This window comes from Danio rerio, chromosome 6 (assembly GCF_049306965.1).
Source record: "Danio rerio strain Tuebingen ecotype United States chromosome 6, GRCz12tu, whole genome shotgun sequence".
NCBI lineage: Eukaryota > Metazoa > Chordata > Actinopteri > Cypriniformes > Danionidae > Danio > Danio rerio.
The window spans coordinates 24,161,525-24,233,613 of NC_133181.1; the positions used below are offsets into that span (position 1 = coordinate 24,161,525).

The 72,089-nt window shown below is 39.2% G+C and overlaps 3 protein-coding genes across 15 annotated transcripts in view; 1 reads left to right on the top strand and 2 right to left on the bottom strand.

Moving 5' to 3' along the window:
• Positions 1-2,170: 2,170 nt before the first annotated feature.
• Positions 2,171-54,774, top strand: pecam1b (platelet and endothelial cell adhesion molecule 1b). 13 transcript variants are annotated; one of them, XM_073954067.1, is made up of 17 exons: positions 2,171-2,267; positions 2,411-2,428; positions 4,242-4,535; positions 4,609-4,896; positions 26,029-26,298; positions 26,523-26,792; positions 26,894-27,178; positions 28,332-28,610; positions 36,442-36,543; positions 36,636-36,666; positions 37,112-37,176; positions 40,545-40,589; positions 40,695-40,787; positions 41,151-41,201; positions 41,302-41,324; positions 52,755-52,843; positions 54,474-54,774. In XM_073954067.1, exons 1-16 carry the CDS (start codon positions 2,204-2,206, stop codon positions 52,809-52,811), a joined length of 2,235 nt encoding a protein of 744 aa, XP_073810168.1. In that variant the 5' UTR covers positions 2,171-2,203; the 3' UTR covers positions 52,812-52,843; positions 54,474-54,774. The 13 variants fall into 13 exon arrangements, 11 of the variants coding, with proteins under 11 accessions (XP_073810168.1, XP_068078052.1, XP_073810167.1 ...); XR_012407934.1 differs by lacking the exon at positions 52,755-52,843 and having other exon boundaries at positions 36,636-36,684; XR_012407935.1 differs by lacking the exon at positions 52,755-52,843 and having other exon boundaries at positions 36,636-36,684; positions 54,478-54,774.
• A 2,606-nt stretch (positions 54,775-57,380) lies between these two features.
• On the bottom strand, positions 57,381-58,674 carry ppp1r27b (protein phosphatase 1, regulatory subunit 27b). Its single transcript, NM_001037104.2, has 3 exons — positions 58,280-58,674; positions 58,005-58,155; positions 57,381-57,800 (listed from the first exon to the last, which is right to left on the bottom strand). Exons 1-3 carry the CDS (start codon positions 58,512-58,514, stop codon positions 57,680-57,682), a joined length of 507 nt encoding a protein of 168 aa, NP_001032181.2. The 5' UTR covers positions 58,515-58,674; the 3' UTR covers positions 57,381-57,679.
• Positions 58,675-63,074: 4,400 nt separating this feature from the next.
• The window catches only part of p4hb (prolyl 4-hydroxylase, beta polypeptide), a 24,973-nt gene continuing 15,958 nt past the window's right edge, over positions 63,075-72,089 (bottom strand). Inside the window, 7 exon segments of the mRNA NM_213364.3 lie at positions 63,075-64,304; positions 65,644-65,754; positions 66,483-66,664; positions 67,620-67,740; positions 67,864-68,064; positions 68,145-68,270; positions 68,439-68,543. Coding sequence (NP_998529.3) covers positions 64,239-64,304; positions 65,644-65,754; positions 66,483-66,664; positions 67,620-67,740; positions 67,864-68,064; positions 68,145-68,270; positions 68,439-68,543 — 912 coding nt within the window. The 3' untranslated portion in view covers positions 63,075-64,238.

Genomic DNA, 72,089 nt, shown 5'->3' on the forward strand with positions numbered 1-72,089 from the left:
TCAATGGTATGGCAGTTGAGCCTGTCTCATCCTTCAAGTTCCTGGGGGCCCACATCTCATAGGACCTTTCCTGGACCACCAACACCTCCAACATGGTCAAAAACGCTCACCAGCGCCTATTCTTCTTAAGGCAACTTAAGAAGAACCAGCTTTCATCAGCCATCTTGGTGAACTTCTACCACTGCACAATAGAAAGCATCCTGACCAACTGTGTCACAGTCTGGTATGGAAGCTGCTCTGTTGCTGAGCGTAAGGCACTGCAGTGGGTGGTGAAAACAGCCCAACGCATCACAGGGACCACACTGCCAGCCATTGAGGACATCCAGAAGAAACACTGTCTGTGCCGAGCACGCAGTATTCTGAAGGACACCTTTTACCCCGCTTACAGACTGTTTTCACTCCTGCCTTCCGGCAGGTGCTTCAGGCTCCTCCGGACAAAAAGCAGTAGACTGAGGAGAAACAGCTTTTTCCCCAGAGTTGTCTCCCTCTTAAACCCTGCACCTCACTGACTCTTTTAGAAATATTAATTATAATAATGGAAAAGAACATCAAGCAGGTCTGCTGCTTTGGAGGGAGATTCTCCCTCCGAGCCTATTCTGCCCACAGGAAGAGTTTTAGGAGCCATGTCATGTGGTATTGAACACTCCGTTAAGAAAGCACATGGTTGCGGTGGTCGGTCCAAATGATAAACGGGACGGAAGCATCATCTAGCCAATGATGCTATTCCCCTAGAGCAAGACGGATGGCTTGTAGTTTGTGGTTGCCTACATAATAATTAAGTTCTGCATGGGAGAGAGGCAATGCAACGAAAACTACAAGGGTGAATCTTAAAAAAAATTAAAATATTTCTGTTCATTAGCCCATCCCTTTGTGGCCCCTAGTGGCATAGTCGCAAACTGCGGTCATACCTAAAACATGTTCTTACTCCTTGAGTGGCAGCAGTTCAAGGCGTGGCATTAATGCTCATTTTAAAGTGTCACCCACTATACAGCTGATAGTGAACAATAACAGAGAGGATAAAAACAGGTTGGTATACCGGCAAGATTCGAAGCAGGCAGAGAACATTCACAGACGATATAACAGGCAAAGGTGTCAAGAAATGGGAAAGGCAAAAGCAAAATGAAAGAACAATCGGTTATGACTGCTGGGCAAATTAAGACTTTACTCTGAACTGGTGAAAGAGTGGTGTTTATATGTGAGAGTGCTAATGTAAAACACCTGCCACTGCAATCAGTCCTGGGCAGAGAGGCTTATGGTGGATTGAGTCCAAATAATGCAGGTTAAAATTCGGGTAATAGCTCCTACTGGAGGTGCGCAAGGGAAGAGACCTGAGCTTCACTTACAACTATATCTAGTCAAATATTATGTACTATCATCATGGCAAAGATAAAAAAAATTATAAGAAATTAGTTTATTAAATTTATTATATTTAGAAATCTATTGAAAAAACGTCTTACTGTTGGGGGAAAATATGCAGGCGGTCTAATAATTCAGGGGGAAAAAAATGTCTGACTTCAACTGTATATATTTGGAAAAGAACAGTGATAAAAATTAGAGAGCACTATCAGATTCCTTCCAGTTATTGATGTTAATTGTGCCACCTGGTTGGGAATTTTCTCATTCTTTTAGGGTATGTACACGAGTGCAGCAAGTCGACAGCTGTACAGCTGTGCGACTCCCAGCTACAACTCAGGACACTGTTCATATTTTTGCTATGCCACAGAGCAGCATCTGTATTGTTTAGTTTTAAGTAACATGCGAATGTACGCATCAAGTGTGTTTTACTTTCCACTGTCATGTGCACAGCACTGGGCTGCATGGCACATCCGGTGTAAGACCCCCTTAAGAAGACTGAACCAAGGTCACAGCAGAGAAGTGTGAGACACTAACGACTGTGAGTGCAGATGTGTTGAAGTCATTGCATTTTTTTTTTTTTTTGTCATTCTTGTTACTTTTATATATTAAACACGCTGTATGTTTGCGGCTTCATCTTTGCTTCCTGTTCTATGACAGAGACACAAATCCAGGCAGAGTAAACATTCCAGTTTCAGGCCTCACTTCCCCAGGAAGCAACACTCGCATCCTGTGAAAGTTAGAGCGCAGAGGTAAAGACTTAAATACATGCTCCTCCCTCCAGCCATTCTTCAGTTTGTCCAACAGCAAAACACACATACTGTATGTGCACTGCTTAGAGTGCTCAGCCATGCAGGTGAAAAAACAGCTCACTCTCAGGGCAGGCACATTCCTCATCCTCTTTCTCTTCACCTGTAAGAACACCTTCCATTTATTTTCTCTCAATTTTGCTTTTTGATACCAAGGTTGCTTTGACCGTGTTGATTTATGTCTCATTTTTTTGTTTTTGTTTTATTTTTGCAAACAAATCCCTCTCTCGGACATTTGACATCATCAGCAGACAAAGCTAACACAGGTCTGTAAACCGCTCACTTCTCAGACATCTATCAATTTTGTAAATTTAAGAATGTTAGAATAATTGTCATTTATTGCATTAATGTTATGTGCTGTTTGTATTTTTTTAAACATGTCTGTATGTTGTCACAAGCCATTGTTATGCAAAGTAGTGGGAAGGGATTGAGAGCACATAAGAACATAAGTGGTGTGATATGGCACATCATTTTCTTTTAGAATGATGGTCTTGTATTTTACAGCCAAAAAGAATAAACTTGAATGTAATAATCTGCAAACTATTATAGGTGTAAAGCTATAGTTTACATACTGTTCAAGTTTTACATCCTATTATTAGCTTGACTTTGGCAGCTTGTATGGAATTGTCTGTTCATTTATTTAATCCTGCAGTAAATCCTGTTTATTTTAAGCATAGATTATTATAAACATAGAAAAAAAAGAATATATTTAATCTTTACTCATTTGCCTTACAAAGTTATGTGAAATAATTGGCATTTATGTTTATTATATTTATTTTCTAATTACTTTACAATTGTTCATCACTAAATGTATTCTTATTTATAGCAATTTTCCATTATTATTATATTTTATTATTATTCATTATAATAATATATCATGTAATATCATAATAAATAAAGGTAACAAACTATAGCACAGTCTAAAAATATAACATACAAAGCTGCTTAATAGAAGAAAAAATACCAAACATTCATATGATTTAGTTGTTATTTTATTAGCCATTTGTGGGTGCTGGGTGGGGACAGATATCTCTAAAATAGCTCTAATCCCAAGAGATGGAAGTCTCTAAATATGTTTAATTATTCTTCTTCCTGTACCAAAGTTTGTGTATACAGCACTGAGATTCCCACTGCACTGCTGATAAAAAAAAAGATAATAAAATGTTATTCCATTCCTCAAACTCTACCACAATCTGACTGCTTAAATTGCTTTTTACCCAGAGTTAAAAAGTGTCAATCTCATTTTGTCATTTTTCAATCTATACAGCAGAGGGAGAAATGGTTTCTTTGATGGTCTTCTTTAGAGATGATTATTGCATAAATTGGTTTTGATTTTCAATGTACCCAATCATAAAATCTTTGTGTATCACCAGTTCACCTACTGGACTGATTCTAAATGATCCATTTTAGATTTTTGATTACCTTTTCTCTTTTATTTAGCCTTTGTACATATGTTGTACAAATGTACACAAGTATATTGCAGTCATAAATCTTTCTTCTTTTTGGTAAAATGTATTTTCAAAATGTGATACGATGACGCAGTAGGCAGTGCTGTCACCTCCCAGCAAGAAGGTTGCTGGTTCAAGCGTCAGCTGAGTCAGTTGACATTTCTGTGTGGAGTTTGCATGTTCTCCCCGCGTTCACGTGGGTTTCCTCAGGGTGCTCTGGTTTCTCCGGTAAGCTATAATTGTCCATAGTGTATGTGTGTAAATGAGAGTGTATGTGTTTCCCAGTGATGGGTTGCAGCTGGAGGGGCATCTGCTGCGTAAAACATGTGCTGGATAAGTTGGTGGTTCATTTCACTGTGGCACCCTAAGATTAACAAAGGGAATAAGCTGAAAAGAAAATGAATGAATGAATAAATGAATGAATTTTCAAAATACATTAAAGTTTGTCAGTAAAAACACAAGGAATATGTTGCCAATTAAATATAAGTTTTCTGTTTCCCTTTGAATTTTAGCCAGTACTTGTTGATTTCTTGTAGTGTAGATCAATACAATATCTTACACAAGAAATATTATTTATTTAATTTCTCAACCTGCCACCATCTGACTGGTAAACTTGCTTTATTTTCCCCAGAGTTCATCATAAAAAGTGTAAATCTCTTTATTCAGCCGAGGAATGAAGTTCAAAGAGGTACAAATGTGTCACTGATATGCCAGGCAGAAGTCAGCCAAAGCCCAGGGTCCAATCCCAACTATGAATACATATTCTACAAAGATTATGAAATGCTACTTACAGAAAAGACCACCGCTACACACTGGTTCTACTCTATACCAGATGCCAGAGTCTTCCACTCTGGAAAATATGAATGTGCTGTTGTCATTGGGCATCAAAACAAGAAGAGTGGTTCCACAGACTTGACTGTTAAAGGTAGAGTAACACATCAGTTCAACGCCTAAAAGATCTTTCTCTCAATTCCTAATACCATGGCATGTGTCTGCAGGTCTTCTGACACCTGTTCTATCAGTGGATCAACAAAGATTGAAAGAAGGAGATAATGTTACTGCTGTCTGTACAGCAGAGGGAGAAATGGGTTCTTTGATGTTTTCGTTTAGAGATGGACCAGTTGAACTCTACAGGAAGTCAACCAATACTCAGAAAGTTGAGCAAAAGCTGGCCTTTGAGCACAAGAGGATGAGAACTGTGAACATGTTTTGCTACTATTCAATTAGTCTGGGTAGCAAAATAGAAATATCTAACAACAGTAATGTGATTGACATTGACATTCAAGGTAGGTCAATAAATGTTTTGTTATTAAACTGTAAAAATGTTACTTTATGAAAAATTGTGGACACAGAAAATTAAATATTGATCAACAAATGACTTCCTAATAATTAGCCCACATAAAATCCACTGTATTACTTTTAGCTGATTGTCTGAAGTAAAAATTAAAAATATATATTCATCAAACATATTAAATTGTGCTCAGCCAATTTATCAAACCAAATTGAAGTATATGGGCTTTGCCAGCAAACCTTGTAGCAAAGAAATGCGTGTAGAGCCGCTGGTCGGCACCACGTCTGGCGCATATTTAAATTACAGTTTCCAGTGCAACAACGGCGGAGATCCTACTAAACATCATATTCAGCGGATTTTCTTTCATAAACTTTATGGTGAGTACTGAGTTTTGTATTTATTAAACACTGCTTCAGTTTAACCATTAACCATTAAACTAGTCTCAGTCATTTCGACATAAAAACAAACAGCATGTACATTATGCTATTAAGTAATGCCTGCCCCCATCCGAAGCAATGTTGGACACAATAATTTTAATTAAGCACCTGTAATATTGACATCTAAGATATGTTCATGACCATATTTATCTCTTTGGGGAGAGTTACTATACCTATATACCTCACATAAAATGAAAAAATTCTTACTACAGCCACATGTGGTTTCAAACCACCAACTTTGTAAGTTTCTTTGTTCTGTAAAACACAAAAGAAGGTATTTTGAAGAAAGCCGAAAACCTCTAGCCATTGACTTCCATGCTATCTATTTTTCCTTCTTTGGAAGCCAATCGTTACAGGTTTCCAACTTTCTTTAGAATATCTTCTTTTGTGTTCAACAGGAGCAGAGGTGGGTAGTAACGAGTTACATTTAAATATGTGTATTTTTACTTTTACTCTAGTATATTATTAGAGAAAAGTCATTACTCTTACTTCGCTACATTTTGCGGCGTTCCTCATTACTGTCAAATGATAATAAAAATGATCCAAATGTTTTGTATGCAAATATCACGAGGCGCCGTATTAGAGAGGTTGTGTTGCGAGAGGTTGCTATAAAGACACGTCTCTCGCTTTCGGTTAGGGCACATGCTGCCACGTGCCTGTTTTTTTTCTTGAAAACATTTAAAATTACATTTTGTGACTCAACTAGAGTAGTATTTTTTTTAAATTTAGATTATAGGTGACATTTGTAAGTGTAGACTTAGTATTGACATTGCTATTTTATATTTTAACATACAGGGCAACTGGAAAACCACACAACTACAATGAAGATGGGAATTCTTGAAACAGTAAGAAACAGCAGCTTGATGAACTTTCAGACCCCTGGTAACTATGCTGAATGTCTGCTGGCCTGGAGTGTGTTTCCCAAAACACACACGTTAGCCAAATAAGGTCACAAGTTCCATCGTTACAAACATAGTTTGTTGATTTGCCATTTCCCAAATCTGTTGCTGCAATGAACATTAGCAAACTGCGTCGCAAAATTGAGCACTCGCAACTACAGCTCTGAAGCTGTCGTTAGAACGCTCTGGTTACTAAAGTAACCCTCCTCGGGGAACGGAAATGCTATCAGTGAATTTATTTAATTCACAAATGGGGAATTTCATTTCAGAAAGCCAATCGTCTGAAAGAGTATATAATGGGCCAATGAAATGCCAAATATATAGCATTTCCGTTCCCCTCCTCGGGGAACGAGGGTTACTTTAGTAACCAGAGCGTTCCTCTTTGGATGGGGAACTTCAATGCTATCAGTGAATTTATTTAATTCACGAATGGGGAAATGTCTGGAAAACGCCATAATGACTGCACCTTACCTTTGCCTGCGATGAGAGGATAGCCAGGCATAGCATGAGCGCTCCTGCATCAAAGAGAGGTGCACTCTTCCAACGTGATCCCTGGCCCTTACTTATCCCACTTCAAAAGAAGTTTTATGGATTTAGATATATTTTTTGGGAAGTTGCAAGCATCTAGATAATTCTAGGAAATACGACAGTACGTTGGGAAAGCGTGCAGTCCCGATAGGGAGGACGCTGCGGAGGCCATCTACCCAATTAGGGAGATATGATGGCAAAAAATACATATGGACTAGCCCTGAAAAGGGGGAGTACACATATAATAAGATGGTTAGTGGAGAGGGAAGACACGGGTCCGCCCGTGAGGGGGGACTGCACCGTGACTGAATAAGCATGTGGGATCGCCTAGTGGGGATCACGCATAGTGGGCACCTATACACAAAACGCGGGCTGACCAGCGGGCAGACCTACAACGTAGTGGGCCAGCAAGTGACTCCTCCGCTAAGTCAGTGCTGGGGGCCTCAGAGGAATCTGCAGGGCTCACCTGACGGGGAACTTTACTGACAGATAAAAAGGTGCATGTATCTCAGTGTTAGGGAGAATGGCACAGCAAGCGTGTTTCAACACCTTAACTGAATTGTTTCCTTAATCAACAAAGGTTACCTAATACCCTTGAGGAAACCGGCTCCACTCGCAGATTGTAAAACCTTGCAATTGTATTAGGTGTCGCCCAGCTCGCAGCTCTACAGATGTCTGTTAGAGAGGGGCCGCGTGCACGCGTCCAAGAGGATGCGATGCTCAGAGTGAAGTGCGCACACACTCTCGGGGGACATGGCTCGCCTTGGCTTTGATAAGCGAGAGAGATGGCATCCACTATCCAGTGGGCCAACTTTAGTTTCGATACGGCACTTCCCTGCTGCTGACCGCCATAACAGACAAAGAGCTGCTCAGATGATCTAAAGCTCTGAGTGCGGTCCAGATAAATACGCAAGACGCGAACTGGACAAAGTAATGAAAGGGGCTGGGTCTGCCTCCTCCGGGGGCAGCGCTTGCAGGCTCACTACCTGGTATTACCTCCCGGGCGGGGTCTCAGGAACGTGAGAGTAAGCCAGCCTGAATTACAGGCATGAGTCACTGACCGAAAAATGCCTCCAGGTCCCCGACCCTCTAATCGATATCAATGCGACCAGCAGAGCTGTCTTCAGGGACAGAAATCTTAAAGATACTGAGTCAAGAATTGAAGGGATTGACGCAGGCTTGTGAGAATGAGGGCGAGATCCTAAGAGGGCATGAGAGGGGGGTGGGGTGGATTAATTCGCCTAGCGCCTCTGAGGAACTGAATGATGAGGTTATGCGTTCCTACGGTGCTGCCAGCCACCGCATCATGAGAGCGGAGGGAGGGCCATCGCGAGGAGGGGGAGCTCTGACATCCAGGTCCGGTTGGGTCATAGGGGTGCAACCAGCAACCTGTTCCTCGTCCTCCCTGACCTTGCACAGTAACTGCGCGAGCAGGCTCACTGGGGCAAACGCGTATTTGCGCATGCCCCGAGGCCAGCTGTGAGCCAGTGCATCCGTGCTGAGAGAGCACTCGGTCAGGGAAAAGAACAACTGCCAATGAGCGATCTCGGAGGAAGCAAACAGAACGATCTGGGCTTCCCCGAATCGCGCCCATATCAGCTGAACAGACTTGGGGTGGCGTCTCCATTCTCCAGGACGTAAAGGCTGCAGTGAGAGCGCATCGGCTGCACGGTTGAGCTTGCCTTAAATGTGAATGGCACGCAGCGATTTCAGCCGCGGATGACTCCAGAGGAGCAGACGGCGGGCAAGCTGAGATATGCGGCGAGAGCGAATACCCCCCAAGCGATTGATACACGCCACCGCTGCCGTGCTGTCCATCCTGACCAGCAAGTGTTGCTGCTCCAGCACCGGAAAAAATGGTGGAGAGCGAGGAACACTGCCAACAGCTCCAGGCGATATGCCAATGCAACTAGGTTCCTTTCCACAGGCCCGCAGCTGCATGCCCGGAACGAACAGCCCCCCAGCCCATGCTGGAAGCATCTGTTGAAACAACAACATGACTGGACGCCTGTCCTAGAGGCACTCCGGCCTGTAGGAACGAGGGGTCATTTCAAGGGCTGAGGGCGCGGTGATACAGCGCAGTAGCAGTGACTCGGTGTGCGCGCATGTCATGCACGTCTGGGGACTCGATCGTAAAGCCAGTGCTGAAGTGGTCTTATATGGAGTAATCCGAGCGGCGTGAAGTGGCTGCGGATGCCATATGCCCCAGGAGCCTCTGAAATAATTTAAGTGGGATCACTATTTTGCTGTCGAGCTCTCTCAGACAGTTCAGCATCAGCTGAGTGCGCTCTCCGGAGAGGCGCACTGCCATAGTGACCGAGTCCAGCTCCAGCCCGAGAAAAGAGATCCTCTGCACGGGGGCGAGTTTGCTCTTTTCTCGGTTGACCTCAAACCCCAACAGGTGGAGGTTCCTGAGCACCTTGTCTCTGTGCATAATCAATTGCTCCGAGAGTGGGCTAAAATCAGCCAGTTGTCGAGATAATTGAGTATGCGGATGCCCGCGAGCCGAAGGGGCGCTAAGGCACCCTTTGTGAGCTTGGTGAGGACCCGCGGAGACAGAGAGAGCCCGAAAGGGCCAAGCTCGACCTTTAAGCGCAAACCGCAGAAACTGACGGTGGCGAGGAAGAATGGAGACATGGAAATACGCGTCCTTCAGGTCTATTGCTGCAAACCAATCCCGAGGACGAACGCACTGGAGGATGCGCTTCTGCGTGAGCATTCTGAACGGCAGCTTGTGCAGACAGCGGTTCAAAATGCGCAGATCTAGGATTGGCCGTGACCCACCGCTCTTTTTGGGCACAATGAAGTGCGGACTGTAAAACCTGCTCTCCATCTCTGCTGGAGGGACCGGCTCGATTGCATCCTTCGCTAGGAGGACAGCAATCTCCTCTCGCAAGACAAGGGGGGACAGGGGGCTGACCCTGGTGAATACACACCCGTGAACTTGGGGGAGCCATTTCGCAAACTGAATTGCATAGCCGAGTCTGATTGTGCGTATGAGCCACCGCCTAGGGCTGGCCGCGCTGACCAGGCAGGCAGAGCTCTTGCTAATAGACTCATCGCTACAATCGCTGACGTACCAGAGATTTACTCTCACTCCGCACTCAAACTCCGGAGGGGAGGCTCGAGGGGTGGGAGAAAGGAGACCGTCCTCCCAGCGCACGTGAGCCACTGGCGAAACGTACCGAACCTGCGAGCTAGAAAGCATAGCTTCTCAGACTGGCAGATTTTAGGGCTGTCACATCCGGGGTAGTGGAAAAGTGCTCTTTCATTGATGTTTTCATGGCAGTAAAAAGTGCCATTGGAAATGGGGCCCCGCCCTCCAGCGGGGAAAGAGCAAGTTTCCTCTTCTCCAGATGACCTGTCCCAGGGACGCTTCGCGGTCCCTTACTGGACTTAGCGGTGCTCTGGGCAGGGGGGCGCTGCCTGCTTCCGAGGTGCTTGACGCACTCGCTTCGTAGGCGGGCACCTTCAGCGAGGAGCAGCAGATATGGATGGTACGGTGGGCGGAGCGGGGTTACGGTCCCGCCGATAGGTGACATTACCCATCGCCTCACACTACTCTCTCACCGCCTTGAATTCCTGGGTGAATTCACAGACGGTGTCGCCGAACAGGCCAGCTTGGGATATGGGGGAGTCTTGAAAGGGGACTTTGTCGACTTTGCGCATATCAGTCAAGTTTAGCCAGAGGTGGCGCTCCTGGACCACTAATGTGGACATCGTCCTCCCCAACGCACACGCAGCGGACTTCGTGGTCCAAAGAGCATAGTCGGATGCGATGCGAAGCTCACAAGCCTGGGTTGGACCCACCCTCGTGCAGCTTGGCCAGCGCCTGCGCTTGGTAACGCTTGTAGGTGGCCATTGCGTGCAAGGCAGAAGCAGCCTGGCCCGCAGCCATGTAAGCTCTAGCTCCGAGGGAGGCAGATAACTTACAGGTTTTGGACGGGAGACGAGGCTGACCCCGCCAAGAAGAGGCGCCTCGCGGACAAAGATTGACCGCAATCGTGCGCTCAACCTGAGGAATCGCCACATACCCCCTGGCCGCTCCACCGTCAAGAGTGGTGAGGGTGGAGGGACACACAGCACGGGCAGAAAAAAGTGCCCTCCAAGACTGCGTGAGCCTACTGTGCACCTCCGGGAAGAAGGGAACGAGAGGCTTCGAAGGCTTCGCCCTCTGGTCCTCTACGTAGCACCCATCTAGTCTTTCTGGCTGCGGAGCTGGGGGATAAACCATCTCCAACCCATGGCCGAAGCAGCCCGGGAAAGCACGGCTAACATGTCCGTTTCAGGATCCGTCTTGACATCGCTCACCTGCCCGGAGGGGGTGAGCGAGTATGGATCATCATAAGACAATGAAAGCCCACCCTCTGATGCCACGGTGGACGTGCAGGGGACAGCTGGGGTGGTTTGCCCTTTTGCAAAGGCTAGCCGCGATCTTAACTGCGCAACAGTCATGGCATCGTAATGACGACATGAACTGCCCGCGAGCAGCGCATTAAAGAGCCCATATTATGGGTTTTTGAAAATTCCCCTCCATGTAGTGTGTAACACAGCTCTAAGTGAAGTGAAGTATCCAGCTAAGGCTTAAATCTGTAAGAATACAGTGTTTAAAACGGTTGATTCATCTATAAAAGAGTCGACTCATAGTGCTTCAAACGAGTCGCCTTGATACCGAGTCATTAGGTGTTTCGCCATGACGTACGAACGAAACCAAGTTATTCACGTGCATGCGCAAACCCGGGAGATTTCAAACCTGAGGCCCCGCCCTCTGACGCAGAAACCCAGACACACACACCCACAAACACACTCACACAAACATGCCGGTCGATTGAAGTCACACTGCAGATGGATATTATCGACTCTCTACCCAAAGATGAAACATCAGCATTATAACCAAGCAGTTGGAAACTACTGGAAACTTCTGGAAACTACATGCTACAAAGAATTCTTCATCTGCGTTTGTTAAAGGAAGAATCAGTAAAGAGTAAGTTAACTTACTGATGGACGTCAGGATGGGTTTCTTCCTCCATTTCTCAAGTGTAAGTACGTGCGATTAAAGATGTTGCCTCTTTTACTCTAGCTTGCAAATGTATTTAGTTGTGATTTGTTACTTGTAACCGAGTGTACTGTATCAGGTTAACTGGCTATATTCTCTTATCACATGCAAAGTCACGTTAAAAACGCGACGCGTGCTGCTTTGTTTACGGAGCTCCATGGTAGAGGTCTGCATTCCCGCGACTGTCCCCGCGCCAGATTTCTGCGGCGCGGGAATAAATTTCCGAATAAATTGCGGGAGCGGTCGGTAACGGGTTTAATTTGGCACGGGAGCGGGCTGTCAAGCAATATCACGGATATTGCTATGCGAATGAGAAAGAGAGAACTTTGTGTGCTTGGTGCTGTGTGTGTGTTTATACAGACAGCTTGGCTGTCTGGACTGTATAGCTGGGTGATTTTTGGTTGTGTTCTCGCCCGCTCTTTAGCGGGATCGGGCGCGGCGGGCAGAAAACGGGGCAGGTTCTCAGGCTAAAACCTGGTGGATGCGGGCGGAAGCGGGAGCGTTGTCGTCCGGAGGTGTGTGTTTTTGTGTGTGTGTGGCAGCCAAAATCCACGCCTACACTATCGAGCATGTATGAACTGTGATTACTTTTTATATTGCTGATTAGCTATTGGGCATTTCACTCTCTGACATAAGGCAGTCGACCAATCGCGACAGACTGTCATCGGTCCAATCAGCACAGATTAGCTTCGCGCTAAGGAGGGGTTTGGGAACAAATGAATCACAGGACGATTCATACGGGAGTCGCTGGGATAATTAGGTAAAAATAAATGCAGATTATAAGACCATGAAAGTGTTTTTTGACCTTGCATGCATATTAGACTGTTGTTGGAGACCCTTACAACCAAGATATGACCCTATTTCATTTATAATATGGGCTCTTTAACATGCTGGACCTCCACAGGCATGAAACGCAGTGCCCATGCCCATCATCCGAGGACAGGAAACCACCGCATCCTGAAACGCACAGTCGGAGCACCATCCTGAAAAGGACGTGCTGCACGACAGTGTTGCTCTTGTTGTGAAGTTGCAACTTTATACGCACCGCTCTGGGGGACTGGACCCAAAGAACGCCTGGCAAGGGAGAAACCCAGCTCAACCATCTGCCACTGCGTGTACACACTCTGGATCGGGAAAAGGCTCTCGTTCGCTCGAAATCGCTGGATCACAGCAAGAGAAACCCTCATCAACTCTCTCAGAAGGCTGCAATAGTCTCTGAAGCGAAAAGGATGGCGTTTCCTTGCTTTCCCTGTCCTTATATGCGGAGCTAATTGACAATAAGTTTCAGGTGCGCAAGCTTACGCTGCCAACTCATTTGGCATTTTATTGGCCCGTTATATACTCTTTCAGACGATTGGCTTTCTGAAACGAAATTCCCCATTCGTGAATTAAATAAATTCACTGATAGCATTGAAGTTCCCCATCCGAAGGGGAAACATTGTTCCTGGTTGTGTTCTATTCCCAGTAACCCCTGCTATTGCCTATTCATTTAGAACATTCTAACATTCAAAGTTGGAATTATTAAAAATAAAAAAGCATTAAGGTTATCTCCCTTAGGTGTAATTTGCTTTCAAATTATTTTGACAGGTCAGTTTTAGCTTTTTTTTTTTAGCTTTCGGTTTCATCATCATCATTAATACTATAAATATTACTATTAAATTAAGATTTTTTTATTTCTAAATCATAATAATAAAAATAATAATAATAATGGGCGAAGCAGTGGTGCAGTAGGTAGTGCTGTCGCCTCAAAGCAAGAAGGTCGCTGGGTCGAGCCTCAGCATCCGCTGTGCAAAAACTGGCTGGATAAGTTGGAGGTTCATTCCGCTGTGGCAACCCCAGATTAATAAAGGGACTAAGCCGACAAGAAAATGAATGAATGAATGAATGAATGAATAATAATAATCATCATCCTCATGATCATCATTAGTATTATTAATATTATTATTGAATTAGGATTTTTTTCATTTCCTAATATATAATAAATATTAAATTTCATTTTATAATAAATAGCCTCATTATTTATTTATTCATATGATTCATATATGATATTAGAATACATGTTAGCTTTTGTAATTATTTTAGTAGGTAATTTTAGAATAGGATATGTCATTCTCAATAATTTTTGTAAAGGAAACATAGGCTCTATATGTGGTATTTACATATAATTTGGTTAATATGGAAAGCGAGTGCATGTTTTTACCAAACCTAATATGGGATTTTATTTTAAATGCTTGTGCGTCTAAAACAATATAATTTGTTCTTCTGTAAACAAGTAGTTCCTCCACCCCGTTTAGAGCATCATTATGGGCGTTTTACGTTATAACTAACATGGTTCAAGCGAAGGATCTGCGACAGAGAAACTGCGGGTTTTGGGAAACACTTGTCACTACATCGTTCTTTTCCCAAACGATGCATCATACTATGATAGTTCAGCCGTGAGTTATGTTGTTGTTTGAGAATTGCAGCCCTGGAAGAGTAGATGGTGCTCTTTAAATGAAAAGGCTTTATTAATACTTTTTTATGTGCTTTTTAGATTTTTGTACTCAACATGGAGTACAACAATGACTTTCTAAAGATGTTCATATGATAAATATTTGAAGATGCAGCTTTAAGTGCTTAAAGTTTTTTCCCACTTTTTCATAAAACTTATTTGAGTTTTGTTTTCTGTTCTGTGTCAGCTGGGTTAAGTCATCATTGTTTTTGATTTGATGATGTTTGTTTTTTTAACATAGATATATACACTAGATATCGCATAGGGACCCTGAGCATACGTCAATAGCGCCGCCACATTGGTACAGTGCTCCCAGGACAAATGTCTTTCAACCGCACTAGTCAAGACAGTGTTATTACCTGAAGATGCGGGACTTTAGCGCTGTATACGGGTGTAGTAACGAGCAAACAAAGAAAATAAAGCACAAAGGCAGAACATTTCATGGGTAATATTATGTTTTTTTCTGTTTTTGTATGTTCTGAACTTTTGTGCTAATCAGGCAACGTTATTGAGGATAACAGTCACTTACTGCATTCACCATACGGCAAAGCAGCTCCAACTCGCACTAAACACTCGGCTTATGCTAGTTTTGTTGAATAAAATCAGCAAACAATGCAAAAGAAATATGACAACGAGATGCTGCGCTGCCAGAAACTTGCATTATTGTCGCCTAACGTTAGTGAAATAGTCGTTCGGGGGATTCATTCACAAACGAATCACTCTCTCCGTCAGTATGAGAAGTGAAAGCAGGAGAGGAGGTGTGTTTCAGGACACGGATTAGATTAAATTTAACAGGGAGGGTGAATAGTACATTTCTGTACACACAAACACAAGCTTTTTGTCAGGAATGCCCGTGCGGTCACTGATCCATCAATGTAGAAAAGTTATGTAAAATTATAATTTTCGTAATTAGAAAAAAAAATTACATACTAACATCCAGGAAAACTCCCGATCACAGATGTATGTGTATATCTCTGGCTTTGCATGGCCACAGTCCTCCACTGTACCTTGGTCCCGCATTCATTTCAAAGGAGCGCTACCCTGTAGCAAGATGGAGGCGCTATTGACGCATTCCGTCCAATAGACAACAATAGGCCAGGCGACATCCAGTGTATATATCTATGGTTTTTTAATATATAAATGCATTAGATGTTTAATGCTGATGAACAGGTTTAAGCATTAAAATGTGATTTCATGAGTTAGACTACACTAGTAGACATTACACGTTAAAGTAACCTGAGAATTTTTTTTTTAACATTTTTATGGTGTTTTGACATTTTTTTGCAGATGTCTGTGTATGTTTTATTTACACCAGCTTTTTGTATAGTTTGAAAATTTAAATTCATGACTTTGTATGGTTTATTTGTAAAAGTGTTCAATGTATTTGTTATTTTGAAGTATTTTCATAATAGTGCCTGTTAAATAAAAAAATAAATAAGTGTGTCAGTGTTTAGCATGTCTTCATTTTGGATATTTTATTATTTAGTTTCTGGTAACACATTGTAATGACTACACATTTTGAATAATTTATTAAGCATTAACAAATAGTTAATTTGTTGTCTGTTAAGCATCAACTCTAAATTAATTGGTGTTAGAAAGCAGATTACAACTGCAGATATAAATGCTATATTCCAGACTTATTGATTGCATTTTAATACTTTGTTAATTATTATTTTTTTCATTACTAAATTAAGTTTTGCATAATTTACAAACCAGTTATTTGAGACAAGCTGCTGTTTTTTTTTTTTTTTTAAGAATGCATTAGTAAATGATTAATAGACCAGTCAAATTATCATTTGTAAAGCTTATTATTCGGGCATTCTCCTCGCTGGCCAGCAGAGGCCACCATCTCCGGATTACGTCATCCACTTGAACTGATAAGTACACACACATGCAGCTCATCCCGCTAACGACCCACGCTCACACATATAAGCAGCACACACACAGTCTGTTGCGAAGTATTGTTCTGCCCTGTCTGACATTACTGAGCGTTATCTCCTGGCCTGATTCCCTGCATATTACCTGGACTGTTACCGAACTTGTGTTGCCTTCTGCCTGCCCTGAACCTTGCTTGTATTCTGACTCTGATCCACGCCGCCTACCCTGAACCACGCCTGATATCTCGACTCTGAACCACGCCGCCTGCCTCTGATCCATGCCTGCTATATCACTCCTTGTGGAAAACATATGAGGTTGTTGGGCGACAAATAGTTTGCACTGTAACAGAAAACCCTGGCATTTGGCCGGATTACCCATAAACTTCTCAGGGAATGCTAGGCGGGGGCTGGACAGAGTCTGAGCATGTGTTACAGGGAGTTGGCAGGGAGAATAATTGGCGGTGGGTTGCGCTGGGGTGGCAACACTAAACCTGTGCAAAGTTTTAGCCACGACGCCGGCTAAAACTTCAAACACTCCCATCATCTTCCCACTGGTCTGCTGCAACCCCTGGAGATCCCACGTCATCCCTGGTCCCACATTGCCATAGACTTTATCACCGATCTTCCCTTGTCCCAAGGCCATACCACCATACTCACCATCATTGACAGATTTTTAAAATCCTGTAGACTCATCGCCATCCCCAAGTTACCCACAGCCCTGGAAACAGCTGAATTGCTGTGCGAGTATGTTTTCCGCTACTATGGCTTACCCGAAGACATTGTGTCAGACAGAGGTCCCCAATCTACCTCCCGCTTATGGTCAGCTTTCTTCAAAAACCTCCAGGTCAATGTCAGTCTCACTTCTGGTTACCATTCCCAATCCAACGACCAAACGGAACGTCTCAATCAGGAGATTGGATGCTTCCTATGTACGTATTGCCATAACAACCAGGAAGAGTGGATTAAATTTCTAATGTGGGCTGAATACGCACAGAATTCTTTAAGGAAACCATCCACTGGTCTAACCCCCTTTTAGTGCGTACTAGGTTTTCAATCTCCCCTGTTTTCATGGTCTGGAGAACCCTCAGAACTCCCAGCTGTAGACTTATGGTTTAAGAAGTGTGAGGAGGTCTGGAATGTGGCTCATACTCACCTGTCCCATGCTGTCAGACATTTCAAGGAACAAGCAGACCGTCATCGACGGCCCTGTCCCACATACTCCCCAGGCCAATGGGTTTGGCTATCTACCCGAGATCTCCGCCTTAGACTCCCCTGTAGAAAACTCAGTCCCAGGTATGTGGGTCCTTTCCAAGTTAAACGTCAGATTTTTCCAGTGTCTTATCGCTTAATCCTACCTAACCATTATCGTATCTCTCCCATGTTCCATGTCTCCCTGCTCAAGCCTGCTGTTGGTTCAGCCGAGGTGGATAGGGAGGTGGCAGAGGAGGCTTACCAGATCCACGAGATCCTGAGATCCAGACGCCGGGGGGGACAACTGCAGTATCTGATTGATTGGGAGGGATACGGCTCGCAGGAGCGATCTTGGATCACTCGAAAGGATATTCTCGACCCAACACTGTTAAGTGAGTTTCACCTGCAGCATCCGGAAATGCCGGCCCCTCGTCCCCGTGGAGGACCCCGGCATCGCGATTCTTCTCACTTCAGGAGCCGTTCGCAGGAGGGGGGCTCTGTCACTGACTCAGTCCCAGTCATTCCCCTCGCTGGCCGGCAGAGGCCACCATCTCCGGACTTCTAAGCATTACGTCATCCACTTAAACTGATAAGCACACACACCTGCAGCTCATCCCGCTAACGACCCACGCTCAAACATATAAGCAGCACACACACTCAGTCCGTTGCGAAGTCTTGTTCTGCCTTGTCTGACATTACTGAGCGTTATCTCCTGGCCTGATTCCCTGTGTATTACCTGGACTGTTACTGACCTTGTGTTGGCTTCTGCCTGCCCCGAACCTTGCTTGTATTCTGACTCTGATCCACGCCGCCTGCCCTGAACCACGCCTGATATCTTGACTCTGAACCACACCGCCTGCCTCTGATCCATGCCTGCTATATCACTCCTTGACAGCCAGCCGCCAGTCCTTAGACCCTTATAGAATACTACTGGTGTGAGTTCGCACGTAAGTGCGATTTGTATGATTGTGTTTGAACTGTGTTTAATAAATATACTGCAAATGGATCCCTCCGTCCGGCTCCCCGTTACACTAATAGTTAACTAATATGTTAATAAATGCTTTATTAGCTTAACTTCATGCAGTGTTGTGGCCTAATCTAAAGTGAGGACTATTTATGCTTTATAAATCTCTTATAAATGACAATTAAAGGCTCAGAAGCAAATGAACAATAATCTTTGCAATCTTTTCTAATACGTAAAATTACTGTAAAGTTTAAACATTGCCAAATAACAGGAGTGTCAAAATACAACATGAAACTAGATAAAACAACAACAATATAATAATTTAAAAACGTAATAGGATGAAATGTTTAAACTCTACAGTAATTTTATTTTAGATAAGGTTGCAAAGATTTATTTTTCATTTGAAGAACAGTGTCATTTGTGTATCTTTAAATGAATAGGAATGAATAATGTAATTTTTTTGTCATTTATAAGGGATTTATAAAGCATAAATAGTCTTCACTAGATTAGGTCACAAAACTAGATGAAGTTGAGTAATAAAGCATTTATTAACATACATAGTAACCATTAATATATGCCTGATTAATAAGAAATATAAACGTTGATTTCAATAGTTTATTAATCGTTTATTAACTCATTCTGAATGATCCTAATAACCCTCAACTTGTTATGATCAAATAAGAGTCTGAGAGGATCCAATAGCAAGTGATTAATGTTTGTTTGACGTAGTCAAAATAAACCAACAAGAAAAGTGACATGCTAGGAGAACGAAGAACACAGGGCAGGAACAGACAGGATAACAGGGTCCAGGGTTCTCTCCTCAGGGGCCTGAGCACAGACAGCACACACATATGAGCAAGTGTAATGAACTGACAAAGAAACATAGAAACGTCACCCAGATATAGGAACCATAATGAGCCTCAACTGGCTGAGTGCCGTCATAGCATGTGAGCTTAACAAATACACATGGACAACCAAAACAAAACAAACTCACGTGATCAAACAGACACTCCGGAAAAGCGCACAAACCTGCAACCATGACATTACTACTCTTAAATACAAATTGTTTGTTTATAATGCGATACTTAATTTAGTAATGAAAAATAAATCATTAACAAAGTATGAAAATACAAATATTAAGCACATTATAAATGTATTTGTAAATCAAGAATACAGCATTTGTAGCTGAAGTTATAAACTGCTTACTATAACGTTTATTAATGTAGAGTTAATGCTTAAGAGATAATAAATTCACTATTTGCTTTGCTTAATATCACAACGCAAGCTCAGGTACTGACCACACATCAGCAACAGTTGACACACCTAACTCAGTTGACAGATGAACTGGTGAAATCGCTGCAAAACCTGCAAGCTGCTCCCACCGCGCAACTTACCGCCAGTTACTCTCCCGCTCAACCCTCTGTGACACAGACCCAGGTTACTTCTGGTGTTCGTCTGGCACTCCCCGACAAGTTCTCAGGTAACCCAGCCAAATGCAAGGGTTTCTTACTACAGTGTAAACTATTTATCGCCCAGCAACCTCATTTGTTTAAAGATGAGAACGGGAAGATTGCCTTTGTATGTTCACTGCTAACAGGAAAAGCTCTAGACTGGGCTACTGCTGTATGGCCAGACAGCACCCCGATATTCCCCTCTTTCAATGACTTTCTCAAACGATTTTGCACTGTGTTTGACCATCCCGAGGGTGGTCGTTATGCTGGTGAGGAGCTTCTGTGTTTACAACAGGGAGATCGACCCGCAGCTGAATTCGCTCTACAGTTTCACACACTGGCAGCGCAAGCAGGCTGGGCTGATGATCCACTCACTACACTTTACCGAAGAGCTCTGCGACCCGAATTGCAAAAAGAGATGGCTTGTCGTGATGAGGGGAAAACATTGGATCAACTTATTGAACTCTCAATCAGGTTAGACACGTTACTTCGTACACGTAACCCTCTATGCTCTCCCGCTTCCAGTCCTGTGTCCCCTGAACCTGTCACTGAACCCATGCAATTGGGGAGAACCCGCCTAACGCCCGAGGAGCGTGAACAACGGAGGAGAAACCATCTGTGCCTATATTGCGGAAATTCAGGATACACGAAGATCCTGTGTCCCAACAAACCGCCCCCTAAGGCTCTTCTGGTGAGTGCTACCACCGTATTCACGACTACCTCAGTTGACAGATGAACTGGTGAAATCGCTGCAAAACCTGCAAGCTGCTCCCACCGCGCAACTTACCGCCAGTTACTCTCCCGCTCAACCCTCTGTGACACAGACCCAGGTTACTTCTGGTGTTCGTCTGGCACTCCCCGACAAGTTCTCAGGTAACCCAGCCAAATGCAAGGGTTTCTTACTACAGTGTAAACTATTTATCGCCCAGCAACCTCATTTGTTTAAAGATGAGAACGGGAAGATTGCCTTTGTATGTTCACTGCTAACAGGAAAAGCTCTAGACTGGGCTACTGCTGTATGGCCAGACAGCACCCCGATATTCCCCTCTTTCAATGACTTTCTCAAACGATTTTGCACTGTGTTTGACCATCCCGAGGGTGGTCGTTATGCTGGTGAGGAGCTTCTGTGTTTACAACAGGGAGATCGACCCGCAGCTGAATTCGCTCTACAGTTACAGTTGATATTATGAGTTTACCTGTCTGTTTAAAATATGGAGATGTTGAAATTTCAACGGCAGCCATGGTCGACTCAGGAGCCGCTGGCAACTTTATTGACTACACGTTTGCCTCAACACACTCCATTCCTCTAACCTCTTGTGATTCTTCTTTAGCCATCACTGCTATAGACGGGCGCCCCCTGGGGGAAGGACACATAAAATTCCGAACTCAACAAATAACTCTTCAAACAGGCTCTCTCCATGTAGAAAAGATGTCCCTCCTCGCAATTAATTTTCCACGACATACTATCATTCTTGGACTTCCCTGGTTAAAACTCCATGACCCTCAAGTTTCCTGGAAAACTGGTGAGATTACTAGATGGAGCGATTATTGTGTTACCCAATGTCTGCATTCTGTTTCCCCTGTCCAGATCAACACTATAACCAGTATCGATGATTCTGAGATTTGTCAAATTCCTGAGGCTTATCACGATCTACTCGAAGCTTTTAACAAGCATAAGGCCACTAATCTTCCGCCTCATCGTGAGTATGATTGTGCCATTGAACTATTACCGGGTACCACGCCCCCTCGTGGTAGAATCTTTCCTCTCTCTCAACCAGAGACCGAAGCTATGAACACCTACATCTCAGAGGAACTAGAAAAAGGTTTCATACGACCATCGACGTCACCTGCTTCAGCTGGAATTTTCTTCGTCAAGAAAAAGGACGGCAGTTTACGTCCATGCATTGATTACAGAGGACTCAATGAAATCACAGTGAAGTATCGATATCCCTTACCACTAGTTCCAGCAGCACTTGAACAACTCCGCTCAGCCCAGTACTTCACTAAGTTGGATCTCCGCAGTGCATACAACCTCATCGGTATTCGTCAGGGAGACGAGTGGAAAACCGGGTTCTCCACTATCAATGGGCACTATGAATACCGGGTTATGCCCTTCGGCCTAGCTAACAGTCCTTCCGTGTTCCAGGCTTTCATCAATGAGATATTTAAAGACATGCTCAACCAGTGGGTCATCGTTTACATTGACGATATCCTTATTTACTCCAACTCCCTACCGGAACATATCCAGCACGTCAGAACAGTACTACAACGCCTTATCCAGAACCAGCTATATGCCAAGATTTCTAAATGTGAGTTCCATCAGTCATGCATTTCATTCCTGGGCTATATTATCAGTCCCGAGGGAGTCGCCATGGACCAGAAGAAAGTTGACTCCGTCACACAATGGCCACAACCTGAAACTATCAGACAATTACAACGTTTCCTGGGTTTCGCTAACTTCTACCGGAGATTCTTCCGGAACTTCAGCACAGTAGCAGCTCCCCTTACAACCATGGTAAAAGCAAACAATGCTCGCTTAAAAGTGGAACTCAGAGGCCATTCAAGCATTCAACCAGCTGAAAGCCCGCTTTTCAAGTGCTCCCATCCTGAGTCATCCGGACCCCAATCAACCTTTTGTGGTAGAGATTGACGCATCTAATTCTGGTATCGGAGCCATTCTGTCTCAGAGGTCGTTAACCACCAACAAACTCCATCCCTGTGCATTCTACTCCCAGAAACTCAATCCTGCTGAGAGAAATTATGACGTAGGTAACCGCGAACTCCTCGCTATGAAGGCTGCTCTAGAAGAGTGGAGACATTGGCTAGAGGGAGCTAAACACCCATTTACTGTCATCACCGATCATAAGAATCTGGAGTACATTCGTTCTTGCAAACGCTTAATTCCCAGACAAGCTTGATGGGCACTTTTCTTCACTCGCTTCGACTTCCAAGTCACCTATATCCCCGGATCAAAGAATGTCAAGGCGGACGCTCTCTCTCGACTTTCGGACGAAGAGACTCTGACAGAGGATGTCGAACCTATTCTGAAAGACCACCTTATCATTGCCCCGATACAATGGGATATTGAACCTGAAATTATCCAGGCTTCTGAACAACATCCCACGCCGCAGGCATGTCCCGAGAACAAAATCTATGTCCCCGCATTGCTCCGTGATAAACTCATTACTGAAGGGCATACTCATCCCAGTTCCGGTCATCCAGGCAGTACAGCAACAGTACAACTGATCCAATCTCGCTATTGGTGGCCATCCATCAACAAGGACGTAATCAACTTCCTTAACAAGTGTGCTCCTTGTCAAATGGCCAAACATTCACGTCATCGTCCAGCTGGTCTCCTTCAACCCTTAGAGATTTCACGTCGCCCATGGTCACACATAGCCATCGACTTCATCACTGATTTACCTCAGTCACAGGGTAATACCACCATACTCACTGTTGTGGATCGATTTTCAAAAGCCTGTCGACTCATAGCCATACCCAAGTTGCCCACAGCTCTGGAGACAGCGGAACTATTATGCGAATATGTATTTCGTTACTATGGTCTTCCTGAAGACATCGTTTCTGACCGAGGGTCACAGTTCATGTCCCGTTTATGGTCTGCATTCTTTAAGAACCTCCAAGTTAATGTTAGTTTGACATCAGGCTATCACCCTCAGTCCAATGGACAAACCGAACGTCTCAATCAAGAGATCGGACGTTTCCTCCGCACCTATTGTCATGCTAATCAAACTGAATGGGACAAATTTCTCATGTGGGCTGAGTATGCCCAGAACTCATTAAGAAAGGCATCTACGGGTCTAACTCCCTTCCAGTGCGTACTTGGCTTTCAACCTCCTCTATTCCCCTGGTCAGGTGAGACCACAGAACTCCCCGCAGTCGACACCTGGTTTAAGAAGTGTGAGAAGGTATGGAACGCAGCTCACACCCACCTAGCACACGCCATCAGAAGGGTCAAAAAAACAAGCCGACCGTCACCGTCGTCCTGGTCCCACGTATTCCCTAGGACAGTGGGTTTGGTTATCAGCCCGAGACCTCCGCCTTAAACTACCCTGCAAGAAGCGTGGGTCCATTTGAAATAGAGAAACAAATAACTCCTGTTTCCTTTCGACTGACACTCCCTAACCATTATCGTATTTCCCCCACTTTCCATGTCTCTCTGCTCAAGCCTGCTGTTGGTCCAGCCGAGGCGGATAGGGAAGTGGCAGCCGGTGAACAGGGTCCCCCGCCTCTCATGATCGACAGAGAAGAGGCCTATCAGATCCATGAGATCCTGAGATCCAGACGCCGGGGTGGTCAGTTACAATACCTCATCGACTGGGAGGGGTACGGTCCGGAGGAAAGATCATGAATCAATCGCAAGGACATTCTTGACTCAACTCTGTTGGATGATTTCCACTTGCTACACCCGGATATGCCGGCCCCTCGCCCCCGTGGAAGACCCCGGTGTCGAGAGTCTTCTCACTTCAGGAGCCGTTCGTTGGGGGGGGGGGGGGGGGGGGCTCTGTCACCGACTCGGTCCCAGTAACTCCCCTCGCTGGCCAGCAGAGGCCACCATCTCCGGACTTTTAGCATTACGTCATCCATCTACACTGATTGCGCATACAGTACACCTGATTAGAATCTGGCTAATGACCCACGTACCTCTTATAAGCCGCACTCAAACACTCGTTCAGTGTGAAGTCTTGTTTAGCCCCGGCCAGCATTTCTGAGCGTTATTTCCAGCCTGATCTCCTGTGCACGACTCCAGCCTGTTTATTACTTTGCTTCGCCTTCTGCCTGCCCACGACCCACGCTTGTTATACGGACTCTGACTCTCTCTCTGCCTGCCCACGAACCACGCCTGTTATACGGACTCTGATCCTTGCTGCCTGCCCTTGACCCTTGACCTTCACTCTGTGTCTGTTCATCATCAGTCTTGATACCCATACTACTACTGTGGATGTGTGTGTGCACTCCGGTGCATATTGTGTGTTTGAGTGAAGTTGTGATTAATAAATACTGCACAATGGATCCCTCCGTGTCAGTCTCCTCGTTACAGTAACCTAGATGCACTTGGTAGGTAGCGTCAGAAAGCCATGTGTGTTATTCCTGTCACAGAATGCAGCGAAAATCCAACATGACGGTAATAGTTTGATTGCGGTGTTTACATGTTTACACTCAGAGAGCAGCATTTACAGCGGATCTTTCAGCCCATAATATTGTAGTGATATTAATGGACTGTAAACTTTAGTAACTTAGAAATTATTTGACTAAGGTATGTCTTTAAACACTGAAAGAATACTGTTGACGATATGAATTAACTTTGCCATCTGAATAAACAAACAAAAACACTGATCGCTTACTTACCAAATCTGTAGAGACAGGGCAATCAACATCAACTGGAGTGATGTCTTTATTAAAAGGAGACGAGCAGCAATTCCGGATTTCACCATTTGCAGTTGAGAAAAGCTCCCGGGTAAAGAAATGTTCCTCAGACACGTATTTCTGTCGCATGTCCTGTGCCCTGTAATCCACATGTGAGTCCAGCTGTGCTCTTATAGCGGGAAAATAAAAACAAAACCTTTGATGCAGCAAATTATAAAAGCAACACTGACAACCCATATCTCCAAACAATTCTTCCTACACTTGTTTCGGCAACACAACGTGGCATTTCTCTGCCGTCTGAACACTGTATCAGGTAGAAACAGTCTTCGAAGCTGTCATGCATATTAATGAAGTTGCACAACATACACAAAAGAGCGTGTTGATTGGTTTGAGCCAAGTCATGCATGAATGAATGCAGCACACTCGGAGACGTCACAAAGTACTACCAGGTAGAGACAGCCAGTCTACATGCTGGAATACACACAAGAAGCTAATCGCCGTGACGCAGCTTCAAAAGTTTGTTTCAAACCGGAAGAACGGATTTGCTTAAAACGACACAAAAACAACCAGTTTTCACTTTTAAGTGAAATGTATGTGTCCAAATAGTGTTTTTAGCAGTGTGGGCCACATATATGACACATATATGACTCAAAATGCGTTTTGATGTTTTTTTTACCCTTTAACACATTATTTCTCATGGAGCCAATTTTAACAGGCTGTTGCTGTAAAAAAAAAAAAAAAATTATGTGACCAGTTACTAAAACATTTTGAGTTTGGGTGGTCATTTTTTTAAAAGTTGTTTATTGCCGAGAAATAATGAAATATGTACACTTTTTGTTCTATTTCAGAGCTGGGTATCACGCCTGAGATCAATGTCATGCCATCAGCAAATGTCATTGAAGGAGACCTCCTAACCTTCAGCTGCAATGTGGATATGACTTATCAAAAAAATTCTGAACTTAGAATCAGTCTTGTCCATGGACATACCACACTCGGTTTGAATATGGGACAGAAAACTTACAATATGTCTGCTAAAGCCAATGACTCTGGGCAATATGAGTGCATTGCAAGCCTCGGTGCCATTCATAAATCCTCCTCTGTGAACATCACTGTAAATCGTAAGAGATTTTGATGATTAATTCTTAATACGTATTGTAGATGGATACAGTAACCATTGGGGTGGACATGATCCCTGTGTCTATGTTATGTAAAAATAATTTATAGCTATTGATACCATTACATCTTTAGACCTTGTTAGCTTGGAAACCTATGTTCTTTCTTCATCTATTTAACACTGTAAATATATTCTGCTTTAATAAGTATTTGCTTATTTTTGCTTCAGAGCTTTTCTCTGTGCCTGCCTTGAGCATTCACCCACCTGAAGTATTTGAAGGAGAACACTTCGACATCACCTGTCATACTGACATAATTGCTTCTGTGAGAATTCAGAGGGAGGATATAAAGTACTTCATATACAAAGAAAAAACCCTTGTAATAAGCAATTACAGATATAGTAATACTGCAAGAAATGTGACTAATGGAAAATACATGTGTGTGGCAAAAGCCAATGGCATAATCAAAGAGAGCTCGAATGTTCTATTTAGAGCAAAAGGTAGGCAGTCCCTTGTCATTAATTCTCTTGGAATACATAAAAAATTTAAACAGTATAAAACAAGTGAAAAAAAAAGTTAATTAACCATTGTTTCTTTTAAGTACTTGTTTCACAGCCTGAGATCAGAGTGGATGCTCCTCCTGTCATAGTGGATAAACATTTTTGGATCCATTGCCACTCTCAGAATGGAAGTCTGCCAATTATCTACACACTGAAGAGAAACAACATTACCGTGAACAGGACAGAGGTCTCTAACCCTCATGAGAAGGCTCGCTTTATAGCCATGATATCAGCTCCCTCAGACATCAGCAGTTACTTTTGTGAAGCAGAGAATAATGGCAAAATCTCAGTCAAGATGAGTCAAAGGCTAAATGAGACTGTAATAGGTGAGGACATGAGATGTTAAATCTTTTAGCATTTTGTTTTCATTTATTCATTTATTTATTAATTTTCTTAGAAAAATAGACTTTTATTAATTCCCTTCATTAATCTGGGGTCGCCAACCCATCCTCATATGTTTTACATAGCGGATGCCTTTCCAGCTTCAACCCATCACTGGGAAACATCCATACACACTCATTCACACACATACACTATACGGACAATTTAGCTTAACCAATTCATCTATATCACTGGACTGTGTTCATACTATTGGACTGTGGGAGAACATAAAATATCCAAACAGAAATACCAACTAACCCAGCCGAGGTTTCAACCAGCGACCTTCTAGCTGTGAGGCGATCGTGCTACCCACTGCACCCACTGTGATGCCTTATATATTTATTTAAATAGTTATTTTATCTGAAACTGTATGCATTTGTAAATTACTTATTTGGACTGTTTGAATAGAAGAAATAATTTGTTCTATTGAGCTATAACATGCAACTTTATATATGACATTTAATGCAGTAATTCTGAACCTTTGAAAGGCCCTCTTGTATGCAATACTCACACCCCTCCTATATGGATGTATAAAGATGTCACCGCCATAAACAATAGGGATTGTTTTAAAATTAACTGGAATATGATATTAAATAATTTACCATGATTTGGCTTGTGATTCCATAATCAATTATATAACTTTATCCAAATTAAAATTACTTTATATAACTACTAATAATTTATAATTATTTAATTTACTACAAAAATTTTAGACTAATACAAATTTTTACTGATGGTGATTTTTTGTTACTGATAATTTATTAGTCATATTTAAGTAATCAAGGAGCAAGAAAGTCGCTGGTTCGAGCATCGGCTGGGTCAGTTGGCATTTCTTTGTGGAGTTTGCATGTTCGCGTGGGTTTTCTCTGGGTGCTCTGGTTTCCCAGTGATGGGTTGCAGCTGAAAGGGCATCTGCTGAGTAAAACATGCTGGATAAGTTGACGGTTCATTCCACTGTGGTGACCCCAGATTAATAAAGGGACCAAGCTGAAAATAAAATGAATGAATAAATTTAGGTCATCTTAGGCCCCCTAGGAATAAGGTAATATCCCTATTTCTATTAACCCTCTGTTACTTCTTTCTTTTTTTTTTCTTTAGTTCCAGTAGGGAAGCCTTTATTTACAGTCATTCCAATACCTGGAAATATTGAAGAAGGCGAAGATGTTACCCTGATATGTGGCATTCCCAAGGGCTCTCCACCAATCAATTTTAGCTTTTATGGCAACAGCCATACACCAATTAACACCACTACAGTTCAGAGTAATTCATCCTCATTTGTCTTGAGTGCAGTGAGCAGACAGAAAAGTGGAAATTACTACTGTGAGGCATTTAACCTGGCTAATAAATTAAGCAAGAGTGACATCATCTCAATCGAAGGTGAGCATCAACCCTTTTTAAAATACAGTGTTTAATTTGTTCCTTCTATCTTAAAGTAACACTTGAGTATGGCAATAAATTCACTTTTGCCTTATTAAATTATATACAAAAATGTATAAATTACCTAAAAATGGATCAGTAAAATAAATGGATTTAATCCATTCTGGAATAAGGCTGTAACATAAAAACATGTGGAAAAATTGACGAGCTATGAATAATTTCCAAATGCACTGTTTATAAAAAAGAAAAAAGAAATATATATATATATATATATATATATATATATATATATATATATATATATATATATATATATAAATATATATACAGATGATTAAGTTGATTAATATTGGCTTGAGAAAAGCACTGTATACTTCTAATGCAATGAGAACATTTGTGGCTGGCCTAAGATTGCTGAAGATTGCAGCTCAGCTCTCACATGAACTGGTCTGGGGTGCATTTCCCAAACAATGACCTAACTGGCGGCTGAACTACCCTACTATGATGGATCATTGACAATGTAGTGACGAGAGTTTCCCAACTAAGTAGTAGCTCTGTCGCAGATCCATCATTTGAACCACTTTTGTTATAATGTAAACATCCATAACCTCATAATTTATGTGCAAATTTTATAGTTTTACAAGTATAAACATTGTTTAAAAAAAAATCGAATATTAGTTTTGTTGAAAACATGCTCTCATTTTTCGCATTACTTGAAATAAATGTAAAAGGCACAAATGTTGTGCTATGTTTCATTTACAATTACTATTGAAAATATTCAATATTCTATTCTAACACATAAAGAACTTACAGAAAGCAAACACATATTCTAATCTCATATATAAATGTATAAATAAAGTGTCAGGCACTTGCCAGATTAAACAGACAGGAGACAGTAATCCGGTTCAACTCAGCCAACAGCTTAATTTATTTCTTTCTTTACAAAAACTAGCATAGTGAGCATCAGGAGGTGTCCCAATCCTCTCTTGAACACAAGAAAAAACATACGCTATCTCTCTCCCTCTCTGTTTTTATCCTCTCATATGCTCCCCTCCCCTTTTTCCTGAGAAATCCCCCTATAACAGGTAATATACAACACACTATAATAGTGAACATCTGGCCTCAGCGCTACACTGCCCCCCTCCTTAAGCTCCCTTATCCTTGAGGAAGAATGAAATCCACAATTTGCTGAGGTACTCTCAATAACTCCTTAAACCAAAGCTGTGATCCAGTTGGAGCACTGCTCTCAGAGGAGTAGTCTGAAACTTGTGATTGTTGCCTCTTTTATCAAGTATTCTGCTCCGGGATTAACAATTTAGACTTTTCATACCATCTTCGGGTGGCTCCAGCCCAGATCATTATAGAAGAAGACCAGACCCCTTGGCACTGCATGTTCAGCTCCTCCAGGAGTGCCCGAAGCTTCCCTAGATGCCCAGGATGTGGATTCACTCTTTTCACAGACTGCTGAAGTTCCCCACCCTTTTGTCCTGCATTGCGTGTTTAGCTCCTCTGAATGCAGAATGGGTTGCCCCAGCACTCTGCTTTGGAATATGGCTGCTGAAGAGTCACCATTCTCCTTGGTATGGGGCCAGTCGAACTTGATGCAGCACCAAAGTATGACCTCCGGGCTTTTATCTCAACCAGTAAATGAACTCTTCACCACATAACAAGGTCTTACCCAGACACAATCCAATTTGGGTTGGACCAAAGACTCTAGACAAGATCTCCTGAACTGAAGTCACGGCTCGTGCAGTGATGGTCATATACTCAAAACCAGCCTGCAATGCTTAGCGATGGGCAAACTCATGAGCTGACTGTAGTCGATCCTTTAACTGATGGACGTACTCCAACCCAGGTGGTGCATCAGGTGTGTCTGGTGGACGGCCCATTTGCAAGGAGATGGAATGCTTAGTTCTCTTCCCAGCATGACAAGTGCTGGTGTACATCCGGCAGTCTCCTACACTGCGCTCTGCATAGCAAGTAGAACCAATGGCAACTGTAGATCCCAGTTCTTTTCATCTTGGCACACACAAAGGGCCAATTGAGTAGAAAGCATTCGATTATACCGCTCCACTAACCCATGCAAAGGAGTTGTCCTTGTTTTACAAATACCCAACTGCCGACAGAGTTTGAAAAACAGTTGGTACTCAAAGTTCCTTCCCTGGTCCATATGCACCTTGGTGGGAACCAAAAAGCGAGCAAACATACCCTCCAGCAGGACCTCTGCTACAGTCCTTGCCTCCTGTTTGGGGACCGCACAGGCTTCCAGCCATTGGGTAAAATAGTCTATGGCAACAACCACATTTTTTTTTTTACTTTATGTCTGTGGAAAAGGTCCCAGAAAATCTACTGCCACATGATCCATGGGACAGCCTACCAGACGCTGTGCATGAGTCACATCGACAAAGTAAGACTCTAAATCCCTCCTACAAGTGTTCCAGTAAAACTCTTGAGGCACCCCTTTCAATGTTTTGTTTACTCCAAATTGTTCCCACCCCTGGCTGTCCATGCATAGCTTCCAAAACCAAAATTTGACACATCTTGGGCACTTCCGTCTACCATTTGGTCACCCCAAGTTGCTGGACCCAAAAACAAAACTCTTTGCAACATTTCCATATTCAATCTGATACCTTTTCGCATAGACCACAGCCCCCTCATCACTAGCCCAAAAGCTGCCACCTCTTCCCACACAGGCATCTGACCTCCTTCCATCCATTTGATGACTACCTGGAGATCAGGGTTCTTACGCAGTTCAATAGTCCATGCCACATTTAAATTAGGCAGCACTGCACAGCAAGATGCTGCAGAATGCTTCCTGGGGTCTTTTTGCATACTTACTGTCCTGTATACCCAGCCAGTCGTTCACACTGCCTTACAAACAAACCATGACAACCCATCTGCATTTTGTTGGCTATCCCCCTTACGATGCTGGATAATGAATTAGAAATTCTGCAGGTGCTCTATCCATCAAGCGACTTGTCCCTTCAGCTCCTGAACAGACAATATCCTTCTTAAGGATCCATGAACCATACGGATCACAAAAGGTAGATGTTGATAAATGTGATGATGGACATGTCTGACAGACTTAATGATTACACATTAATTCTGCTCAACTTTGTTAAAGGCCCCACTGTATTAAGCTATGACCATTTCACCTCCCCCAACCACCCTCCCCCTGGGATAAAACAGCACCCAGCCCTACATTACTAGCATCTGTGTTCAGGATAAATGGTAAGCTTGGATCAGGTACGGCCAAGACTGGAGCCTGACACAAGGCCTCCTTTAAGCAATCAAAAACCTGCTTCTGCTCTTGTACCCACTGAAACCACTACAATTTCTTTGTCATGGACAGATGTCACTTTATGATTATTAGTGGCTGTTATGTTTGTACACCTACATAACAGTAATTAAGACAATCACACCGGAGCTGCTCTGAACACGTCTTTACTTCACTATTGCAACAACCACATACACACACACACCACTAGAGTGGGTCGTAACAGAACAATCAATTTGTTACTAACTCAATATACAACAATTCCTCCCCTCCAGCATTGATGTATCCACTTCAAGCTGCATTCCATTATATTTACCAGTAAGAATACAAGCACTCCAAACACAACAATGCAGAACTTATTTAACTATGCAAATTGTTGTAACAGTTATTTCAGCTAGTTATCGTATGTATATATGAATAACTACAAGTTCAGTCTGTCAGGTGGTTTGTTAACACGCTCAGGATAATGTTTCGCTTGAGGCATTGCGTTTTGAGATGAGGACTGAGCACTGGACACCTGAACAGTTTCTGATTCGTTTACACCAGTGTCTGTAGAGGGAAACTTTGGTGTTATGAGTGCAAACTCATCAGGGCATGGGAAAGTTTCCACATTCTCTGTTACGTTTTGAGAAGAATCAACCTGTGAGGTTGCATCCAAAAGCTGGTCAATGTGTCTGCACTAAACCATGTTGGCACCAACTTGTACAGTGTAAGTAAGGGGCCCAGTCTTGGACAATATCTTGCCTGGTTGCCACTTTTGATGTGTTTGTCTGTAGTCTCTAGCCAGTACATTTTGTCAAACATGTAACGTCCTGAGTACGGATTGCTTTGTGTTTTTCTGACACTGTTTGGCTTGCACATGTCGGCGTAGCTCAGGCTTAAGTAAGTCTAAGCGCGTAACCCCGGCATCCTGGCCAAATCTGCCCACTGGCCTCTGTGCATCATGGCCTCCTAACCATCCCCATATTCCAATTGGCTTCATCACTCTGTCTCCTCTCCACCAATCAGCTGGTGTGTGTTGTGCGGTCTGTCGCAAAATGGCTGCCGTCGCGTCATCCAGGTGGATGCTGCACACTGGTGGTGGATGAAGAGATTCCCCCCCCCCCCCCCCCCAATGTGTACAGCGCTTTGTGTGCCCACAAAAGCACTATGTAAATGTAAGGAATTATTATTATTATTATTGTGTCAAAGCAGCTTTACATAGTAGATCATAGTGAACTAAAACAGTGTCAGTTCAGTTTCAGAGTTTAAGTTCAGTACAGTTTAATTCAGTTCATTTCAGTGTGATTTAACATTCAGTGTGATTTAATATTCAGAGTCTAAACACTGAAGAGCAATCCATCTGTGCGCAGCTCTACAAGTCCTGAACTATGCAAGCCAGTGGCGACAGCGGCAAAAACCAACTGGCAAAAGTGAAGAACAAAAAACCTAGAGAGAAAACGGGCTTATTTGAACACGACCATTTTCCTATGTCCAAACGTCTTGTGCAGAGCTGCAGTCTAGGCGCCGGAGGCTGGTGAACTCTGTAAGTAAAGACTCCTCTGGCCAAATTGGATGGAAGTGAATTGGCACAATACAACTTCCAGCTAAAGTCAGAGTTGCTGCAACATTTTGGAATCTCTGTAGCCCAGACCCACATAACAGTGGTATATCCACCCACATTGATTTCCACCTCACAACAGCCCATCACAACAGCCTGTTCTCCTATTCACCTTATTCTCAGCTGACGAGTGGGCGCTGCCATTTGAATCTTTTTGTCTCGCGACTTCCGGTCACATTCACTTCCATTCATTTTTTGACGTTAACAACTGCTTGTTACGCTGCTTGATGTTGCAATTTAATATTTTCTTATTATAATATGCTACTTGGTCTGTGTAGTCATGCAAACATTTGTTTGTTGAGCAAGTAGTTTGGCCATTTTCTGCCGTTTATTATTCCTTGTCATTTCTCCCATAGGCGACTGAATCGGAAGTTCTAAGACAATCGCGAAAACAGGCGCACTTCCGCATTTTAGAATAAGGTCAATAACAGTCAGCAGAGGAGAATGGGAGGTCTAGAGAACTCTCTTCATCTGGAATCTGGGGTAAAAAATAGTAACTGTAGAGCATGGACTAGAACTACTCTGGCCCTGACCTCTTTTCCATAGACTCTGCTGTCACCCCAATATCCAGAGCAGTGCAATACCCTGCCTTTCCACAGCGCCAACAGACCCCTAGCTCTATTCTTGGTGAGTCAGCCTCAGTAGGCAGGGGGGGTGAGAGTGCTTTTCAGAGTATGCAGCTAGAACCCTGGGATGACTGACAGCTCCACTGGACCGTTCCTCCAGGATCTTTTCTATAATTTGAGCTTGGTCCAATGCTTTCTCAAGGTTAAAAGGTTGAGTCAATCTTACCTGCTGTCGTAGACAATCTGGAGTCAATCCTCAGATAAATGCATCCAAAAGTTGAGCTAGGTGATGCAGATCAGCCATAAATACACCCAAGAGCTCTTTTGGCTGCCAAGTGTGCCCTTGAAATTGTTGCCGTCAGGCCATCGTGGATGTGGTACCCCCCAAAATGCAGAAACAATGCCTGATGCAGTGCCTGAAAACTGAAAACTTTTCACAAAATCTGTTGTGCATTACCATCTTAAGCAGCAGCAATCTGACTCAACTTCATCCCATTCATTAAGCCACTAACTCAAATATCTTTATTCTTTTTAATCAGGCTGGAGGGTGGTAGGGGTATGGACAGGTCTGGAAAATGTAAAGCCAACTGGGATAGAGGAAAGATTTATATTGTCAGCTGTGCTAAACTATATATAGTTGGCTGTTAAACTGTAATTGCCCAGAATGTTTGTTTACACCATCAACTGCTTCAATACAATGAAAATAAGCCAAATTGTGGGGAAGTTAGGTGGAGCTATAAGCCTTTACTTGTAATCCTTTCTGGGTAATTGGCTGTAAAATATGTAATCCTGATCATCTGCAAACCCTTCTTTAACGGTTTGAGAAATGATTTTTAGAAACTGTTTGAATCTTTAGAATAGACATGGGAAGTTTCATCTATTTTATCAGCATTTATCTCATCACTCGCAACTCGCTCGCAGAGAGGAATAATTAAATGCTTAGTTGATTGCTCACACAAAAAAATGCCAACTGGCCCTGCCGGGACTCAAACCAGTTACCTTCTTGCTGTAAGGTGACAGTGCTATCCACTGTGCCGCCTACCATGTAATAAATCATGTTTAAAAAATGTCATTGCTGCCCAGCACTAATAATTATGCAAGACATAATACAGATGTGTTCACTTATTACCTCTTAGTTTGTGACATTTATAAATGAATGTATCCTCTCTTCATTGTTTCCATGTCTACTTGCTGTTTCTATGGGCTTGTTGTTTACTCTTGGCTATTTAAAAAAAATAATTATGAAGAAGAGTTGTTTAGTCTGGTTCAATACAAACTTTCATACAAAAGTGATATTTTTGTAAAGGAAGTTTTCACTGTTCTATTATTTCACGTCTAAACTTAGTAGGCCAAGTTGGTAGTTTTGCTTTTTTTATTTACATCAAACTGTTGTATACATGCAACATTCCGCTAATAGCACTGTGATGTGGCTTTATATATGCTTTTGATTTATTAGGGTTGTCCCAGACTAAATATTTTCTTAATTGACCAATTCTCAGTCATTAAAGCCATTAGTCAACTAATTGTCCATTTATTTGATCACTTAAGCAAACTGACTTAAGCAAATACAGGGAAACAGTAAGAGTTTAAGTAAAGAGAAGCAATGCATTTGTTACATTATTTTATGTTGTACAGAAATACTATAATAATAAGCATTAAAATTAAACCTTAAATGAAAAAAACACTATTTATGGATAATAAATAATAATTAATAATAAATAAGCCTAGGCCCGAGCCTTCATATGAAATATTAAATGAAAAAAAAATTGCAGTTGCAATTAGTTGGCAAACCAAAGAACTTATTCTTGAAATAAAATGAATAAACAAACTATAGGCTAACCCCACATTAAAATATATATATATTTAAAAATGGTTATTATAACTGACCATCTTCACTGTCATTTTCCATTCATTCTCATTTTTTTGTATTACAAGAAAGCAACACACATTTGCCTACATGTTGTTGGAAAGAAGTGAGCTCAGTGTTTCCATGTCTCACTCACAATGAGCCTAGGACATACTTCCAGACCTGCGCGTGGCCATCAAAGTTTTTTTTATATTGCAGAAACATGTGCACTAAAATGCTCAGCTGCAAGTACTTCTCCAACTGTCAACTTTTAAAAAACATAGAATGCTCATATGTCCCTGGCTATGCTGCCTATTTAACTCGCATATCTGCAGTACACATACGAAGTCGACTGAGCTTGTTCTGATCAACTATTGACTAATCAACTATTAGGAGGCAGCTCTAGAAATTATTTATAGCACAAATCTGTGCTTACATACAGCCACTTCACACTGTTACTTATATATAAATAAAGGTAAATATTTGTGCTGTTTGTAATATTATATTCTCTGTATGTGTCTCTGTGTCTGTTCACCCTACAGTGAGCCTGGCAAAGTGGAAAAAGATTTTGACTGTGGCATTCTGCTTGCTGATATTGGCACTGGTGGTCATTTTCATTGTGTTGCGCTACAAAGCCAAGCGAGGTAGAGAGACCTATAACCCCCCTGCATCACAAGCTGCACACATGCCTGACCTGTAAACAGAATTACCTTTTTAACCTTTCTTTCTGTCACAGATAAAAAAGAGAAGGCTGCTAAATTATCAGTGTGAGTTGGTTGGCTTATGTAAGTTGGTCTTGAATTGAAGGCATTAAACCAGGGTTCCTTAAATCTGGTCCTGTTGACTCAACTCACCTACCTCTTATTTTCTGTTAACTTTAAGACCTTGATTATTTTGCTTAGTTGTCCTTCGTAAGGTTTGGATCTAAACTTAGCATGTCAAGGCAATTTTACATTGGTTAAGATGATTTTGTCTTATTAGAAATTTGCTAAACATTGCCTATATATATTACATATTGCATATATTATATATATATATATATATATATATATATATATATATATATATATATATATATATATATATATATATATATATATATATATATATATATATATATATATATATATATATATATATATATAGACCACCACAAACAAACATGGGTACTGGAAAATATTTAACAAGTATTTTTCTTCCCCAACTCCTCAGAATGCCTGCATTTCCCAAATCAGATGACTTTCTAATCCATGAAAGTCATTATAGTGGTTTCTCAGGTAGTCTCTTTATATTGTTACTTTTGTTTGTCTGTTTATTGACAGTCATCATCCACTCCATACATTCTTTAACATTATTTCATCAAATTACAACCTGTTGGGGTAATTTTTGTTACCTTCTTTAATTTAAAGGTGCAGTAGATGATCTTCCACAATGCTTACAGCTTAGCTTAAATCTCTGAGCAGTCACTCCCCTGCCGTCCAGAGCCACGCCTCCTGAAACAGGAGTATGCGCACGTTAAAGATGACAGCAAAAGAACCCTTTCTAATGTGTTAAAAGCGGCTAGTCCTTGTCCGGCAGTGCAGGAATTACACTCATTAATAAGCCAAACTGACATGCTATTTCAGAGCAAATATTTGGAGTTGCATCATAAACAATATAGGGAGAGACTATGCGGAATAGTCTAGCTATTTACTTGTGTATTGTTGTTAAATTAATTAAAATCTACAATATCGAAGCTGTAAAAGGTCCCTTATAAAACTAAAAACAGTCTTATCAATCTTTTACTGGAGATTTTAGTGGCTGAACAAGACTTCTGTGAATATATTACCCGATTGTAACAACAACATCTAACGTTACATCAGCTTTGTGTGAAGCTAAAACAGTTTTAAAACAAAACATTGCCTGTCTAAGAGAAATCCTTTAGACATGGTGTCATCCTTTCTCCAGTGTGCAAAGGTAACTCCAATATTGATTTAGGTTTTTAAAAAATTTCGATTTAGCATGTTTTTGCCGATTGCGCGCTCGTGCTCTCTCTCTCTCTCTCTCGGTCTCTCCCTCTCTCTTGTGAACACGCAGCACGTCTATGCACAAACATAGGTCGGCAGAGCTGTGTACAAATGGCTGCGAAGTTGTTTAAGATCTTTTCTAAACTAAAATGGGTTAGGGTTAGGGTTAGGCATTTGCTGACAGCCAGTTTTTGGCTACTTATCGGAATTATGAGGGATGTTGGTTTGACTCTATTAAATTGAATGAACATTTTTTAGTTTTATGTCCTACCCAAAATATAAAAATACATATAAATACATTTAGATAATTTACTTTAATCATTAATATTGGAACGGTAAGAGACTTTCAACCCGCACAACAATGTATGTTTCTAAAGTAAATCACCTACTGCACCTTAAATCTTAGTAATAAGATTTCCTTAATATGTAGTCGTATGACCAGAAAAAAGGTTAGGATCACATCCTGTTCATAAGTCAAGACAATTTCAGGGATCACTCTCTTTCTGTTTAAATCACTTACTTTATAACCAGTTGATTTATAACCACAGTATTTAGCTGTTGGTTGCCACTGAATCTTATATCTTAGTACACTTAGATAGACTGTCTAATTGACCTGTCATTATGCTCCAATTCACCTTGCTTATGGATAAGAACGCCATCAAACCAAAAAATATGTTTCTCTATGGCAATGAATAAATGTCTGGAAAATACAAGAATTACCTTCAAGAGGTTCGCAACTAACATTCATTTCCTGACTCCAGCATATATACACAACGGATCTTAACAGGTGGAGTTTTGGTGTAACGTCACTTGTCAGTCATTGTTCAGTCCTCCATTGGCCGCACCTTCGACATACTTCCTCTTTTTCTACGAATTCTCTGCACAACAACAAAGCATACATCTTTCTGTGTTCTGTGTTCAGTTTTAACACCTCTCTTCAGACAGGAAGTTTCTGCAGAGCTGAATTTAATTTTGAACCCGCATCTATCTACTTCTGCAAAAATGCTAATTAGTATGCACAGCAGTCACCCAAAATATTAGAAGTTCAGTTAATATATGACTCTTACATGACCAATGCAAATAATTGTTTGATTAAAAGAAAAAGAGACAAAAATAATAAAAAAATGATTCATATTTTACAACACATATTTATTTAAAAAAGAGGGAAACTGTTGATTAGACTTTTGTAATATCTTAATATATTATCAATAATGGGTGAGGCAGTGGCGCAGTAGGAAGTGCTGTCGCCTCACAGCAAGAAGGTCGCTGGTTCGAACCTCGGCCAGTTGGCGTTTCTGTGTGGAGTTTGCATGTTCTCCCTGTCTTCGCGTGGGTTTCCTCTGGGTGCTCCGGTTTCCCCCACAGTCGAAAGACATGCGGTACAGGTGAATTGGGTAGGCTAAATTGTCCGTAGTGTATGAGTGTGTGTGAATGTGTGTGTGAATGTTTCCCAGAGATGGGTTGCGGCTGGAAGGGCATACGCTGCGTAAAAACTTGCTGGATAAGTTGGCAGTTCATTCTGCTGTGGCGACCCCGGATTAATAAAGGAACTAAGCCGACAAGAAAATGAATGAATGAATGAATTATCAATAATGTTCAATTTGTCATGAAATTTTGTACATTACAAGAACCCTAGCAGCAGTAAAAAAATAAGCTCACCAATGTCCCAGTGGCTCATCCGTCATTCTAACAGTGTGAATCCTCTGTTCACCACATTCTTTTTCCCTGACAGCTTTGCTTGTAATATGTGTTTTTCTCCTGCAAACTTGTATTTGCTGTTTGTTTTGTTTTATAATTGTAGCATATTTGTTAATACTTTATTTGATGTAAAAAACTAATAAAATATTTTATATGCAATTTCTTAATTTGTTATCTATTATCCTACTATATGATCACTGTTGAAATGTACTTTTCCCCATTATGTCTTTTTTTTTTTTTTAGTTTTTTTGGGGGGAAAGTTTTTTTTTACATTTTTTTAAATTGTAATCATAAAAAAATAAATAAATAAATATAAATATATATATATATATATATATATATATATATATATATATATATATATATATATATATATATATATATATATATATATATATATATATATATATATATATTGTGGATTTAATCATGTTGTAAAGTTGCAATCTTGTCTTGGGTGTGCATTTACTTCACACCCTGTTTGCTGCTTTTTTTTTTTTGTCTGATCTAGTGCACAATCAACAGTGCCAGACCAAACCGTTTTCTTCAGATGCCCTGTCTCTAAAGCAGACCAAAGTCTGTGGAAATACAGAGACTCTAGCTAAAAGACAAAGTTTCTAGATAAAGAAAACTAGTTGTTGGTTAAGCAAATGTCACATACTTATCCTAACTTTGAGTTCCAATATGCTGAAAACTGACTGTATAAATTTGAAGAATCAGGGTAAGTTTAAATTAGGCTGAGATAAAAAATAAATAAATAAATGTGTGTGTGTGTGTGTGTGTGCGTGTGTGTGTGTGTGTGTGTGTGTGTGTGTGCGCGCATGCTCTTAAAAGTCTAATTTGTCTCAATAATGAAATATATGCCTTTCTACAAAATACGATGATTAAGTTTTGCAAATAAATGCTTGCACTTCAAATGCAATAATTTTGCTGTTTTTCAGTGGGAGTTAATAATAAAGAAAGTGTTTGGAGTGAAAAACCTCCAGGTAAGTCACCACCTGAGTAATCATGATGGTTTCTGATAACCATATCTCATTCAAAAAATGCCTTCTTTTATTAATCCTTGTCTTGGTGTTTTTGTTTTTCACTAGATATTTCTGATGAGGGCATTCTACAGTTGCCAAATGAAGGTGATGTAGAGTACACAGAAGTGGTTCATTCTCAACCTTTAGATCCTACACGAAGTAAGTTCAGTCTTACAAAGTTATATCCAACTCTTTTCTTTTTCCTCTCACACTCCTTGCCTTTTGTGAAGGAACATTATAATTTTCTGACATGCATGAGCTAATTATAGAAATGCTACTTCCTGGGTGGGGTCTAAACATCTAAATTATCAAGGGTCTTAGACTTTAATTACAGTCCATATTTTCTTATCTTATAAACAGGAAAAGCCAGATTTAGTATGTTCCTTTTATCTCTGGAAACAAAATCTGTTTTCATAATACTCTGCACTTAAAAAAATATAGTGATTTATATTTTTAGTTCTAATACTAATAGTACATATTAAATCTGACTTAAACCTTTTATTTCTTTTTTTGTTTTTTTAGTTCCTCTCAGAAAAGGCACAGATACTGTGTACAGTGAGCTACAAACCCAAGGTACAATCACCCTTACAAAATAAAAGAGAACATGCATGTTCAACTAACATTATGTAATTAGGATTCAGTTTCATTCTAATACACATTTCTGTTTATACAGGATCTCCTGATCACATTAACCATGTAAGTAACATTCTATCACTTTAATGCATTATATAAATTTTGTTGCCTGACCCATAAAACAACCAGAAAATATCATGTGATTCAAGCGGATGAATGACTTTCACATTGATAATAAAATTATGTTCTCAATAACATAAAATAATTCTAATCACATTTTACAATAAGGCTTCATTGGTTAAAGTTGGTAATGTATTTCAAGAATGGTGTAAATAAGTTATGAACAATACTTGAACAGCATTTATTAATTATAGTTCAGCCTTTACTAAGTTTACTCAATTTCTAAATTTAAGCGTGTTAACATTAGTTAATACATTGTATAATATTACCATTAACTAAAGTTAAAAAAGGTAAATCAATATTGTAATAAATGTATAGTTCATTGTTCATATTAGTTACATTATCTAACAATCACTAATACAACCTTTTTGTAAAGTATTACCACAAATCTGAATACTATACAATCATTTGATTACAAAACAAAAAATGTGTAGGTATAGAATAATTTGTTTAAGTAAACTATTTATTTTGTTTGATTTGTTATCTTCTGCAGTAAAATTGTAAGTGTTGCAGAAAGTTCACACAAGGAAAAATAATTGAAGGTCTATAAACTATAAAGTAAAAAATAACAAACATATAAACATAAAAACCCTATATAAGGGCATATAAAGTCATTTGTGCAAATGAATAAGAGCAGTGGAAAGAGATCCAATCACTGCGGGGTGCCGACAGACCTTTTTGTTTGTAAGCAAAATAAAGAGAATTCAGGAGTCCTGCAATGTTCTTGAGTTGGAGCAGCATCAGATTTTCAAATTACTTTGACCACAGATGTTGGAGCCACAGGTCTGTAGTCATTTGGTCCTGTAATTGTTGATTTCTTTGGCATGAGGATAATGGTGGAACATCTAAAGCATGAGGAAACCTAGCACAGCTCAAGTAATCTGTCTAAAGATGGGGGGCAGCTGGTCAGAACTGACGCACATCATCATTGGTCTGAAGTGCAGGTTTGGAGGAGGAGGAGGGGACTGCAGGAGAAGTGGGTGTGGTTTGTTTTGGATGTGGTGACTTGTAGTTGATAATGTCTTTCAGATCTTTCCACACTGGTGCTGAGTCACTGGACTTGAACTAGATCGTTAGTTTTTTTTTTTTGAATAATTCCCCTTTGCCACTCTGATCTCTTTTTGCAGTTTGCATTTGATCTGTTTATACAGGACACTTCCCCCATTCTTTTAAGACTCTTACTTGTCCTGATGGAGTTGTCTGACTTTTACCGTAAACCAAGGTTTGTCCTGGTAGAAAGGCATATTGTAAGCCCCACCCATTACCACCTGAGGAAGAAGACAAGTCTTGACAAAAGGACAGAATTTACCCAGATCTGAGATCATCAATTTTGGTCTGTGCTACTGATATAAAACTGAGATCACACTCACACTAAGACCTTTACACCAATCAAGTTAAAATTCATGAAATTTACAAATATACAAACAACATCATATCACCATAAAAAATTGAATTTCTGGTAATTCAAAGACTTCCATTGACTTCCAATGCATATTTAAAGCACATTGTGCCTATCTAACTACAGATAGGACTGTTTCATGTAGAGAACCTCAAACTGCTACTTCTGGAGAACTGCACTAGTGGGATTATATTAGGGCAGCCATGACTTGTTTCCCATAGTCCTTCCATCAACTGGGCCACTGGAGAAGGCCTAAAGTGGGGTAAAAGCTGTATTCCTAACCATCCACAACCCCTGCTGCCTTAAGTTTTTTTTTATTTGTGGGAAAAAAGATGTAGGCTTGAGGCCCTGCATTGATTATAGATCCCTCAATAAATTACTGTCAAGTACCGTTACCCACTTCCTCTCATTCCATCCACCCTTGAACAACTCCAGGGGGCACAGATATTCACCAAGTTGGACCTCAGAAGTGCCTAGAGTCTCATCTGCCTATGTGAGGGTGACGAGTGGAAGACCATGCTGGCCACTATGAGTACCTAGTGATGGCCTAACATGGTTAACACCCCCTTCGTATTCCAGGGATTCATGAAAGAGGTGTTCCGTAGTATCTCTCACACTCTGCGATAATGTACATGAATGACATCATGATCTACTCCCAGAAAGAGGCCGAACATTGCCACCATGTTTTTGAGATTCTCTAACATCTCCGTGAGCACCACCTGTATCTCAAGCCAGAGAAATGCACGTTTCATTAGTCATCCATCAAGTTTCTGCACATCACTTTACAAGTCATTAAGATGGACAAGGGGAAGGTGCATGCTGTCAAGAACTGGCCAACTTCCACAACAGTCGAAGTGCTCCAACAATTCCTACTGTAGGTTTTGCCAACTTCTACAGAAAAGTCATTCTCCATTACAGCTTCATCTCTTCCGTTAACTGATAAGCCCAAGTCTCTTTCCTGGACTCAAGAAGCTTCTGAAGCCATGAGAACACTAGAGACTTCGTCCACTACAGCTCCCCTCCTGGTTCTTCCAGATACCAAAAGGCCTTCATTGTGGAGGTAGATGCCTCCTACTCCACAGTAGGAGCTGTACATAATTCATGTGCCTTTTATTCCCGGAAACTCTCCTCAGTAAAGCAAAACTATGACATGGAATTATGAGAATTATGAGTTACTGGCCATCAAAACAGCAGTGGAGGAATGGAGACACGGATTGGATGGTGCTAAACATCCATTTCTGGTATAAACAGATCATGCCAAGCACACGTCTCTGGGCACTGGTCATCCTGGGAACAATCAAACAGTCTCACTTCTGAAAGACCACTTCCGGTGGCCGGGAAAAGCCACCTACATCAGAAGGTGTGTGGGGGGACGACGAGATTGTGCAATGTCCAAAGCTCATCTTTATCCTCCATCTGGCAAGCTTCTTCTCCTCATTTCTCTGTGTTCCTGGTCACAACTAAGTGTAGAATTTATCACAAACTAATCACCATCTGATATCACCATCAGATGCAGTGGTTCTTTTTCCAGCATCTGCCAACCCCATAACCAGGGCTTAATTTGTGCCAGAACACGCCTGATCCGGAACCTCTGAAATCTAATCCAGCACCTAATTTTACTGATCTCCCTCCTCAACTGCCCTCCTCCCCCACCCGCTGTTCACTTTTATTTTTTTCTACGACTCCCCAACCTTCTTCACTTTCATCCGTGACACCCCCACCACGCACACTTTCATCTGCGACACCACTCCGCCATCCACCGCACCATTCAAGTTAAATTGAATTACCATTCATTCAAGTGTTCTGTCCAGTATGGTGTTAATCAACCAGGTTTTTGTAAAACACAGAGCAGCAGAATTTGAAAAATCTTGTTTATCTGGAAGAGTAGATGGAGTTGGTCCTTTTGTTGTGTGGTGGAGATTTACCAGATTGATGGGTAACACTTTATAATAAATACTGACAATGTATTATTCATTAAGCATTAGCATATAGTGAATTCATTATTTGTTAAGCATTAACTCTACATTAATAAACGTTAGTAAGCAGTTTATAACTGCAGCTACAAATGCTTTATTCCTGACTTTTTAAGCACATTTATAATGCGCTTAAAAATTGTACTTTCATAATTTATGGGTGATTGATTTTTCATTACTAAACTAAGCAGTGCATTATTCACAAAATGGTTTTTAAGATCATTCAGAATGAGTAAGTAAAAGATTAATATTAATATAACCATTCAAACTAACATTTATAATTTAACATTTACAAAGACTGTGCTATATGTGCTATAGGTGAATTGAGTAAGCTAAATTGTCCATAGTGTATGTGTGTGGCTGAGTGTGTATGGATGTTTCTCAGTGATGGGTTGCAGCTGGAAGGGCATCCGCTGCTTAAAAATATGCTGGATAAGTTGGTGGTTCATTCCGCTGTGGCAACCCCAGACTAATAAAAGGACTAAGCTGAAAAAAATGAATGAATTAATCATTTACTTACGTATTCAAATAAATTTTGTAAAACCACCAACGATTACAACTATTACTATTAACACTTAAATAAGTGGTTTGTAAATAATGCAATACTTAATTTAGTAATGAACAATGAATCATTAACAGATTATGAAAACACAATTATTAAGCACATTATAAATGTGCTTTAAATCAAGAATAGCGCATTTGTAGCTGTAGTTATAAACTGCTTTCTAACGTTTATTGGTGTAGAGTTAATGCTTAACAGATAATAAATTAATTATATGTTAATGCTTAATAAATGATTCATAGTGTGTAGTTATTATGAAATGTTACTGAAAGATTTTTTTTAATCTAGTCTAATTGAGATTTAATCTGTTTATCAACAATTTTTTTTCAGAATTTTTGAGAAAGATGGCAAAATAGATATAGGTCTATAATTTTTTAAAACATAGTGGATCATCTGCTTTAAACAAAGCTAAATAACTTTAGCTATTTTAAATCCCTAAACAATATTGGGACAATACCAGTTTTTAAGGAAAGACAAAACAATATGAACAAGTGATTTCAGTATTGAACATTTATCCTGTTTAATAAGAAACACATAAATTGTCCATAGTGTATGAGTGTGTGTATGAGTGTAAATGGATGTTTCCTAGTGATGGGTTGCAGCTGGAAGGGCATCCGCTGTGTAAAACATATGCTGGATAAGTTGGCAGTTCATTCCGCTGTGGCGACCCCTGATTAATCAAGGAACTAAGCCGAAAAAGATAATAAATGAATGAATGAATGAATGAATGAATGAATGAATGAATGAATGAATGAATGAATGAAGATGTTTTATTCATCAATAAGTTTTTGAATTTCAGATGCCTTAAAATCGACACGTTGTAAAAATTTCCAGTTCTAGCCCCTTCCATTACTATCCACTACTTTCCAGAAAATCCCTATTCTATAATTTATTAAATCTTCCTACCTTTCTTTTTGTTGATTGTTTTAAGGTGTCACCAATAAATAGTTCCCATGCTAAGTTTCCCAAAAATTGTTGGGAGACCTAGAAATGACCGGTGTGTCAAAGAAAGTTTGTTGAAGCTGGCTTCTGCTGATCAAACTATCTTTAATAGACAGAGTTTGTAGGGCGCTCTGCTTACAATCCCAAATGAACAACAATTAACCAACAACATCACTAACTGCATCAGACATATACCTAAGTGTTTTAACCTGATTGGTTAAAATACAGATAAACAATTTCCAAAGATGTACGCAGAGGTGGGGTCAAATAGTATTCAGAGCTGACCTCAGACCTGTAATAATGATCCACAAAAGAACTGAACACACACAGAGAACATACTGTTTGTTGTTCTTGCTGTTTCTGTTTGCTTGCTGTCTTGTTGTTGCTGTTTCTTGTGCTCTCAGCCATGTTATCAAACCAAAAATAGCTCCTCTTATAATAGAATCATTTAAAATGATTAATTCTTTTTACATAGCAGTTTTCACATCTAGTGACAACTGTTCAAGTAGCATCAAATGTCTAGTTCCATATGAGTAGACTCAGTGACCTCTTGATTGGGCCTGAAGATCCAGAAGAAATAACTTCTAGGTCGCTGGGTCACTGGTTCTAGCCTTGTCGTATCTGTGTAGAGTTTGCATTTTTTCCCCGCGTGGGTTTCCTTCGGGTGCTCTGGTTTTCCCCACTGTCCAAAGACATGCGGTACAGGTGAATTGGGTAGGCTAAATTGTCCGTAGTGTATGAGTGTGTGTGTGGATGTTTTCCAGAGATATCCGCAGATATCTGCTGCATTAAAACGTGCTGGATAAGTTGCTGTTCGTTCCACTGTGGCGAACCTGGGTTGATAGAGAGACTAAGCCAAAAAGAAAATAAATGAATGAATGGAGTTATGCATTTTGTAAAGTAACAAAAATGATTATTCATTTTTTTTTTTTTTATAAAAAGTGGAAGAGAAAATTCTGCATGACAAACTGCATGGAAGACATAACACCTTATTAAAGAACATAAAGGGTATACAAAGAGATATACAGATTATTTAACAGCTAGTTAATTCTTATAATGAATGTCTGGTTTGAAAGACTTAAGATGGGAAAATAATAATAATAATGAAAATAATAATAATGGTGACACAATGGCTCAGTGATTAGCACTGTCGCTTCACAGCAAGAAGGTCGTTGGTTTGAGTCCCGACTGGGTCATTTGACAATTCTGTGTGGAATTTGCATATTCTTCCTGTGTTGACGTGGGTTTTCCTCAGGGTGTTCCAGTTTTCCTACAGTCCAAAGACACACACTATAGGTGAATTGAATAAACTAATTTGCCCATAGTGTACTGTATGTGTGTGAATGAGTGTGTATGGATGTTTCCCAGTACTGGATTACAGCTGGAAGGGTATCCGCTGTGTAAAATGTATGCTGGATAAGTTGGCGATACATTGGCACCTCTCCTATTCAACTTTTATATGCTCCCTCTGAGCCAAATAATGAGAAAAAAAATCTACCACAGCTATGCTGATGACACTCAGATCTACCTAGCCGTACTGCCTAATGACTACAGCCCCATTGACATCCTCTGCCAATGCATTGATGAAATTAACAATTGGATGTGCCAAAACTTTTTTCAGTTAAACAAAGAGAAAACTGAAGTGATTGTGTTTGGGAATAGAGATGAGGGTCTTAAGGTAAATGTGTACCTTGTCACTAAAGTTCAAACAGCAAAAAAATAAGGTCAAGAATTTTGTAGTGACTCTGGAGTCAGATCTGAGTTTCAATAGTCATGTCAAAGCAGTTAGTAAATTAGCATACTATCATCTCAAAAAACATTGCAAGAATTATATGCTTTGTTTCCAGTAAAGAAAAAAAGATGGAAACTTGTTAATGCTTTTATCAGCAGCTGGGTGGATTACTGTAACAGCCTCCTCACTGGCCTTCCCAAAAAGACAGTCAGACAGTTGCAGCTCATCCAGAAGGCTGTGGCCAGGATTCTGACCAGAACCAGAAAATCAGAGCACATCTCACCTGTTCTCAGGTCTTTACACTGGCTGCCAGTTACATTCAGAATATATTTGAAAGTATTGTTACTGGTCTATAAATCACTAAATGGCCTAGGACCTCAATACATTATAGATATGCTCACTGAATAAAAACCTAACAGATCACTCAGATCTTTAGGATCATATAAACTAGAAATTCCAAGAGTTCAGTCAAAGCAGAGTGAATCGGCTTTTACTGTAGGTACTAAGCCCCTCTCTGCTGGAATCAGCTTCCAGAAAAGATCAGATCTGTCTCTGTTGGTCTGAATTAACACTTCCGAAACGCTAGTGGGCAGTTAGGTGTAAATGTTTCTCTGTGTCGAGTTTCTTCTCTGCTGTTTTGCTTTTCCTGAACACTTCCTGGATGTACAAGTGGCTCAAACTCGCTCATTTTAAGGCAGGAACCGCAAGGTGCAGGTGCAACAACTTTATCTATGAGGTAAACATAAAAAAAATTTTCCATCAGGAACTTCTTCACGGGACTCCACACTTGTAAACAATCGCTCCATCAGGCTCGCACCTTTCGCGCGGCTCTCGGTTCCGCCCAGACTCGTCAGCGCTACCAAGCCGACCAATCACAGAGCTTGCGCTACGCGTCGTTGCGTGTAGTTACAATTTTTGAGAGGTGCACGTCAGACGCCGTAGCATACGCCGGCGTTTGGCGCAGAAGTATAAATCAGCCTTAAGCCAAAGGAAAATGAATGAATAAATGAATGAATGAATGAATAATAATAATACTAATAATAATTCATTTTATTTATAAATGGCACCATTGTGTTTTCCCTTGTTGAAAGAACACTCTGTTACTATTAAAATAAAAGCTCATGCCGCTGCCTACTGAGTTTGATGATGCAGTGTATGTCCAGGAAGTAATGAAAAATAACCAGAAATACCCTGGGTTTGATTGGCTTGGCCTTTGTTTTATTAAAAGGATTAGCTTTGACTAGGTGGGCATGAAAAAGAACAAAAGGGCTGGTTCTGCGAAAGTTCTGTTCTCTCGAAGCATCACCTTTTCTTTCGCCAATTGTAGATTGATGTTGCTTTCTACTCTCCATTGTTGTTCAAAGTGGTTTCACAAAGAATTTCTTTTGGTTCTAACACTTTAGATTACAACCTGCAAATTACAGCATAAGTAAATTGAATTATCAGCATACTTCTCTGTAAGTATTGTTTAAGTACATATTTGAACATCTGTGTTAGTTTTACGGAAAACTGTAATGCTTGGGTAATAAGGGGGTAACAACCAGATTTGCAACACACAAAGTACCGCATAAGTATATTGAATTTATGATGTACTTTTCTGTAATTATTGTAAACATATAAAGCAATTAACAATGGTATCCATATTCAGTGCCTTGTTTTTTTAGTATGATGTTTGGTGAACAAAAGTTTAACAACCTGTAAAATTATGATACTTAATTGAATACTATACATATTATAAATATTGAACATTCTGCAATTCAGTAAGATGTATTGCAGTTTATGCAGAAAAGAAATGATTTTGTTCCCTGTAGTTACAGGGTAAATTTTTGGGTTGTAAATTAAAGTGCATTGTTCCCTCCTTGTTTCCTGTAGTTAAAGTGCACTATTATTTCACTGTACTTACGCTGTATTTGCAGGTTGCAATCTAAAGTGTTACTCAATCAACTACCAGGTATTCAGCGGGGTTTATGATAAACAATGATTAAGAAACTAATGACTAAAAGATCCAAATGTTCGGGAGCTACATTCACATATATCCTTTCACACCATGTTTAACCTGGAGTTCCCTTCTTTACCCTTCAATAAATAAAGAACAAATAAGTAATACTTTCCTGATAGGAACAAATGGCAGGGATGTGGTTTCCTCTTGAAAGGAAAATTTGCAGAGTGGTCATATAGACGTGACCTCATAAAGACCATAGAAAAAGGAAGCAAAAGCGCAGCTACACTGAGAGAATGACTCAGATGCTGTAAAAAGAGTTTTTAGAAATTGAATGTTTTACATTATCATGTGGTATGCATATCTGATGGACTATGTAGATTAACAAAAGAGTTGTATATATTAAGGGGGACAAGTAGTTACTGGTCTCTGAAAGTGATAACACACACCTTATTTTGCTATTATTTATACTATTTTGTAGCCATTTGCTAAAATCATTTAAGTAAATATTTTTATCATTAATGTACACAAAGCACCCCATATTGACAGAAAAAAACACAAAATTGTGGACTGTTTTGCATATTTGTTACAAAAGAAAAACTAAAATATCACATAGTCCTAAGTATTCAGACTCTTTGATCTGGCACTCGTATATATAAATCATGTGCTGTCCATTTCTTCTGATCATCCTTGAGTGGTTTTACTCCTTCATTTGAGCCCAGCTGTGAAAGCCACACCCCTGTCTATATAACCCTTACAGCTCACAATGCATGTCAGAGCAAATGAGAACCATGAGTCAAAGGAACTACCGAAAGAGCTCAGAGACAGAATTGTGGCAAGGCACAGACCTGACCAAGGTTACAAAAACATTCTGCTGCACTTAAGATTCCTAAGAGCGCATTGGCCTCCATAATCCTTAAATTGCAAGAGCTGGGTGTCTTTTATTAGGCGTTGCTCATCACCTGTCCAATACAGCCCCAATAGTATTACCACAGTAGCGGCAGTATCATGGTGCAACTGGTTGCAATCGAGGGAAAGATGAATGACAACAGATAATTCTATAACACATTTTTTTGCATTCTATAGTATTTTCATTATAATGAAATTAATATCCATGTACAATATTTCTTTAATGATCTTAGCATGTGCCTCCAGTTGTGTCTTACGTTGTTTTCCAGTTACATTTATTAATGATTTCTGTTATTTATTTAGAATAACAATTGTATAGAGAAGTTTGGGTTTGATGCTAACTTTATCTCTTGGATTAAGTTTCTTTATTCATCACCAGTTGCGTCAGTTTACACTAATGGATTAAATTCACCACCTTTTTTCCTTCAACGTGGAACACGACAGGGCTGTCCCCTTTCCCCCTTACTTTTTAACCTTGCTATAGAGCCTCTAGCTATATGGCTCCGTAGCCATAATGGTTTTAAGGGAATATCACGATATGGCTTAGTCCATAAACTCTCATTCTATGCTGACGATCTCTTACTTTACATGTCTAATCTGGCCACCTCCCTACCAGTGATTTTGGACATTCTAGATAAATTCAGTCACCTCTCAGGTTATAAAATAAATTTACAGAAAAGTTAACTATTTTTTGTCAACTCTGAAGCAAGTAAGATCTTATACTCACATTTTCCTTTTAGAATAGCTATAAGTGGGTTCAAATACCTTGGCATTTTCTTTACCAACTCATTCAATAACTTATTTATTAATAATTTCCAACCAGTGGTTGATAAAATCAAATTACACTTTTCTAAATGGTCGTCACTACCTTTGTCCCTTGTAGGCCGTATTAATTTAGTAAAAATGGTTATTTTACCTAAATTTCTCTATCTTTTTTAACATGTTCCAATTCTCATTAAGAAATCTTTTTTTACAAATTTGGATGGTATTTTATGTTCATTTATCTGGGGCAACAAGCCTGCACGCCTCAAGAAAGCAGTTCTCCAACTTCCTAAATCCAAAGGAGGACTTGCACTTCCCAACTTCCAACAATACTACTGGGCTTGTAATATTAATAATAATAACTCATCAGTTCCCAGCTTCCATTAATTATCAGCGGAATTTCAACTAACTTAGTAGTCATTAACTTTATTAAAATTTGGGTGCAATTCAGAAAACATTATGGCTTACATAAAACATCTATCCATACACCTATTTTGAACAATAAATTTTCTTGTTCTGATAACACTTTTTGCATTTGGGCAGCTAATGGACTCACTGAGTTAAAGGATTTATATGAAGACGGGGTATTTGCACCTTTTTCATTCCTATCCACTAAATACAATCTCCCCAAAAGTCATTTGTTTCGTTTCTTTCAGGTCAGACACTTTGTTAAGAAATTGTTTCCCCACTTTCCTAACCGCCCTCCTGAACACCATCTTGATTATTTTGTCAGTTTAGATACGGGTCAGAAACATTTAATATCCGCAATTTATAATTTAATAGGTACACTAAATGAAAATCCTATAGTTTCTCTCAAAGAATCTTGGGAAAATGACCTTGGCGTTGATATTACGGAAGAACAATGGGAGGATATTTTAAAGATGGTCCACTCTTCTTCCATATGCGCCAAACTTGGCCTAATGCAATGTAAGGTACTCCATAGAGCTCATTTATCCAATGCCAAATTAGCCAGATTTTTCCCTGATAGAAGTGATGCCTGTCATCGTTGTAAGCAGTCTCCGGCCAACCATCTTCATATGTTCTGGAGCTGCCCTCAATTTAAAAATTTCTGGTCCAGTGTTTTTGACACACTCAATAAATCTATTAACATAAATCTAGACCCTAATCCCTTGACAGCGCTTTTTGGTATTTCAGAGAGAGTTGACCTCACTGTTGCATCTCGCCAAGTTATTGCCTTTTCTACTCTTCTAGCTAGACGAGCCATTCTTATCAAATGGAAACAGGTGATTCCTCCATCACATGACATGTGGATCCGAGAATTTTTTAGTTATATAAAACTTGAAAAATTACGATGTTTACTTGCAGGATCTCTCAAATCTTTTTACAAGACCTGGAACCCTGTTTTAGACTATATCAAAGGCTTACCTTGTTTAGTTGATATCAGATCTAATAAACAGTAATTAATTAAAAAGAGAAAATATTGACTCCTTAATGTGAATTTTTAATTACTATTTTTTCAATTGTTATTATTATAATTTTATTTATTTATTTTATTTTTATTTTTTTGCTTTAGTCATAAACTTGCTCATTTATTATTATACTGTTTAACAATTTCTTTTAATTCTTGTATTTTATTTTTAATTTATTATTATTTCTTTTAGAGGATATGTTTGTTTATAATTCATAAATTTGAATTTATTTTATTTTAAGGGGAAAGTGGGAAAATAAGAAATATAAGACACACTGAAATTTTTCCTTTGTTGTATTGTATACTATGATGTAATGTCTTGTTAATCTAAATAAAAAATAAAAAAAGAATAACAATTGTATAATGATAATAATAATTTTCACATACTGAGTAGACGGTTGACGTTTTCTATCCACAAGATGGCACCAGAACCACATAATAAGCCCTAACGCTTAGAAGCTTATAACAGTCGGATTTCTAACTATATCAGATCAAGTCATTATTAAACTGTGAGCATACCTGCCAACATTTCTGTTTTTCCTGGGAATATCCCGTATTTTATACCAATCTACCACAACCATCCCATTTTTTATTTCTTCCGGAAAACTCCCATAATTTCACCCACCCCCCTCTTTGGTACAGTCTGCAAACAACAGTCCGAACGCAGTGGCCAAAAACCTGCTGCATCTTATCCCGGTTCTCAACAGTTTTATGATCTCTCACTTTTGTATGTTGTTGTGCTATATTTATACCAATTTGCTCGCATATCAGGAATGTGTTCAGCAAAGTCCGCACGTGTTTAGCGTTTTTACTTGTCGCAAACACTTAACGCTGTCTGATATTGATTGCGTTGCTTTTTTCGGGGTCAATTATTGTGATATGCCGATTGCAACAAATAAATAATGTAGACTGTAACACTGTAAAAAGATATCTCTGTAGATAGGTAGCATTTCATGTCATGTTCAGCCTTATATCTTAAAGCGAACAAAGTCAGCTCTTGTAATTACTTTAGAGATTACGCTATACAGAATAATTCAAACACTAGCTCTAAAGTGACATTGGTAAATTAGTAACGGCTTCTGTTGTTTTGACGTCTGCAGATGTGAATGAATGGCGGAAAAAGTAGTTCCTAATAAAAAGAGGTTTTTAAAAAGAGACTCTCTGTGTCTGATTTTCTTGCTTGTGCCGTCGAACTGTAATATAAACGCAATATCACACTCGTTTGAATACTTTAGACCATGTTTTTTAAAGAAATCTGAAAAATGTCAACAATTCTGTTTTTTCTGTCAATATGGGTTGCTGCGTGTACAATAATGAGGAAAGAAATAACTGAAATTATTTTTTAAAAATTATATCAATATAACAAAGAGTGAAAATGTAAAGGGGTCTGAATACTTTCTGTACTCACTGTATATCTCAGTGTTTAATTTTGCCCTTTTTTGTAGCAAGGCCTGTTGGAATATGCTGAACTCAACTATGATCTTCCTGCACCAGTGGACTAGCAGCAGTCAGACATCTCCTTTTGGAATTTTGCCATTGCCTTATCAATCTCTTCCATCAGTGAGGAACACACATTCTTCTTCTAAAACACTCATTAGTCATGTTTTTAACTTTGTTTGATTTGTTTCACTGTTTGTCCTCTTTGATTAAGTGCTACTGTGTGTATATTAAGCCACAAAACACCACATTCTTTTCATATGGCTGTCTTTAATATATATTTTTAATAAAGCAAAATGATTTATTTGACTTTCTCTTGGTGTTAAATATAATATAATATAATCACTATTACTTCAAAAGCAGAAAATCTGAAACAGTTTTCTTGTATACTGTGTAACACAAATTCTCCAGCAGTTAAATCAATTCACATAAAAGAAAAAGTTGCTTTCATCTCAAATGCTTTTATCAGCTGAAAAAAAAGCTTTTAACGTGCTTAAAATCAAAACAAAGAATTTCCTCTTAGGTTCCACTGAGAAATATGATGATAGCAAGTCAATACCCCGGACCAGTAACACCCTCAACATCCAGTCTATATGGTGCATGCATCTTACCTTCACAAAGGTATTCATAAAATGAGCCAATCTTCTGAAGGTAGTCTTGGGCAAAAGTGGAAAGTGTGCACCGAGGGGTCAATATCTCACATTTGTGTTCTTTGGTCTTAGTCTCCTTGCCGAGAAGCAACACAGGCTTGTACCCAATGGCAAAGAGTTTCTCAAGCTGCAATGACAACATTGGGTATTTAATGTTCAAAGCAATAGAAAAAAAAAAAAAAAATGTTTATACTATTAGTTATTGACAACATTCTGTATAATTGGTGACGCAGTGGTGCAGTAGGTAGTGCTGTCGCCTCACAGCAAGAAGGTTGCTGGGTCGCCGGGTCTGTCCTTGGCTCAGTTGGCGTTTCTGTGTGGAGTTTGCTTGTTCTCCCTGTGTTCATGTGGGTTTCCTGCGGGTGCTCCGGTTTCCCCCACAGTCCAAATTCATGCAGTACAGTACAGGTGAATTGGGTAGGCTAAATTGTCCATGGTGGATGAGTATGTGTGTGAATGTGTGTGTGGATATTTCCCAGAGATGGGTTGCGGCTGGAAGGGCATCTGCTGTGGAAAAACATATGCTGGAATAATTGGAGGTTCACTCTGTTGTGGCGACCCTGCATAAATCAAGAACTAAGTTAAAAGTATAGTGAGTGAGATATGCAAGTAACAGATCAAACATTCCACTGTCGTTAAAAAAAAGTCACTGTCTTTCTCCCCTGTGTGTGTGTTTGTTTTGCCTCAAAGAAAATCCGCACGTGCCCAAATGGAAACTCCCATTTTTATTCAAATCCTTCCCCTTTTCCCTCCCCCGACACACCCACTTTCCTGACGTTTTCCAAACTAGAGGTTTGAAAACACCCTGCTGAAACAGGGCGGTTTCATGGCCCTTTAAGGAGGTGAGCTTTAAAATATTATGAGCTTTATCCTTCCAATGAACTTTTAGGATTGAAATTCAATTTAGACGTGAATAATTGTGTTTTTTGTGGAAAAAAGATAGATTTTGGAACAGGTTCTTTTTTTTCATTATGACATAATGCTTCCCTTTTGGTCAGAGGTACAGATGTGGTTTTGGTCCAGGAATATACATTTTATTTCCCCTCACTGTTAAGACAGTTAGGTTTGGTATGTTCCTTGAAAACAAAGAATTTCATTTTGCTGTCAATGTTCTATCATGTTTGGGGAAATTCTTTATTCACAAATGCAGATGGTTCAAATCTATTCATAATTTTAATCAGTGGTTGAATGAGGTAAAACTTTTTTGCAAATCTGTAAAATTTGTGAATCACAAAAAAGCCCTTAAGCTTATCCCTTTTCTGGATTTTAATAAGCTAATTAAATTTTCAAAGCCTGTTTATTATTTTTATTTTATTTATTTAAAAAAATGTTATTTTTTATTCTAAAGATCCAAATTATGTTTGCCTGTTTTATTACCCAACCTTGAGATGACAGTAATATTGTAAGTATGTACCATTTTGTTTGTATGTTCAACTGCTGGAAAAAACATCTGAAAGCTTGTCTTTTTTTTTACTTTTATTTATGAAAGAAGAAATGTACAATGTATCAGGAAGTTATGTGTAAGAGACTGGAATATAAAAACAGTTACAAAGTGATAAGAACAATAAGTAAAAATAAGAAATAGAGAGGAAAAAGAACAGAACAAAATAAAAAAGGGGAAGTACAAATTTAAATTTAAAAAAACAAAGAAAGCATCAAAGACTAACCTGCTGGAAGCATGATATTTTCAAAAGAACCATCAGACTGACGCTTTCAGCACATGCGCATCTTCAAGAAACCTAGAAGCTAATGTTGCTCCCCCTCAAACAACACCCCAAAATTAGTTTCGCTACCCAGACACCACCACTAAACCAAACATTAGGAACACAATTGTGATGTTCAGAACCCATTAATATAACATTACAACATAACATTTGAGACCATAGTATAACAAACAGAAGTAGTAAACTGTTATAGGATAACAAAACAAAGCAAATTAAGTATCCCTTTCCACTTTCATGATTAATAAAAAATAAATAAATAAAATGAATCAAAATAAAAGTATGTATTATTCACACTGATACAATAGCTGTAAGCTAGGCTAAAGAAAAAAAATTAGAATGTAAAACAGTGGCATGCATTTTTCTGATTTGCTATATGAAAGGTGAAAATAAACAGGGCTCTGATTAGGAAAAAAGGGAAAAAAGTTGTGGAATAAAAAAACAATATATGTGTGTGTGTGTGTATATATATATATATATATATATATATATATATATATATATATATATATATATATTTTTTTTTTTTTTTTTTTTTTTTTTTCAGATATAAGACTTTCTGTGCAGTTGTTTTTTTTTTTTTTTTTTTTTTATAAAAATCACATTTAAAATCCACATTTATTACACTTTCAGCAACAGTGCATTAGTCTACAAAAGAGAAAAGTTCATTGTAGAAGCAAGTTTAAATCCTGTCTTAATTGCTGTCATCGGTCCACAAGAGCAGGACAAGAAAATTTTATCCAGACACATTTTGAATGTGTCTCAACAACCAGCTCCACTGCATATATGTACAGTGGCTAATCCACTCCATTCAGAGTCAGGAAGGAGGCCGACCTGTATGTTTTAGTCACCACCGACCCCAAAAAGATGAAGCAGCTCTTTGCAGTCTGGGTCAATAAGGTCAGCCGGCTTCTCCCCACAGTCATTTTTAGCTTCAGTATCTGCACCCAGAGAAATCAAGTACCTGAAAACCAAAATGAACACTGCCACTTTAAATAAGTTTCAGAGCTGGTGTCACTTATCACTTTGGTAAAATATTCTCTTTTGATTTTACAGTCTGATATTAATTCCTGCAGTTTAACTTTTTTTTTTTTGTAGAAAAGTAAATTGGTATTGAGAAAATTCTTTTATTAGGTCCAAATAGTACATACATTAAAACGTTTCTTACTTGGCTATCTCTGGAAAGCCATCACTGCAGGCCATGTGTAGTGGAGTCCATCCATCCTCATCTCTCTGGGTGATGTCAGCTCCAGATTTGACAAGCAGCTTAACACACTCCATGTTTCCAGATAAAACTGCCTCATGAATAGCTGCCATGCCTTTTCAATCAGCAAAGCATTAATATTATAATACAGGTTTAGACAGCCTTCTATCTATATTTAGCAAGTTATCTGCATGGGTCTGAACATAGATTTTCTTTTCTTTGAAGACTGGTTTTCATACCTGAATGATAGATGGTGTCCAGACTCACTCTTCTGGTTTGAATAAAGCATCCAACTCTTTCCAGCTCTCCTTGACGAACACAATCTTGGAAGACTATGTCATTGGGAAAGTGAACAATACGAGCACTTTTGATTGAAGATTGAGAACGAGAGCACGACAGTGGGTCAGTGGTATTTGGATTGCAGATGCCATAGTGCATAGTCTGTGTGACCGGACACAGGAAGAACTTCAACATTCTTTAACGTTTTTGTTCCTACGATATACAAGATAGAGATCTGTACAAAGTTTCAGCAATATGAGAGATCTTTAGAAGTTTTCTTTTTCTTCAGAAAGTGCTGGTCTTGATGCCTGCAGTTTGTTAGTCCTTCCTAGACAGTGGTACAAAATTTGTTTTTAAGTCATGGCTCTGTGTGTGCCTTATATATCCCCTTTGCTAGACTATTTTTAGAGCTTGTTGTCTCATAGCTCATATGACTGAATTGAAAGAGGAGTGGGTGTGATTTGGTGTCACACACCTATGATTCTCCGCCAGCTTAGCAATGAGATATGTAGGCTCAACTTGTTTTCACACTACATTTGAACCAAGCCTTTCCTCCTCCTCTTGAAATAAATTTCCCCACCCCAGCCCCTGTTATCAGACACCAGAGACATAATTTTCTAGTAGCGAGTAGGGCATGCAAAATGGTACTGCACTTAAACCATAACCACACTGTCATGATAAAGTTTAAAATAACTAGTTCAACAAACCGCCAGCAAAAAAAAAAAATAATCTTGCCAGAGAGACTATTTGCATATATGAAAGTTATCACATTTTTTTTCATATTATGATTTCTGATTATTATTCTCAGCAATAATCTGTAATGTTACTCTGCCACTATTGAAAAAAGCTTGGAGATAGCTAATGTAATTTATTTCTTGACTAGGAAATAGTGCATAATGGTTATTGTAAGAGTTGAAATATTGCAAATATTTTGATATCTTTGACAATTCAAAACATGGGCTGAAAACAGAGACTGGTGACTTCACAACCCAGCAGGTGGGAATGCGGGAAAAACTAGTTCCTGCTGCATTGGCACCTGAGTCTGCTGAAACTGCTTCATCCACCCCATCTCAAATATGGTCATTTCAATGTTTGAATGTTCTAGATTAACCAAACTGACTTTAACTATCATGTTTGATATCATTTGAAATGTCTCAGTGCGACTGGTACAATGATCTCATTCTCTCAGAAATAGACATAATCAAAATAATAAATATATAACTTCAGGCATCTTTTGAACCACTGTGAAGGGTGTGATTTTTCACAGGCAGCACCAAGTGTGAATGCCTTTTGTTATACACACCCCCTTCCTTGAGGGAATTCTTGGATTATTTAAGGTAAGGTTTGAGAAAGGCTCAGGGCGATTCTGCCTAACCAGATCAGCCCATAACATGGAGCCTGCTCTTAGTTATGTATATTTTTGAAGTCAGGTATGCATCTTTCATCTTGGATTTATCTTTGATAATTTGATGTTTTGTATTGATCATTTATGAATTGACTGATTGAATTGGCATAATACATTTACCTGACTAATAAATTGTAATGTTTGACCATATTTTGCTCACTCTGTAATTATTAATTCAAGTAGATTACGCTGTATCCTTGTTTCCGCACGTCTTGCGTCAGGTCAGTAGACGGACTAAAATCCAATTGAGATGGAGCATTGGGCACACTAATTGTGTTTTAGGGATCCGACTGACTCTTGATATTGATTCATGTGTACTTAGGTGGAAAGGGCGATAACTTCCGTCTAGGTCAACAAGGTGTTGCACGACTAACCTAGATTGGGTACCCGACCTTTGTTTGAAGGTAATATTATTCTAAATTAAGTTCATATGGGAAACCATGGGCTTGGTGAAAACCAAAGTTACTATACAGTCCAGTAGTCGGGTACATTTATATTAATGCCCTAACCTCTAATTAGAAATGATGATTGTATTAACTCAAAGGTGTACATCTAAGCGGGACTAACTAAAGTATTTTAGAACGAGCGCGCTGGTAGCGGCCATCTAAAGTATTAGTCAATTTACCTCTGTTTATTATTCAAGACTGACCGGAGTGTGACAGAAAAATCGCCTCGGCCGAAGGCGTCCCTCACGGAGCGACATGAGCACCCGAATGAACGGATGTAATAGTTACTAGTGAAGACAAAAGGTTCAAACATTTATCTAAATTACATATTGATATAATCTTCTTAATGTTTTATGATTGGATTCAGATAAAGAGGATAAATATATTAATATTCTAAACCACCTTTATATTAAAATTGGAGTCAGATTTAATATATATTGGAGTAAGTTTAATATAAATCAACATTGTGCACTGGAAAGACCGAACAGGCATTAAACCTTCATCCACCAGTGGACACCGGCATTGGGCCAACTGGGTGAACCTTACAGTTATCATAATTCAAAGTTCAATAGTCTAAAGCGTTTTACAAATCAGGATGCCAAACCAAAGGTTGATGGGAAGTCCAGAAAGTAACAAGTGATCAAAGGTCCTGTGAACTGCTTTGCAATGTGCATTTTTTTTTAAATTCAATGTTTGACCAATTTACAAGGAAACCTGACAGAATTTCCAACAATCCACAATCAGTGATTTCATAGAATGTTGGCAATGGCTTGTGTTAGTATGGGAACCCAAGAGGGTCATCAGCTAAGCAATAAATTGAGCTGGTCACCACAATTGAAGATCCAGGGCCCGGTTTTTCAAAAGTAATCCACTAGGATTTTGGATAAGGGATTGGATCAAATCTTGAAAATGGGTTTTTTCAAAAGAAAAAAACGGATTACCTAATCGGATTAGATCACGTCATCCAATCTTGGTTTTGATCCGGATCAAACCTTTAGTTTGGGTTTTTTAGACCTTTTTTGTAGGATCTGGATCACTTTGATCCAAAAAACCTGGATTAAACTGATCCTATCAGAAGGGTAGATTTAATGCCCGAAATGTAATGAAAACTTAAAAAATGTATTAAATAAAACTATCTCAAATGAGCGGACTGCTTAAAGAGGATGGTTAAAGGGGTGTTGTTTTTCTTGTTTTTATTATTATTTATTATTATTTTAATAATTATAAAATTCTTTGTTTTCATTTCAAATAAAAATAAAGTTATATTGACCATGTTATTCTACTCTCTACATATCTATAGTTCTACATTGTGATGTCCTATCCTGTTTGAGCACTGGTTATCCAGATTTAGTGATCCTGAAAAGTTCCTATCCAGATCAGATTGATCCAATCCGATGTTGCTTTGAAAAACTGGTTCAAAAAGTAAGCTGGATTACATGATCACGGATCGCAAAAACAGGATTACTAAATCCGGATCAATTTTATCCGGATTAAACCATTTGAAAAACTGGGCCCAGGTGATTTGTCAAACTGTAATCCTTTAGTCACTGATCAGTGGGTTGTTTCTAGATCAGATATAGTTGCAGCTGGAAGTTATTGAGAATTATTTATAAAATTTACCATTTATTGTATTCTTTAACGTCTACCCCTACTCCAACCCTAAAACACAAGTCACAGTACTGTAAAATATTGTTATAGTCATAAAAAAAATGCTGCTATATTACCGTGCATATTGCACTTCCAGCTGCCCGTGTATCCAATCTAGACTTTACCCTGATCAGTGTTCAGCAATTTCCACCTCCTCCTTGCCTCAAGCGGCCAGGTAGACACAAAGTTCAGATGCAGAACCCTCTAAATCCAAACTTTTTTTTTTTTTTTTTTTTTGTAAAGTAGCATTTTTTTTTTTTATTTGGCTCCTATAATTAGGTTCAGATGTATCATTTTGTATACTTTAGATAATTACTTGGGTTTTTAAACAAAGTAGATTTTCTTTTGCGTCAAAACCAGCTAAATCCCCCTATCAGGACAAGACAGTGTATTTAGTTGAAACATGAGTAAAGATACAATTAGTAATTATGTTACCAAACATAACATTACACAAACCATCTAAAATTAAAATTACATAAATCTGTCAATTAAGTGGCGGTTCATTCTGCTGTGGTAAACCAGGGAAAAAGCAGAAGGAAAGTTGATAAGTGAAATCTGTCACATAAATGCATTAATTATTAACAATAAAAATGACGATCAAATCTTATCATTTTTGATATTTGGAATTTAAATTTAATGCAAGAAGAGCAATGCACACATAGCTAACATTGTAAACTAAGCTTGGTAGATTCAAATATTGTAGTTTAAAACATTGTGAAACATCAATATCTGTGCATTGTCCATTAATATAAAAAGCTTGTCAGACGTTTAGGTAATATGTAGTAGGCTAATATAAATGCATTGTTTTTATGCACTACATTTTTTCTTAAAAAAAAAAAAAAAAAAAAAAAAAAAAAAAAAAAGCTTACATTAGCAAATAAATCAAGTTGTCATTCATTTACACAAGGTGTGTGTGAGATGTAACTAATATATATATATATATATATATATATATATATATATATATATATATATATATATATATATATATATATATTTTTTTTTTTTTTTTTAATTTATTTATTTATTTTTTTGTATAAATGATTCAAGGATTAGCACATTTTTTCTCCTTAGGCAATGATGTTATAAATTTAAAAGAACTGCTGCCTTTTTGGGCACAGCGGTAAAATCTGCATCTGGACAACGCAAGTTACAAAGAACCTAAGAAAAAGCAGAAATTCTTTTGAAAAATGTTACAAAATTACAAGTGACTGTCAAATTATTTAGTTAGAGAAATAAAAAGCAAAACACGTTGATCATCGTTTTGTCATTTATTTGGCCATCAGTTAACTGTCAATTTAAACACAATGGAATGCTTTCTCAAATATGTTTGCTCATTTCAAAACCCAAACCCCACCCAATTTACATTCCCAAACCTACTTCCGTAATCTCAAACATCACCCCTGAAATTCACCCCTCCTAGAAAAATAAAGACAGATAACAGAAGAGTTAACAAATCTCTCTCTCTCCATCTATCACACACACATGCACTCGCACAAGCCTGAACTCTGACATAAGGGGAAAAGACAGATTAAGATTGTTACTATGCCATTTTCTCCTTCCAGTCACAGCGACCACTAGGGCAGAATCAACTGCCATGATACCGACAGTTGAAAGGAAACTTTAGAGAAACAGAAGGCAAAAAGGGTATGGGAAATGAGTTAGTCTTTACAAGATGACAGATTAACCATTTCAGTAACTCTTCTGGAATCTCTGATGGCACCGAATCATGTGCAAGAGGGTGGTCTCAAATCATCTCCCTGGTTAAAAAAAAAAAAAAAAAAAAAAAAAAACTAATAATAATAATAATAATAATAATAATATAAAATTACAAGCCCTTTACAAAGCTAGATTAAAAAATAAAAAAGAAATTAATTCTTCACCATTATGTCTTAACCAATTCAGTAGCAGGTGTTCATAATTTTAAATGCACTGAAAGTCTATAAACAGGGAAGGTACCTTAATTTGGTCTTGGCTAAGTTTTATTAGCACTACAGTAGCAGCCCAGTATAATAGGTTTTTCCCCCCATGACAATCAATAGAAAGCCCATCTGCCCTGAAACCTTCAACATTCATATAAAATTAAGAAAATAACTGAATTCCCAGAGAGAGTATTACCAGAATTAAAATGGCAAACTTAACTGAACCATCAGGCCAGTATAAAAAAAAAAGGCAGTAAAACATTACCAATACAAAAAAATAAAATAGACTTAATGCCAAATGAAACTGTAAAATAAAACAAAGTTGTTGCGGGCAGAGAGGTACTTCTGGACTTGACTAGGGTGGCAATGTACTGGCTGACATGAGACCCTGTAATGCATGTTGGCTGTAGGATTAGTAAGGAAAAGCATCAGTGTTCACAGGCAGGCAGGTTGAAAGATGTGGTGGTCAAGGGGTTTTCTCATCTTTTACCCCTGGTCCTTACAACTCATCATGTCCCTCTTCCACATCTGAATCATCTTCCTCTGCATCATCAAGATCCAAATCCTTTGGAAAGAGCAAGATATTATTTTGAAACACGTTTAAAAACTTCACTTATGCAACATTGAATTACTGCCCATATTAATAACTACCAGAGTCCATGACTTCATTTTAGACAACAAATCTGCCATGCCACAAACACATAACCAATTACTCCTCCACAAAAACAAGCAAAAACAACAGGAGACATTCGAGGAGAGAGATTTGTTGCAACCGGCAGTGGCAGAGTGCTTTTCACATAGCTGGGATACTTGGACTAGCTTGTGCTGACTGACTGAGACCAGTCACTAGTGGGGAGGGGGGGACTGTTGTGTTGGGCATTAGTGACTAATAATATTCTTAAAATTAGCCTTCCAAGAAGTGGGACGAATTTGATTTCTGTGATCCTACTTTGGACCAAAACCTTTTGATAACCATTCAGTTTAAACATTCTGGTCAGAGTTAAAGAATAGACCCAGCGAGTAAGAAATTAAGTATTGGTCTTTTAAGAATAAAAACAGAAAACCGGGCAGATAGTGAGGAACCGTGGAAAGAATGCCATAAATGTCTGAAAGACAAGTGGTTTTAGTTAGACAAAGTATTTACTAATTAATACAAAACTACGGCACTTGATTGTTAACAAAAATATTTGATATTTAGTGCAATATGGGGCAATCAGTTCTTCGTACTAAGAAATGGTTTAAGATCTTTGACATTATAATGTCTTTTAAGGAGTTGAAGCTTAAAATTCTCATCTCAATAGAAATAAATCTTAAATTGAGATGCTTTCCATTTCAATGAAGTTAAGCAAAATCAAGATAACTTGTATTAGAGTTTTATGGCTTGCTGAACTTATCCAAAAACTCAAATTTCAATGTGTACAAACTGAAAATAATAATAATAATAATAATAATAATAATAATAAACAAAAGGGCAAAAAAAAAAAAAAAAACGAATTAAACTAATGTATAAATAGGAAGTCATTCATCCGGGCAGGTAAAGAGGGACAGTGGAAAGAATGCCATAAATGTCTGAAAGACTAGTGGTTTTAGTTAGACAAAGTATTTACTAATTAATACAAAACTACGGCACTTGATTGTTAAAAATATTTGATAGGCAGATAAAGATATCGGTTCGAGCTTGAAATAAAGGCTCTATTTAACAGAAAGATTTGCAGCAGGGTCCACCCCCTGTATAAGAGAACCAGAGTCAGCAGTGCCAATGAGACAGACAGCAGACAAGCATGCAGTTCAAAGCATAACCATAAACATTTAATACTACTAGCCATTCATCTAACAAATGAAAACATTTATGTATTAAACTGGTTAACAACGAGACACACACAGAGCAATAAATCTATACATACATCTGCTTCCTCATCCTCTTCATCTCCAACTGGTGCCCCACCTTCTTTTCCTCCACTCTCCAAAAATTTTGTGAAACCATCTAGTGTTCTCTCACCATTGTAGTCAATTACCTACATATTGAAGGAAGACAACATGCTTAAATCAGTTTTTGCATTTGTAATCAACATGTTTTACAATTTTGCCTCATTTCTTTAAAAAGGTAATATGAACAGAGGAGGTCTTGAATATTAGATCCACATTGTACCTCAAACTCACCATCCAGCCTAGTAGAAAATTCACTTGGTCAGTAACGTTTTGATCCATTTGCATGAGTATAAGCTATATTTGAGTAATTGTAAATCTGGACAATAATAATAATAATAATAATTGAGGAGACTGTTTGGTTATGCTTCCAAAGGCTTAAACCCAGAACTGCTACAGGCACACTAGCAATACACTAAACTAAGCAAACAAAACTGCTGCCCACCTCATACAGAGCATACTGATATCACATGAGGAACTGCACTGAAATATGGTCTTAAATATTATAAAAATACTTCCTACATTCTTGACAATTGCCAACCTCACTAACATTATTAGTGGTGTTCCTCATAGGAAATAAAGCCGTTTAGATTAGTTTAGTTGCTCTCATTTATGACAGACACACACCTGAAAGAATTCCAAGAATCTAAAAAAATACAGCATTCTCTGTAGCTTTCTATCACGTAGAACTGTGGTACATACAAGTGAACAGTTTTCCAGACTTATGCAGAAGACCTGAACATAATATTTCTTTATTTAAATTAACATGCCATACATAAAAAAAATAAATAAATGAAAATGTCTGGCAAGCCCTCACCTTACGTTCATCACCAGCAGGGAAGAATTTGAGTGTGGGGAAGCTATGCACTTTGACAGCTTCAATTTCGTTAGCTGTGGAATCCATCTTGGCCACAACAATGTTTGCATTGTCTTTAAATTTCTCACCCAACTGATCCCAGATAGGGGCTAATTGCTTACAATGACCACACCATGGGGCATCTGGATAAAGGACAAGCAAAAGAAATGCATAAAGGTTGGTTCTTGTTAAACATTTGCATAACCTTTTGAGATATAGATTTATTAGTCCTTGTAATGACAAGATCATGATTCATTAAGACTTTCAGTGGTTGAAAAGCACTTTTCTTTGCGGTTTCAATGCTACCACATTTGATGAAAGAAATGACTGGACTATAAAATGTCCCACTATAGCAACTTTAAGGATGAAGAGAAAAAAAAGCTTTCTAAGTGAGATTTATGTGCATGCCCATGCCAAGATGGAGAGAATACTCTAACAGTTTACAATGGCCAGGCTTTTGGCAGGGACAATTAAGATTACAACTCAAAACATAAATACAATTTGAAGAAAAGTTCTCTCATTGAGCATTCCAACTACTGCAGACAAGAGCATCGGTCCTACAATTGGTACTCTGAAGACTGAATTGTTTACTTGTTCTTTTAAAAAGTACATCAACACAAATCATAATATATAATGGTTTTAGATGGTTTAAGTGCTAGTCTAAATTCCAACATGCTATTTTATAGGAAAGGTTTACTAGCCTTGGTCTTCAAAAAATATTAATGTGTACCCTAGAGTACAAAAAAAAAAAGAAAAAAAAAAAGCCACAGCTCTAAAATAAACCTTCAATTTTGCTTTAGAACTAAAGAGTTTATTGTACTGCATTCAATACCATCTTCTCAAGCAATGGACTAGTTCAAGTTTATGGTAATCAGAATGGTACTAATTTCAATTATCCGACACCCACAATGTCTAAAACTCGCCATGCTGCTTTCACCAGCTTCCATTAAAAGTTTGATTTTCAGCTACTTTGACCATCCATTCACAACTCCACCGGAGAGAGGCAAATCATTTAAATTGGAAGAACCAATAACATTCAAAGCTAAAGAACTTGTATAAAAACCAAAAGGTACTTTAAGACAGATACAAAATACTTACAAAACTCTACAAAGACATTATTAGCAGGATTGAAGGCAACCTCTTCAAAGTTTTTTCCCACCAAGACCTTGACAGGATTTTTATCCCAGTCTTCAGGAATGTCCTGACTCATCAGATGAGGCTAAAGACAAAAATGCACAAGTCATACCAGAGATAAAATTGAGCATTTTTTTTGTTTAAATTGAACCTTTGTTTGAATGAGCAGTTGCCAAATTTGAGAAAAATGGGGATATGGATCAGTCACCTTTAATGTCCCTTCTACGAAGGATGTGCAGAAGCTGATTATGTTCTCTGCTGTTATTTCAGAAGATTCTGGTTTGTATTTGGTCATTTCTTCCTCAAGGGTGATAAGGCGGATGACCGGGCATTCTTCCTTCTTAAGGCCAAAGAACTCTAAAATTCTCTGATTATCATCCACATCACTGTCAATGAAGATGAAGAGAATCTGTGGGGAAAGTGAATTTAGGTCAAACTGAAATGCAATAAGGAAATGTACAATGTTACAACAACAACAGATGCACTTACTTTGCCTTTAAAACCCTCTGCTGCCTTCTTAAATTGGTCCATCTTATCCTGGAAGTCTTTGGCTGCTTTAGGCACAAACATTAGGATATGGGACTTGATGTCACCTCCAAAGATTTTGGGAGCAGTCTGCAGTGAAGAAATAAGAATCTTAGAATGAATCGTTTTCCCATACAGCTGCAAACTAACTTCAAATAGTTCACTCATGTTCTATACTACAGGTTTGTGTTTTTTTTTTTTTTTTTTTTTTTTTTTTTAAATCAATAGACAGAAATGACACCAAAACTAAAATCCTACCTGCTCTGTGAACTCGATGACCAGGGGAAGCTGGTTGGCCTTGATGAAGTTCAGTAAACTTTCTTTGCTGACCTCTCCATCGAAAGTATTTCGACCCTCATCAAACTGAAAGACAAAAAGTATAACTTATTAGTGGCTGCAACAGTGGATATTTGTTCAGCATGACATGGAGTGGCCAATGATGACACTCAATGTAGTTGCTGTCTTTGAAAAAAGGCAAAAAGGGCAATGCATTTGAGCATCAGTTGTAACACCCTGCCAACACAAACCTTTTTTTTGACACAAAAGTTTAACCCTGTACTAAAATAAAGTAAAACAATATCCACCCACAGTAAAATAAAAAAAAAATCAAAAAATCAATGATTCAACTAATGAATCATTCAAACTGCTTTAAACAACCAAAAAGTGTTATATTACTCAATTGTAAAACTTTTTTTTTTTGAGTTTAGTTTTTCCAGAGGTTAAAAAGACAAGTTACCTTAAAAGATTCATTCACATCTCAATTTAGTGCAATATGGGGCAATCAGTTTTTCGTACTAAGAAATGATTCACGATCTTTGACATTAAAATGTCTTTTAAGGAGTTGAAGCTTAAAATTCTCATCTCAATAGAAAGCATCTCAAATTAAGATTCATTACTATTTCAATGAAGTTAAGCAAATCAAGATAACTTGTATTAGAGTTTTATGGCTTGCTGACAATGAACTCATCCAAAATCTCAAATTTCAATGTGTACAAACTGAATAATAATAATAATAATAATAATAATAAATGTTTGTACTAGGTTTTGTGAAAAAAAAAAAGATGTCTTACTAATACACTTGACTAATTATAGATGCACAGATTGCAATTTTCTAGAACATTCCAAATTTCTTGCAAGTGTGATCTGCCAATATCAATTTAAACTATTATTGACAGCATAAACAAAAATATACTTATTGCATTATTAAAAACATTGCACTTATTTTATAAATCGTTTTCTGAAATGTTTATTTTTGTTCTGATAAACTACTGACAACTTAAACATGACTAATATTTTCTAGATCTCTGGAAGCAATAACGACTGTGACAGATTATTTTACTTGCTCAGTAAAATGTTAAACTTACTTTTTTTAACCTGACAGTTTTAACGTCAATTCTTGCTGTCCGTTAAGCTGCATCACAGAGTCTAGTCTCGAGTTTAAGAAAACAATCTGGGTTGATGCTCCAGTAGGCTTGCATTTATTTATTAGGTAGCTCATACGGTTGAGGAAAGGCAACTCAGCTTTGAAAGTTACCAAAAGGGGTGCATACTCCAAGGATTTTTAAAAATAAAGTTTTAGGGGTTTTTACAGTAGGAGAACAGTAATGCATATAGACAGTGTGGAACAGAGATGAGGGAGAATTGGCATAGAAGCTCGAGGTGCGAGTCAAACACGGGTAGCCATGGAGTGCCATGTGTTGACACACCAACCACTAGGCTATGGATGTCGAGCCCTCATACAAACAAAATTAGTTTGACCATTTGAGCAGACAGTTGCATTTTTGTAGCCTGCTGGAGGTTATTTTGCAGGGTTCTTAAAGTGCTCCTCCTGTTCCTTCTTGCACCAAAGGCTGAGGTAGCGACTCTACTGCGGAGTTGTTGCCTTCCTACGGCCTCCTCCACATCTCAAAGTACTGGCTTGTCTCCTGGTGGCACCTCTATGCTCTGGATACTACACTGAAAGTAGGCTTGGGCGGTGTCCAAATTTTGAGACCGTCAAACCGCCTCCATATTTTACCCCGGTATCCGGTATTACCGGCGTAATAAAAAAAATTATGACGTAAGGCTCAGACAGCGTCACCAAACTGTTGGCTTGAGCCTAAACCATTCAGAAACTGAATACCTTCTATGCGACCTTAGGCAGAGAGAGAGAGAGAGAGAGAGAGAGAGAGAGAGAGAGAGAGAGAGAGAGAGAGAGAGAGAGAGAGAGAGAGAGAGAGAGAGAGAGAGAGAGAGAGACAGAGAGACTTTCTCTGTCTTACACAAACACACACACATCTCTCCCGCGATTTATTCAGAAATTTACTCCCACACCGTAAGAAATCTGGCCGGCTCCCGCGGGAATGCAGAGAGCTGTAATCGGGCCATAAAAATTATACCCGATAGGTCCCGAGTCCGACACGTACATTTTGATTGACAGCTTTATAAAGCCCGAGCCCTTACAGCTCTAATGCATTTTTTCAAGAATGAGTCATTTATATGTTTTAACAGCATTTATTCGTAACAAACGTAGACTATATCCCACTTGAAAGTTGAAACAAAGAAATAAAATAAGTCCTCTGTAACATCGTAACATCTCTATAGGTCTACATGCACTTAGCCTTTAAATTGGCCAACACACCAATGAAAAGAAATCTTGCTTAACAAATCAAATAAACTCTAAATGATGACGGGTATTTTGGCAGTAACTAAATTGAAGCTGAATATTAAAAGAATAATGCCACCATTAGTCTGTATACTCTGTCTACATTATGATTATATGGTTTAATTAATATTTATTTATAATTTAAAACCCTTTACTCACCAAGATTAGGCTACGTGTGTTTGTGGAGGAACATTTAAAGTCCACTGGCTTTAGCGCAGTCTTGCGCTCATGTGCGTCCAGCAGCTGAACACTGTTTCACTGCTACTGCTACAGGCCGAGATGCAGAGTTCTGATCTGGCTGATTTTGCAAGTTTTAGGTAGGATTGTTTATTCATCTTATACCAGTCAGGAACATCCATTTAATTTTCCATGACCGTAGTTTCAGGGTAGCGAGTGGCCTCGTCATTTTACCTGTCAGCTTGCGGTTTAGGGCTCTACCGTAATACGCAGTGTATGAGCGACCGCGAAATACCTGCGGCTGGAATAACCGCTCTTTCTGACTGGCTTGACCGCCGTCAAAATTATCTTTTTTACTACTTCGTCATAATTTGCTTCACCTTTGCAGGGATGGATTTTAATGCAGGGATTTGGATTTTTTCGGGTCTCGCCGGGTTCGGGCAAAGATCTTCAGCTCTAATGCAGACCTCTCGTTCATATTAACCACGTCTCCCTTCTGTTCAGTCTAAACTGCCAAACTGCAGGACACTTTGAAGTAGGGCTGCACGATATTGGAAAAAATTGACATTGCGATATTTTTTTCCCCTGCGATATATATTGCGATATTATATATATATATATATATATATATATATATATATATATATATATATATATATATATATATATATATATATATATTACTTAAAACTAGGGCTGTGACGGTCACCATGACAACCGCGTCACCGTGGTCATTGCCACCTCGGTTGTCCATTGCCACCGGCCGTAGTACGTGACGTCACGCACTTTAAAACACAAATTACTGTTATGTTGCCAAGTATTACATATCTGTTAGAATATAACATTAGGCACGATTCAGCAAGTTCAAGTTCAACCATGAATCTTGTTAGAAAACGAACTCTTACATCTGGGAACATTTTGGATTTGTGCCGAACTAGAAAGGTGAACGAATCAATTTGGATTAAGCTTTTTGTATGGGGGTTTTAAGTTAAGTGTGTTTTAATATTCACTGCTGAGTGCTGAGAGTCCAAACACTGAGGAGCAAATCCATCGATACGCAGATCCACGGGTCCCGAACCATGCAAGCT

What these genes read in the sequence shown, in the direction of transcription:
- pecam1b (XM_068221949.1), top strand. Translation starts at nt 2,204, where the DNA reads ATGCAGGTGAAAAAACAGCTCACTCTCAGGGCAGGCACATTCCTCATC. An exon ending in CACAGACTTGACTGTTAAAG is followed by an intron (nt 4,536 to 4,608) that starts GTAGAGTAACAC and finishes ATGTGTCTGCAG; the next exon opens with GTCTTCTGACACCTGTTCTA. An exon ending in GATTGACATTGACATTCAAG is followed by an intron (nt 4,897 to 26,028) that starts GTAGGTCAATAA and finishes GTTCTATTTCAG; the next exon opens with AGCTGGGTATCACGCCTGAG.
- ppp1r27b (NM_001037104.2), bottom strand. Translation starts at nt 58,514, where the DNA reads ATGTTGAAGTTCTTCCTGTGTCCGGTCACACAGACTATGCACTATGGC. An exon ending in GGACACCATCTATCATTCAG is followed by an intron (nt 58,156 to 58,279) that starts GTATGAAAACCA and finishes CTGATTGAAAAG; the next exon opens with GCATGGCAGCTATTCATGAG. An exon ending in GGCTTTCCAGAGATAGCCAA is followed by an intron (nt 57,801 to 58,004) that starts GTAAGAAACGTT and finishes TTTGGTTTTCAG; the next exon opens with GTACTTGATTTCTCTGGGTG.